The 72,089-nt window shown below is 35.4% G+C and overlaps 1 long non-coding RNA gene across 1 annotated transcript; it reads left to right on the top strand.

The window, feature by feature from the left end:
- Positions 1 to 27,163: 27,163 nt before the first annotated feature.
- LOC309619446 lies at positions 27,164 to 56,834 on the top strand. Its single transcript, XR_014238970.1, has 2 exons — positions 27,164 to 27,368; positions 55,496 to 56,834. It is a non-coding gene; the product is annotated as an uncharacterized lncRNA (long non-coding RNA).
- The last annotated feature ends 15,255 nt before the right edge of the window (positions 56,835 to 72,089 follow it).

Genomic DNA, 72,089 nt, shown 5'->3' with positions numbered 1-72,089 from the left:
TCAGTACACCAGAGGCTACAGAAGACATTATTTGCAGAGTAATTACATATTCTGTTTCCTGGGACAATGTCTTCTATATATAGAACTGAATATTGTTAGATGACTTGTGTCATTTTAGAAGACTTATAACACAGGCTTTTTTAAAAAAAATTTTTATTGGGGTATAGTTGATTTACAATGTTGTGTTAGTTTCAGGTGTACAGCAAAGTGAATCTGTTATACATATACATATATACATTCTTTTTTAGATTCTTTTCCCATATAGGCCATTACAGAGTATTGAGGAGAGTTCCCCGTGCTATATAGTAGGCCCTTATTATCTATTTTATATATAGTAGTGTGTATGTGTCAATCCCAATCTTCCAATTTATCCCTCCCCCCCTTACCCCCTGGTAACCATAAGTTTATTTTCTACATCTGTAACTCTTTCTGTTTTGTACAATAGATAAGTTCACTTGTAGCCTTTTTTTTAGATTCCACATATAAGTGATATCATATGATGTTTGCTTTTCTCTGGCTGACTTCACTCAGTATGACAATCTCTAGGTCCATCCATGTTGCTGCAAATGGCATTATTTCATTCTTTTTTTTATGGCTGAGTAATATTCCATTGTATATATGTATGACATCTTCTTTATCCATTTCTCTGTTGATGGACATTTAGGTTGCTTCCATGTCTTGGCTATTGTAAATAGTGTTGCAATGAACACAGGGGTGCATGTATCATTTCGAATTATGGTTTTCTCCATATATATGTCCAGGAGTGGGATTGCTGGAGCATATGGTAGTTCTATTTTTAGTTTTTTAAGGAATCTCCATACTGTTCTCCATAGTGGCTGAACCAATTTACATGCCCACCAACAATGTAGGAGGGTTCCCCTTTCTCCACACCCTCTTCAGCGTTTATTGTTTGTAGGTTTTTTGATGATGGCCATCCTGACTGGTGTGATGTGATAACCTCATTGTAGTTTTGATTTGCATTTCTTTAATAAGTAGTAATGTTGAACATCTTTTCATGTGTTTGTTGGCCATCTGTATTTCTTCTTTGGAGAAATGTCTATTTAGGTCTTCCATCCATTTTTTGATTGGGTTGTTTGTTTTTTTGATATTGAGCTGCATGAGCTGTTTGTATATTTTGGAGATTAATCCCTTGTCAGTTGCTTCATTTGCAAATATTTTCTAACATTCTGAGGGTTGTTTTTTCTTCTTGTTTATGGTTTCCTTTGCTGTGCAAAAGATTTTAAGTTTAATTAGGTCCCATTTGTTTATGCTCGTTTTTATTTTCATTACTCAAAGAGGTAGATCGAAAAAGATCTTGCTGTGGCTGATGTCATAGAGTGTTCTGCCTATGTTTTCCTCTAAGAGTTTTATAGTATCTGGCCTTACATTTAGGTCTTCAATCCATTTTGAGTTTATTTTTGTGTATGGTGTTTCTCTTTCTGATCTTTCATTGTCAGTGTATAGAAATGCAAGAGATTATTGTGCCTTAATTTTGTATCCTGCAACTTTACCAAATTCATTGATGAGCTCTAATAGTTTGCTGGTAGAATCTTTTTTTTTTTTTTAACATCTTTATTGGAGTATAATTACTTTACATTGTTGTGTTAGTTTCTGCTGTATAACAAAGTGAATCAGCTATACATATACATACATCCCCATATCCCCTCCCTCTTGCGTCTCCCTCCCACCTTCCCTATCCCACCCCTCTAGGTGGTCACAAAGCACTGAGCCGATCTCCCTGTGCTATGTGGCTGCTTCCCACTAGCTATCTATTTTACATTTGGTAGTGTATATATGTCCATGCCACTCTCTCACTTCATCCCAGCTTACCCTTCCCCATCTCCATGTCCTCAAGTCCATTCTCTACGTCTGCATCTTTATTCCTGGCCAGCCCCCTAGGTTCTTCAGAACCTTTTTTGTTTTTTGTTTTTTTAGATTCCATATATATGTATTAGCATATAGTATTTGTTTTTCTCTTTCTCATTTACTTCACTCTGTATGACAGACTCTAGGTCCATCCACCTCACTACAAATAACTCAATTTCGTTTCTTTTCATGGCTGAGTAATATTCCATTGTATAAATGTGCCACATCTTCTTTATCCATTCATCTTTCGATGAACACTTAGGTTGCTTCCATGACCTGGCTATTGTAAATAGTGCTGCAATGAACATTGTGGTACATGACTCTTTTTGAGTTATGGTTTTCTCAGGGTATATGCCTAGTAGTGGGATTGCTGGGTCATATGGTAGTTCTATTTTTAGTTTTTTAAGGAACCTCCATACTGTTCTCCCTAGTGGCTGTATCAATTTACATTCCCACTAACAGTGCAAGAGGGTTCCCTTATTCTCCACACTCTCTCCAGCATTTATTGTTTGTAGATTTTTTGATGATGGCCATTCTGACTGGTGTGAGGTGATACCTCGTTGTGGTTTTGATTTGCATTTCTCTAATGATTAGTGATGTTGAGCATCCTTTTGTGTGTTTGTTGGCACTCTGTATATCTTCTTTGGAGAAATGTCTATTTAGATCTTCTGCCCATTTTTGGATTGGGTTGTTTGTTTCTTTGATATTGAGCTGCATGAGCTGCTTGTATATTTTGGAGATTAATCATTTGTCAGTTGCTTCATTTGCAAATATTTTCTCCCATACTGAGGGTTGTCTTTTTGTCTTGTTTATGGTTTCCTTTGCTGTGCAAAAGCTTTTAAGTTTCATTAGGTCCCATTTGTTTATTTTTGTTTTTGTTTCCATTTCTCTAGGAGGTGGGTCAAAAAGGATCTTGCTCTGGTAGAATCTTTATGGTTTTCTATGTATAGTATGTCATCTGCAAACAGTGACAGTTTTACTTCCTTTCCAATCTGGATTCCTTTTATTTCTGTTTCTTCTCTGATTGCCGTGGCTAGAACTTCCAAAACTATGTTGAATAATAGTGGTGAGAGTGGACATCCTTGTCTTGTTCCTGATCTTAGAGGAAATACTTCCAGTTTTTCACCTTTGAGAATGATGCTTGCTGTGGGTTTGTTGTATATGGCCTTTATTATGTTGTTGTGGTTTGTCATATATGGCCTTTATTATGTTGATATAGGTTCCCTCTATTCCCACTTTCTAGAGAGTTTTTATCATAAATGGGTGTGGAATTTTGACAAAAGCTTTTTCTGAATATATTGAAATGATCATACAGTTTTTATTCTCCAATTTGTTAATGCGGTGTATCACACTGATTGATTTGTGAATATTGAAAAATCCTTGCATCCCTGGGATAAATCCCACTTGATCATGGTGATCCTTTTACTGTGTTGTTGGATTCGGTTTGCTACTATTTTGTTGAGAATTTTTGTGTCTGTGTTCATCTGTGATATTGGCCTGTAATTTCCTTTTTTTGTGATATCTTTGTCTGGTTTTGGTATCAGGCCTGATAGTGGCCTTGTAGAATGAGCTTTGGAGTATTCCTTCCTCTGAAATTTTTTGGAGGAGTTTCAGAAGGGTAGGATGTTTGATAGAATCCACCTAACACAGGCTTATTTTTAACAAACTGACAATTTTACGGAAAACAAAATCTAGTAATGCTTTGTTAGTCTGAGACCCTTGAAATAGTTACATTGCTTTGCATGTGAATAAGTATAGGGATAAAGTAAGGAATATAAATGAGAATACAGATGTAGACATTGCTGTAGTTGTAGATACAGACATAAATAGTGATAGAGAAAGGGGACACTAGAAGTGAATTTTGGATTTTAAAATCCTTATAATTAAGCAGGTTTAGACTTTCAATAGAGTCTAAACATAATTCAAAAATAAAAGATACTTCATTCAAACCTTATTTCTTTACGATTCATATTCAGCTTTTGCCTTAGTTTCACTTTAACCTTGGTGAGATTCTGTATAAGCTACCTGAAATCAGGGAAATTATAAATAGATGACATGTTGAGAGTATTATCAGAATTAATGTTATATTTATTTTTACATAATTATGGTGTTGAACTAAACATCTAGAAAGTAATTTTGTTTTCCTCTTTCAGTGTTTTTTCCAGAGTTATCTACGTTGAGTACACTTTAAGCTGCAGCTGCTGCTAGAAATTCAGGTGAAGGCCATGTCAGAGGGCATGTGTTTAAACATCTATCTTTAGTACAGAAATGATGCCCTCTTCACAGGGCTTTACCCTCACCATTTTTACTTTTCATTTATTTGCAGTGGCCTTGTTAATAAGAACCCTAAAAGAAATCTCTGGCCTCAACTTTGATTCATGTTATTACATTTCAAAAGTTACTAAACTTAGATTTATATTTCTTATATTAAAGATAAACATGCTGTCCATCAAGTTATGTTTCTTGTAGGAAGCCAAAACGCTCAGTTAATTCAATTCAAACTGCAGTTTTAATGCGATCAGTATCTAAAAATTCACTGAACATCAGGGTGATTTTATACATGTGGGTAGGACTGTAGAAATACTTCTGGCTTTGTAACACTTTGTATAAGAGAAACACTATTTTGAAAACCGTGGAGTTCTTTAAATAGGGATGCTCTGGTTCATTTTATTTAAAACACTTCAATGTGTCTACTTCGGAAAAGACCTGTGTTTTAGTCCCTCTCCCAGATGCTAAAATATCTGTTAGGGCTACTCAGTGTTTCGAAAAGAAATGTTTATTTCTTTACTGCATCAAAAGTATTTTCTTTCTCTGTGTATTTTTAACAATTTGAACATGTAAATCATATCCTTGGTATTTATATGTCCTGATGTATTTACATCTAAACGACATTCAGTGAAAATGAAACACGGTTGAGGATGACTTGCAACTGTGGAATATCAAGTGCTAATGATCTTTCTTTTTTTAATAATATGAACAAGATGACAGAATTATCTGTAGGTTTTCATGCTTTTAAATTTTGTTTTTCCTTTCCTTCCTGCTGTAAGGCCCATCTGTGGATACAGGCTTTTGCCTAATAAATAGGGGAAAGGGGCAGGTGTGAATTCGTAGACTGGAAACTCGGGAGGAAAAGATTGATGTGCTGATTTGTTTTTGTATACCTGCCCAAAAGCTGAGGGATGAGTGTAAGCTAATGATCATAAATAATAGACACCCTCATCAGCTGGGGTGGGAAAGGAAACGGCGGCAGTCTCCATCAGAGGCAGGGGGACCAGCTGTTGCTGCTACCAATGAACAGAAGTAGAGGAAAGCTTTCCCCAAAACAGCCAAAAGGAGCTGGGAAGGACAGTGCGGACCTGCCTCTTCAGTCAAACAAAAATGTTTGTCCTTCAACAACGTAGAAATTTGAGAGTACATTTATTGTTCAATGAAAAATTGGATGCAGAGACATTCATCAGTACTTCTCCCACTCTTTTAAGAGGTTTAGTGATCCTGTTATATTTTCCCCTTTTCCAGTGGGAAAAGATGCTTGAAACCAAGCTTCCTTCTTTTCCCGGACAAATTATTTAGTGGCAAATTATTTAGTCATGAAAAGTTATTAAGTGAATAATGATGAGATTCTCTTTTAATTACTTGGTTATTGTTACCAATGTCATCATGCTATCAAATAATAAAAATACCTCCAGAATTATGAAAATGATATATTCAAGGGGTGTTTTTTAAAGCTCTAAAAATGACTTCCATATATATTTTCCATTTCTTCATTACAAAAAATATTGGAAGGAGGTAAGGCATGTATTATAACCAGTTAATATCTAATCAAGAGAAAATAGTGGTCATACAGGTAGTTAGTGAGAGAGTCTGAGCTGCATGTAATTTATTCCTCTGGAGTCCTTCACTCTTTCCATATCCTATTTCACTCTCTTTAATAATATATTGTTAAAATACATCCTTAGCATTCCTTCTTTTTATTACAGGCTGTCATTTTTCCTTACAAATGACAGTGTCTCGTGCTTCTTTCAGGTAATTAAATATCTCTCAGAAAAGATGGTCATACTATGATTTAGCCTCACATTTCCATATTCATAAACTCTTCATTTAGAAGAGGTAACTTCTTTCTGCTTGCAGATGAAATTCAATTTCCATATTGACTGCACGTGAACACTTGAAATACATTACCATTAACAATATGTTAACTTGTATTGGAACGCATATTTACATATATCTCAGAGTAGCCACTGAAATTGGCCACTTTGGGATGGAAAGGAAGAAAACTCTGTTCCACTCCAAAAGTCCTTGTTCTAAAACTTCACCAAGTGAACTCATCATGTTAAGGCAATGTCATTAGCTATGAGGCTGGGCTTCAACTCAGTAGCAAAATGTCAAGAGTTTGAAGGGAAAAAGGTAATCTAATATATATATTCGGATCAAAAGGAAACTATAACTTTGAAAGTCATACGTCAAAAGGAAATTTGGTTCTATCTCTATGGTCTGTCTTGCTGTTTAAGTAAATGATATTCTTGAAAGTCAGAAATCATTTACGAATTAATAGAATGGCCAGGAATTATTTATTAGGGAGAACAGAAATTTCCTGTCTTCCTTTCTAAACATCTCAAGAATGGCAGTATACATCAGTCGTTCAAAGATTCAAGTTGTGTGTTATAACTGATTGTTTTTCATTTATTTTTGATCCCAGAGCATATTCTTACTGTGTAGTACTTTGGTTTCATGAAACTTACAGAGAAACCACTCAAAATCATTTTTTTTAAAAAAAATTTATTTATTTATTTAAATAAATAAATTGGCTCTTTTATTTATTTATTTAAATAAATAAATTGGCTGTGTTGGGTCTTCGTTTCTGTGCGAGGGCTTTCTCTAGTTGCGGCGAGCGGGGGCCACTCTTCATCGCGGTGCGCGGGCCTCTCACTATCGTGGCCTCTCTTGTTGCGGAGCACAGGCTCCAGACACGCAGGCTCAGTAGTTGTGGCTCACGGGCCCAGTTGCTCCCCGGCATGTGGGATCTTTCCAGACCAGGGCTCGAACCCGTGTCCCCTGCATTGGCAGGCAGATTCTCAACCACTGTGCCACCAGGAAGCCCCTCAAAATCATTTTATAAGTAATATTTTCTGTTACTAATACATGTTTTGATTTGGTGTGTTTGCAAAACACAATTATTTTAAAACTCAAGTAGAATGCAACAACACTTTCTTTAGATCTAAACTAAGTTTTAGTTTCAAATAGGTTAACTAAGTTCACATGTTATAAATACATTTTAAATTGTTAGGAATTTATTGAATAGATAATATTTGCAAAGGTAAAATAAAATTCAAACAGTGAAGGCATATATATATATATATATATCTGTATATGTATATATGTCTATACATATATATGTGTATATAGACGTATGTGTGTATGTGTATAAAACAAAATGAAAGTTAATCTTCCAGTGACCTTTTGTCCTCTGGGACTCAGATGTCCACAAATGCCACCATAGAAGCAGCAGCTGTCAAGTGTTGCTTGTGTAGTAATCCAGTAATTGTCATTCACCTTTTCCATTACTTCTTCCATCCTAGATGCTACACACCATAGACACTGTTCTACAAACTCTTTCCATATATCATTTTGCTCTGGGGGTGGGGTTCATATCAGTGATGGCTGTGACACATTGTTTTTGTTTGTTTTTTCGGTTTCATAGTACTTCATTGCAAGGGAATATTATACTTCGTTAGTTTTTTGTTGTTGGACACTAAATTGGTTTGTATATTTTGTTACTACAAACATACCCCAATGAATAGCATTGTATTGTACATACCTATCTTTACATATATACCCATGGGCTCATAGTTGGATGTAAAATCTTAAACATTGAGTTGCTAAATCAAAGTATGTGACATGTGATAATTCTGATAGATATTAGCTAATTAACTGGACCAGAACTGGGAGTGGTTCTTGTTATGGGAATGTTCCTCGCTCCACACTCTGAGCAGCAAGTTATTATCACACTATTTTTCTTAATTTGTAGTAAAAAAAAAAAAATATATATATATATATATATATCATGATTTTAATTTGCAAATTATTATTTACAGTGAGAATATTTGTGTAAATGTTATTTGTAGTTATATTTCAGTATTGTTTTTTCCTAATGACCTGTCAGTTAAATCCCTGTTTGTCTTGTATCCATATCAAGTGGTGTTAAGGAAACATGCCCTATTCCTGTGTATAGGTTGCAAATATTTTCTCAGTTTGAATTTTTTATGCTTTAAGTTTTTTACATTAGCATTTTTCATTCAAAAATTGTACTTTGACGTATAGCAGAAATATGACTTCAAGATTATATTTTTAATATGCTGATTTCAAAAATATAATTGCTTAATATCCCATGATTTCTTCAAATAATTTTGTGGTGCATCTTTAGTATTTAAATCTACTATTGATGATTAATTTGCAGTTAAATTGTTATAAAGAGTGAAGGAGGGAAGGAACTGGATTTTGTTTAGATGACTATCCAGCAATCCCAATGTCATTTACTTAATACTCTACTGATTATCCACTTATTTTGAATGCCACTTTTATCATATGTTAAAACATTTTTCTATTTCTGGTCTTTATTGTGTTGAGCTGTGTGTGCAGTTACTATGATACCATAAATTCTGTAGCTCTGCAATATGTTTCAGTATCCAATAGGACTAGCCTCCTCAATATTACTAAATTTTAGAATATCTCTGCCCAATTTTCATTTCATTTTTTCATATTTAAAGTTTCAATCGTTGACAAAGCTGTTAGTATTTTTATCAGGATCATATTTGTTCAGGAAGGGTTGACATATTTATAATACATGGTTTCTTTATCCAACCTTAGTGTTTACCAGTGCAGTTTATATTATTTTGATATGATATAGAGATAGAGAAGGTGAGAGGGAGAGATCTGAAGAACTTATGATGATGTCTATCTCTGTGAATTTTTGTTGTTATTGAGACATTGGTCATTTCCATAGGTATTCACTGTCTAATAATTCTTAATATTACTATTGTGTGTATTGCTCCTTTGAAGTGTTAACTAGCTTACCTTAGGATTTCTATCTATAAAATTGTAAAATGTGCACACAATCACTTTGCTACTGCTGTTTATTTCTTACCAATTTTATACTTTTTTCTTTCTCTTGTTTTTACATCATCTACTCAAAGAGAACAATGTTAATGATAATAGTAAGCAACCTTGATTTTTTTCTGATATCAGAGAAGACTCTCGGATTTTGGCTTTAAATATGACTCCAGCTTAGCGTGCACGCATCAACTTGCATACTGAACACCAGGAGGGACAGCATAATGTGGAAATTCTGGGCACTGGATCCAGAGCCCTTTTCAGCTCAGCCCCCTTCTTTCATGTCCTTGAATGTTACAAGTTTCTAATGTTGGAAAAAGGATCTGACATTCTTCAAAAAACAGTATCAATGAGGAATTATTAAAAGTGGCTTAAATATTACCCTGTAAATGGGAACAGGCTCATAACTGTACAAAAATCTTTTTAAAACAATACTTCAAATAATAATTTCCTTGTTATATAAACCCTTACAGAGTATACAAAATTTAAAAATATCCTCAGTGCATTTTGAGAGGCTTGGATAATTTTCACACCAAAAAATAACGATGGATCAACATCAAAGTACAAACACTTCACAGGTTTAAAATAAAAAGTGCTCTTATGAACAAGTGAAAATGCCAAGGACTGGGGCTTCCCTAGTGGCGCAGTGGTTGAGAGTCTGTCTGCCAATGCAGGGGACACGGGTTCGAGCCCTGGTCTGGGAGGATCCCACATGCCGCGGAGCAACTGGGCCCGTGAGCCACAACTACTGAGCCTGCGCGTCTGGAGCCTGTGCTCCGCAACAAGAGAGGCCGCGACAGTGAGAGGCCCGCGCACCGCGATGAAGAGTGGCCCCCGCTCGCCGCAACTAGAGAAAGCCCTCGCGCAGAAACGAAGACCGAACACAGCCAAAAATAAATAAATAAATAATTTAGGGAAAAAAAAAAAAGAAAGAAATGCCAAGCACTACATTTCAAAAGTTACTAATTATATTATGAAATTTTTGTCATTTATCATAATGACCTTTAAAGCAGATTATATAACCCATTGTTCTATTTTATATCACAATACTGTTATATGTATGACTGCTTTAATGATTAAATATTGAATTTATAGTAAAAGTAAAGTCTCCATTTTCAACATTATTCACATGCTTACTTTCAACCTCTATGTTAAGCACCTTAACTTTCAATTCAATTCAATTCGTAATATAACTAACTTAATACCATGTCAAATGAAACACCTGATATTCTGCATCATTCTAAGAGCAGCCTCTCTTGTGGTGAATTTAGACTTCTGCATTTGAGTGTTAAAAGCAGGACAAGAAAAGAAGGGAAGAAAGAAAAGAAAGAAAAAATAGCAGTATGAATGTTTGTATTCTTATCACAGAAATTCTATTTTTGTTTAATTCCACCCATTTAAGTTTTATTATATGATTTGGTCATTGTACAAAAGAATAATGATGAACACTTTTTACTACAGATGACTACAAATCACACAAAATCTGGAAAACTCTATGAGGGAAGTTTCCCTTGTTATAGCAATTATTCATAGGTTGGCATCTGTTGACATGATTTCTGAACAAACTTTTTTTTTTTTTCATTATTTATGGAAAAGAATTTGCAGACAGTTGTTGTTTGCTGGGGAAGAGTTGGCCTTATATTATCTTTTACAAATAGCTACAGTGGTCATACCAACTTCTCTTGCTCTAAAAAATAAAGTTGCCTGAATATTAGTAAAATTTGTTGAGTTGTTTTATGGCGACAACTCCTAAAGTGAGTATTAGAGGAAAGTAATCTCTATAAAAGTTACAATTGTATTAAAATTTCAATGGAAATGTTATTTCCCAAATCTTCTTCAAATCCTAAACCAATGGACAAAAATGATATTAAAATCTGTATACTAGTTATTAAATTTTTAATCTCAGGCTGAACTGACATGTTCTTTATGAATAAAATTCTCAAGATACTTTCTGTGCTACTGTCCAAATAACATGGAGAAAAAGCTCAAGGATGACATTACTTTTTATGAATATTAATGTAAAATTCGAGTTCTTATTACTCATTTGATACCACACCAAAGGTTTCTTATTAGAGGAAAAGCATTGTGGATGGCATTAATTCAATATGCTAATATTTTACTCAACAAAACTCATCAAGGATTTGTTACAATATTCACATATTCCTGAAAAGGAGTATAGACCTTCTTAAAGATACATTTATAAAATATAAAAATAGGTGGAACAATTGAAGGAAAATTGAGTGGCTAAATAATGGTGATAATAGATCAACCACTTTACTCCAATTATGTTATTAATATAAATGATTATTTTACAGAATTATCTTGATGGCTGAGAGGTGAAAACAATCCAGTCTTGCTGACAGGAACCCAGTCAGCGGGGATTCTGAGGCTGACTTTCACTGTGGAGCTCCATTCTACTCTGGAATCGCTGCTGTTTTGGTGGGACCCCAGTGTCTTCCTTGCTAAGTATGTTACCAAAGATTTCTCCACTTAATCCTTGTAACACTCTGTGTGAATCAACCTGAGTGGAATACTTCCCCAAGGTCAAACCTAACAAATAACAAATCTTGAATGAATCCAAACCTAGTTCACTCTTGATTTTAGTTTCTTATTTTTCCTTACTTAAAAAAAAAGCTTTGCTAGGTTGTCTGACACTAGTTAGTAGCAGAAGCAAATGAGAGTAAACCGTTTTCTGTCATGCTAAATTGGTCTGCTGCAGAAAACACCGAGCTGTAATTTCTCCTGTTGAAATTCAGGCGGTAGAACCAGAGGTGATGAGTAAGTCAAATCTGTGTCACAGACCAAAGGAAGCAAATAGATTCCTTTGCAAGTTGCCACTGTCCTTCCTATGCTCAATCCCCTCCTACTGGGGCCAAATGTGAATAAATAATTTTGGATTGTGAAGAGGTTGGATATAAAAACTAGATAGCCCACATATTCTTGACTTGAATTTAGGTTCAATTTGGATTTTAGTTGGAATCAGGTAAAAAGAAAAAGAACAATTCTGTTGCTTTTCAGTATCTACACTTGGTGAGATTGAACGTGATTACAATCACTTGGCAAGGAGATAGAGGACGAAGGTGATCAGGGAAAGAGGGAGGATGAGAATAAATGTTTTACTGACTGGATGATAGATCAGGATAAATTAATGGAGACAATTGATGTGTTCAGACAGTAGAACCGAAAATAAGTTTTTGTTTTTGATTTCTAAGTCCTTTAGTCTTCCTGAAAGTAGTTAGGAAACTATGCTTTATTACAGATGTATAGCTTGTTTTCTAAATGGCTCGGATTTTATTTTTTTCTGCAGCTCCAGCTGAGAAATCCCGATTTCTCACTTTTCTGGGCTAACACCAAGGTTGAAAAACAGAAACTTGATCAGTACGGTAAGTCAGAACTCTGACAGACCTCAGATGCCTCCATTCATTTATGTGCCCAAGCTGGTGTCGATCTAAAAAATATTTCCAGAGTACCTGTTGTAAACAGGCAGTAAATATAAAGCAGTGACAAAAAAATCAAAGTACTCTTTCACAGAACCTACAGCCTTGAATAATAAAAAATACACTTAAAGTTTAATGCATATAGTCATGTCTTAGAGGAAAAGAAACAAGATTTTAAAATGTAGAATGGGAAAGTAAAAGTCTATTTTAGAATTTTGTATCGGCCAGCCTGAATTTTATAGTATAGACCTAGAACCTAAATGCAGGGAGGGAGGGGAGTATGTGAAGACTGTAGGAAGAGTGTCCAGAGCAGAAAGAACTACAGCCTTGAAGACAGTGCACTGGGCAGGTGGACCCCTGCTAACTCCATGGGGCATCACCTGAGGCGAGCCATGAAATGTGATTACAAGCTCCTTAGACATGAGAAAAATGCTCTGAATTGTCATTTTGTTACAACTACTATGTATACACTACAATAATATATACTGCATTTCGACTGAAAGGCTCTTCGTTGAAATCTGACACATTCTAACAATAATCAGAGGTAGCTGTTGTACTCTTATGCAGAACAAATTTAGCTCAAATAGGTAAAATGACAAATTATACCAATTTCACCTTTTTAAAAGGATATTAAATCCAATAAGTTTGTGTATACGTGAATTGAATATGGCTGGATTTTTAGCAATTCGTATGTAGACCAGTGCTTTCCTTTTTACACTATTTTTCGAATTCTGAAAGAGTAGATCATAACCTTAATTGTAGATTTGACTCTGAATTTCAGCTTCACACAAATAAAAGGTATTAAATTTTTGTAGGAATTCATATTGTAGTATCTTATGAAATGTTATGTCAATATTTTAAGATTCAGCTTCTTAGAAACCTGGTACTTCAATGTTGTTTAAATCAACTATATTGAGATATAATTTACACTCAATAAAAAGTGCCAATGTTAGGTGTAAAACTTGATGAATTTTGACGAATGTGTGTAACCACCAATAAAATGTCCATCCCTTAAAAAGTTCTTAAAAATCTTTACAGTCAATCTTGATATGCTTTCCATCACTGAAACACTTAGTTCTGCCTGTTCTAGAATTTACTAGAAATGGAATCATTCATGTAAATTTTTGACTGGATTATTTCCCTCCCTATAACTTACAACGTATATCAGTGTTGTTGCATGCAGGATTCATTGCTGAATAGTATATGGCTGACCCTTGAACAACACAGGGACTAGGGGTACTGACCTTCCATGTAGTCAAAAATCCTCATAAAACTTATAGTTGGCCTTCTGTAACCGTGGTTCCACATCCATGGATTCAACAAACTGTGGATTGTGTAATACTATAGTTCGTATGTAGGGAAAAAAATCTGGACCCACACAATTCAAAGCGTGTTTTTCAAGGGTCAACTATACGTCATGTGAGCATGTGACCCAACTTGTTTATCCATTCACCAATGATAAATATTTGAGTTGTTTTCAGGTTTGAGATTTAATTAATCAATAAAACAGCTACAAACACATATGAACAACTCATGTGTTCTAATCCCTCTTGGATATAAATATGGAGGAGTGGAAGAGCTGCATCATACGATATGTACATATTTCACATTATAAGAAAATGTTCCCTATTAGAAATGTATTAGAGTTCCAGTGGCTCCAAATCCTTGCCAACAATTAGTAGTAAGTTTTCTTAACTTGATCTATTATGACAGATATGTAGCAGCATCTCATTATATATGTTTATCAGTGGAAATTTAATACATCTTGACATGTTCACCCCCATGAAACCATCATTGCAATAAGATACTACACATATCCATCACTTTCATAGTTTCCTGTGTAATCCCTTTCTCCCATACCTCTCCACCCATCTTGTCTGTCCCCCAGTAAAAAACAATTTTCTGTCCATTTATTTTACATTTCCTTGAACTTTTAATAAATGGAATCATACAGCACATATACTTTTTTTCTTTTGGTATGGTATATTCTGTTCAACATTACTTTGGGGATATAACAACAGTTCATTCCTTTTTATTGTTTAGCATTATTCTACTGTATGTATATATCACAATCTGTTTATCCATTTACCTATTGATAGACATTTAGACTATTGTAATAAAGTTGCTTTGAACATTTCTGTAGAAGCTTTATGCTTATACATGCTTTTGTTTCTCTTAGGCAAATACCTAGAAATTTTGGCTAGTAATATTGTAGCCATTATTACTAAACATTATAATGTGTAACAGTAATAGTGGCTGAGTCATAAGTTAGGTGTATGTTTAATGTTTTAAGAAGCTGCTAAATGTTTTTGCAAATGGTTGTATCATTTTACACTTCCACTACAGTGTATGAGAGTTCCAGTTGTTTTCCATCCTCTCCAAAACTTGGTATGATTCACCTTTTTAATTTTTGCCATTATAATGTGTACGGAGTAGTAGTGCATGGGAGTTGTGATTTGCATTCTCATAGAGTCAAATGCTATCAAGTACTATTTAATATGCTTCGTTCCCAACAGAGATCTTTTTTGAAGTATCCAAATATTTTGCCCATTTTTAATTGGACAAAATATTTGAGTTGTCTTTTTATTATTGAGATATATATATAAACACATACATACAGTTGATCCTTGAACAACACAGGTTTGACCTGCAAGAGTCCACTTATACATGTTTTCTTTTTCAGTAGTAAAACTATGGTACTACATGATCCTCAGTTGGTTGAATGTGGGAATAGAAAGGAACCTCGGATATGGAGGGCCAACTATACGTCATACAAAATTTTCAACAGCATAGAGGGTGGGTACCTCTCACCCCCATATTGTTCAAAGGTAAACAGTATACAGTTTCTAATGCAAGTTCTTGTTGGGATGTATGTTTTGCAAATATTTTCTGCTAGCCTTTTAGGATTTAAGTGTCTTTGGAAAAGCAAAAGTGTTGACTTTTTATTGTCTATTACTATTTTTCTTTTACAGTTCATAATTTCTGTGTCAAATTTAAGAAATCTTTGCCTGACATAAGTTCACTAAATTCTGTTTTCTAGAAGCTTTATAGTTTTTGTTCTTACATTTATTTAGGTCTCTGATCCACTTTAACTTTTGTTTATGATGTGAGGTTCATTTTTTTCATGGGGTATCCATTTGTTGAAAAAAAAAAAAACCCTTTTACCATTAAATAACCTTTGCAATAATGTCGCCTGAAAATATCTTGATATCAGGCAGTGATAAGTATTTCTACTTAATTCTTTGTTTTCAAAATTCTTTGGACTCTCTTCTTGGATCTAAGGATTTATACTATTAATCAAATTAGGAAAAAAATTTTGACCATTATTTCTGAACCTCCTTCCTGCATTAGGAGACTCCAATTACAAGAACATTAACCTACTTGAGGTTGTCTTACAGTTCACTGTTGCTTGGTAATCCTCTTGCTGCTCCTCTGCCTTCTCCTTTGACATTTTCTCTCTTTTATTTGGGACGTTTTTTGTTGCTACGTCGTCAAGTTCACAAATACTTTGTTCTGTCATCTGCTGTTAATCCTATCCGATGAATTTGTTGTTTCAGACATTATAGTTTACATCTCTAAAAGTTCAATCTGTGTGTTTGTATATATTTCAGTAGATGTAAAACATGTCATTCCTCTGTCATCTTGAGTATATCAGAAATAGTTATAACACCTATTGTAAGGTTTTTAAAATACTAGTATCTATGTCAATGTAGTCTGTTTCTCTTGATTGATTTTTCTCTTCATTATGGGTAGCATTTCCCTGCTTCTTTGTGTGTCTGATAATTTGTTTCATGTCAGACCTTATAAATTTTACTGGTGCTGGATGTGTTTGCCATTTCTGTAGATATTCTTCACCTATGTACTGTGACACAGTTAAGTAACTTGAAAACAGATCTCCTAAGATATTTAATTTATTGGCATAAACTATTTTATTTTATTACCTCTAAGATGATTATTGGTATCCTTTTTTATTTTGAGAATTTTCTATTTTTCTCTTGATCTGTTGTTTTAGCAATGTAATCATTGGTTTACGTGTGTGTGTGTGTGTGTGTGTGTGTGTGTGTGTGTGTGTGTGTGTTTAAGTGGCACTTAACCATGATTCCTTGAGTGTCCCCTATACTCTCATATGTTCCCACAAATTCCTCTCCCTTCTAGGGAACAAGAGAAACTCTTACTGTTGGAGAAACACAGATGTGCACCATGAACTCTTATTTAGACTTTCTCATTCTTACTTTACATATGACCTACCATGTTTTTCTCTTCATTTGGGCAAGATTTGCATTTGTAAACATTTTTAATTGAAATATAGTTGATGTAAAATATTACATAAATTTCAGGTGTTCTATATAATGATTTGACATTTGCATAGATTATGAAATGATAACCACAATACAGATAGTAGCCATCTGTCCCCATACAAAGCTATTAAAATATTATTTACTATATTACTTATGCTGTATATTACATCACTGTTATTTATTATATAACTAGAGGTTTATATCACTTAATCCCCTTCACCCACCTCCCAACCCTCTCCCTTCTGGCAAATATTCATTTTTTCTCTGCATTTGTCTTGTTTTGTTTCATTTTTCAGACTCCACAACTAAATGAGATCATGTGGTACTTGTTTGTCTTTCTATTTGGCTTATTTCACTTAGAATGATACCCTCTAGATCCATCCATGTTGTCGCAAATGGCAAGATTTCATTTTTAATGGCTGAGTAATATTCCATTCCATATGTATACCACATCTTCTTTCTTTATTCGTCTATCAATGGGCACATTGTTTGCTTCAATATCTTGGCTATTACAAATAATGCTGCAAAGAACATTAGTATGCATATATCTTTTCGAATTAGTGTTTGTTTTCTTTGGGTAAATACCCAGAAGTGAAATTGCTGGTTCATATGGTAGTTATATTTTTAATATCCTGAGGAACCTGTATACTAGTTTCCATAGTGACCACATCAATTAAAAATCCAACCAAGAGTGCATGAGGGTGCCCTTTTCTCCACGTCCTTGCCAATATTTTTTATTTGTGGTCTTCTTGATAATAGCCATTCTGACAGGTGTGAAGTGATACCTACTTGGGGTTTTGATTTGCATTTCCCTCATAATTATTGATGTTGAGCATCTTTTCACGTACCTAGTGGCCATCTGTATGTCTTCTTAGGAGAAATGTCTATTCAGATCTTCTGCACAGTTTTTAATCAGATTTTTTTTTAAATGTTGAGTTGTATGCATTCTTTGTATTGATATATTTTGGCTATTAACCTCTTATTGGATATATAGTTTGCAAATATCTTCTCCCATTCAGTAGGCTGCCTTTTTGTTTTGACGATAGTTTCCTTTGTTGTGTGAAAGCTTTTTAGTTTACTGTAGCCCCAATATTTAATTTTGCTTTTGTTTTCTTGCTTAAGGACACATATCCAAAAAAAAATACTGCTGATGTCAAGGAGCTTACTGCCTATGTTTTCTTCTTGGAGTTTTATGGTTCCAGGTCTTACATTCAAATCTTTAATCAATTTTGAGTTTATTTTTGTATATGATAAAAAAGTAGTCCCAAGTTATTATTATCCATGTAGCTGTCCAGTTTTCCCAACACTATTTGTTGAAGAGACTGTCCTTTCCCCCATTGTATATTCTTGCCTTCTTTGCTGCAGATTAATTGCCCATATAAGTGTAGAATCATTTCAGGATGCTCCTGTTCCACTGATTTATGCATCTCTCTCTGTGCTGCTACCATATGGTTTGATGACTGTATCTTTGTAGGACAGTTTGAAATCAGGGAGCATGATACCCCAGCTCTGCTCATCTTTTTCAAGATTGTCTTGGCTACTGGAAGTATTTTTTGGTTCCATAAAAGTTTTAGGATTATTTGTTCTAGTTCTGTGAAAAATGCCATGGGTATTTTGATAAGGATTGCATTGAATCTGTAAGTACCTTGGGTAGTCATTTTAACAATACTAACTCTTCCAATGCATGAGTATAGTATATCTTTTCCATTTGTTTGTGGCATCTTCAATTTCTTTCATCAGTGGCTTATACTTTTCTGCATAAGGGTCATTTATACCCTTGGTTAGATTTGTTCCTAGGTATTTTATTCTTTTTGATGCAATTATACATTATTTTTAAAAATTTTCTCTGATAGTTCATTGTTGGTATACAGAAATGCAGTAGAGTTCTGTATATTAATTTTGCATCCTGGAACTTTACTGAGTTCATTTATTCTGATAGTTGTTTTATGGCATCTTTAGGATTTTCTATATATAGTATTATGTCATCTGCAAATAGTGACAGTTTTACTTCTTCCCTTCCAATCTGGATGCCTTTTATTTCTATTTCTTGTCTGATTGCTGTGGCTAGGACTTCCAATGGCATGTTGAATAAAAGTAGTAAGAGTTGGTATCCTTGTCTTGAGTCTGATCTTAGAGAAAATACTTCCTGCTTTTCACTGGTGAGTAGGATGATGAAAATGGGTGTGTCATAAATGCCCTTTGTTATGTTGAGATATGTTCCCTCTATACCCAAATTGTTTAGAGTTTTTCTCATGAATGGGTGTTGAATTTTGTCAAAAGTTTTTTCTACATCTATTGAGTTGATTATATAATTTTCATTTTTCAATGTGTTAATATAGTGTATCATACATTAATTGTTTTGTGGATATTGAACAATTCTTGCATCCATAGGATAAATCCCACTTGCTCTTGGTGTATGAGCCTTTTAATGCATTACTGAATTTGGCTTGTAATATTGTGTTGAGGATTTTTGCATCTATGTTCACCAGTAATACTGGCCTATAATTTTCTTTTTTTGTCATGTCTTTGCTTTGTTATGGTATCATGGTGACACTGGCCTTGTAGTATGAATTTGAAAGCATTCCTTCCTCTGCAATTTTTTGGAATAGTTTGAGAAGGATAGTTGTTAACTCTTCTCTAAATGTTTGGTTGAATTCTCCAGTGAGGACTCTGGTCCTGGACTTTTGTTTGTTGGAGTTTTTTGATTATCAATTCAGTTTCACTCCTGGTAATTGGTATGTACATATATCTTTTATTTCTTCCTGATTCAGTTTCAGAAGATGGTACATTTCTAGGAATTTATCCATTTTTCCTAGGTTGTCCATTTTATTGGCATATAATTGTTCATAGTAATCTCTAATAATCCTTTGTATTTCTGTGGTGTTGGTTGTAACTTCTCTCATTTCTCATTTTATGTATTGGCCCTCTGTTGTTCTTGATGACTCTGGCTAAAGGTTTATCAATTTTGTTTATCTTTTTAAAGAAACAGATCTTAGTTCCATTGATCTTTAGTCTCTATTTCTTTATGATTTCTTTTCTTCTACTAACTTTGGGATTTGTTTATTCTTCTTTTTCTAGCTCCCTTAGTTGTAAGGTTTTTCTTGTTTCCTAAGGTAGGCTTGCATTGCGATAAACTTCCCTCTTAGAACTGCATTTGCTGTGTCCCATAGATTTTAGATTGTTTTCATTATTGCAGTATTCTTTTATTTTTTTCTAGTCTCAAACCATTGTGGTCAGAAAAGATGCTTGATATGATTTCAATCTTCTTAAATTGACTGAGACTTGTTTTGTGTCCTAGCATGTGATCTATCCTGGCAAATAATCCATGTGCACTTAAAAAGAATGTGTATTCTGCTGTTTTGGAGTGAAATGGTCTCTATATATTTATTAAGTCACTCTGATGTAATGTGTTGTTTGAGGTTAAATTTTTCTTATTGATTTTCTGATTTATCCATTGATATAAGTGGGGTATTAACATACCCTTCTATTACTGTATTACCCTTGTATTACTGGCACTATCTCCCTTCATGTCTGTTATATTTGCTGTATATATTCAGGTGATCCTATGTTGGGTGTAAAAATATTAACAAGGTTATATCTTGTTGGATTGATCTTTTGATTATTATGTAATGTCCTTCTTTGTCTCTTGTTGCAGTCTTTGTTTTAAAGTTTCTTTTATTTGATGTAAGTATTGCTACCCCAGCTTTCTTTTTTGTTTCCATTCTTTCACTTTCAGTCTGTGTGTGCTTTAGATCCGAAGTGAGTGTCTTATAGGTAGTGTGTGTGTATATATATGTCTTTTCTTATCTATTCAGCCACCCTATTTTTTCTGATTGGAGCATTTAGTCCATTTACATTTAAAGTAATTATTGATAGGTAGTTCTTTTTTTGTTCCTTCTTTTGCTCTCTTACCTTATGGTTTGAAAACTAACTTTGTTTTTCTGTTTGGATCCCTTTATAATTTTTGGTTGTGGTTACCATGAGAATCATATGCATACACATTCATATATATATGTCATTATTTTAGGTGATCTCTGAAGTTTAAACATGTCCTAACAACTCTGCATTCTTATTCTCTCCCCACATTTAATATCTTTAACATATTTTACATATTTTTGTTTTGTGTGTTCCTTAACTACTTATTGTGGTTATAGATGATTTTACTACTTTTCTGTTTTAACCTTCCTACTAGGCTTTATAAATTGTGAATCCACTAACTTTACTAAATGTTTGCCCTTACCAATAAGATTTTTTATATTTGTAATTGTAGTCTTTTCTCCTTAGAGAAATGCCTTTAACATTTTTTTTTTTTTTTTGTAAAGCCAGCCTTGTGTTTCAGAACTCCCTTAGCTTTTTGCTTGTCTATAAAATTGTTTATCTCTTCTTCAAATATGAATGATAACCTTGACAGGTAGAGTATTCTTGGTTTCAGTTTTTTTTTTTTTTCTTTCACCACTTTGAATACAGCTTGCCACTCTCTTATGTCCTACAAAGTTTCTGGTGAAAAGTCAGTTCACTGTGTTATGGGAGTTCTCTTGTACATAGTTGTTTTTCTCTTGATGCTTTTAATATACTTTCTTTACCTTTAATTTTTGCTATTTTTTAAATTTAATTTTTATTTTCTATTATAGCTGATGTACAATGTGTTAGTTTCAGGTGTACAGCAAAGTGATTCAGTTATACATATATTCATTCTTTTTCAGATCCTTTTCCCATATAGGTTGTTACAGAATATTGAGTTGCATTCTCTATGCTATATAGTAGGTCCTTGTTGATTATCTATTTTATACATAGTAGTGTTTATATGTTAATCCCAAACTCCTAATTTATCCCTCCTCCCACATATCCCCTTTGAAAACAAACTTACGGTTACCAAAGTCTGTGAATCTGTTTCTGTTAGGTAAATAAGTTAATTTGTATCATTTTTTTAGATTCCATAAATAAGTGATATCATATTTGTCTTTCTCTTTCTGACTTACTTCACTTAGTATGATAATCTCCCCCAGGTCCATCCATGTTGCTGCAAATCACATTATTTCATTCTTTTTAAAGGCTGATTAGTATTCCATTGTATATGTGTACCATGTCTTCTTTATCTAGTCCTCTGTCGATGGACATTTAGGTTACATTCTTGTCCTGGCCATTGTAAATAGTGCTGCAATGAACACTGGGGTGCATGCATCTTTTCAAATTATGGTTTTCTCTGGATATATGCCTAGTTGTGGAGATTGCTGGATCCTATGGTAATTCTATTTTTAGTTTTTTAAGGAACTTCCATACCGTTCTCCATAATGTTTGTACCAATTAACATTCCCAGCACCAATGTAGGAGGGTTCCCTTTTCTCCATGCCTCTCCAGCATTTATTGTTTATAGACATTTTAATGATGGCCATTCTGATTGGTGTGAGGTGATACCTCATTGTAGTTTGGATTTGCATTTCTCTAATAATAAGTGATGTTGAGCATCATTTCATGTGCTTCTTGGCCCTCAGACATTTCTCCAAAGAAGACATACAATTTAGACCTTCTGCCCATTTTTTGATTGGGTTGTTTGTTTGTTGTTGTTTGATAATGAGCTGCATGAGTTATTTGTATATTTTGGAGATTAATCCCTTGTTGGTCACTTTGTTTGCAAATATCTTCTCCCATTCTGTGGATGGTCTTTTCATTTTGCTTATGGTTTCCTTTGTTGTGCAAAAGCTTTTAAGTTTCATTAGGTCCCATTTGTTTTTATTTTCATTACTGTAGGAGGTGGATCAAAAATATATTGCTATGATTTATGTCAGAGTGTTCTGTGTTTTCCTCTAAGAGTTTTATAGTATCTGGTCTTACAAGTTAGGTCTTTAATCCATTTTGAGTTTATGTGTGTGTTGTGTTAGAATGTTCTAGTTTCCTTCTATTACATGTAGCTGTCCAGTTTTCCTAGCATGACTTATTGAAGAGACTGTCTTTTCTCCATTGTATATTCTTGCCTCTTTTGTTGTAGATTAATTGACCACAGTTGTGTGGGTTTATCTCTGGGCTTTCTATCTTGTTCCATTGATCTATGTTTCTGTTTTTGTGCCAGTACCATATTGTCTTGATTACTGTAGCTTTGTAGTATAGTCTGAAATCAGGGAGCCTGATTCCTCCAGCTCTGTTTTTCTTTCTCAAGATTGCTTTGGCTATTCAGGGTCTTGTGTGTTTACATACAAATTTAAAAATTTTTTGTTCTAGTTCTGTGAAAAATGCCATTGGTAGTTTGATAGGGATTGCATTGAATCTGTAGATTGCTTTGGGTAGTAGAGTCATTTTCACAATATTTCTTCTTCCAATCCAAGAACATGGTATATCTCTCCATCTGTGTCATCTTCAATTTCTTTCATCAGTGTATTAGAGGTTTCAGAGTACAGGTCATTTGTATCCTTAGGTACGTTTATACCTAGGTATTTTATTCTTTTTGATGCAGTGGTAAATGGGATTGGTTCCTTAATTTCTCTTTCTTATCTTTTCTTTTTAGTGTATAGGAATGCAAGAGATTTCTGTGTATTAATTTTGTATCCTGAAACTTTACAGAATTCACTGATGAGCTCTAGTAATTTTCTGGTAGCATCTTTAGGATTTTCTGTGTATAGTATCATGTCATCTGCCAACCGTGACAGTTTTACTTCTTCTTTTCCAATTTGGATTCTTTTATTTCCTTTTCCTCTCTGATTGTCGTGATTAGAACTTCCAAATCTACATTGAATAAAAGTGGCAAGAATGGACATCCTAGTCTCATTCCTGATTTTAGAGGAAGTGCTTTCAGCTTTTCACTGTTGCATATGATGTTACCTGTGGGTTGTCATATATGGCATGGCCTTTATTATGTTGAGGTAGGTTCTCTCTGTGCCCACTTTCTGGAGCATTTTTATCATAAATGGGTGTGGAATTTTGTCAAAAGCTTTTTCTGTGTCTATTGGGATGATCCTATCGTATTCATTCTTCAATTTGTTAATGTGGTGTATCACACTGACTGATTAGCAGATATTGAAGAATCCTTGCATTCCCACTCGGTCATGGTGTATGAGCCTTTTAATGTGTTGTTGGATTCAGTTTGCTAGGATTTTGTTCAATATTTTCACATCTATGTTCATCTGTAATATTGGCCTGTAATTTTTGTGGTGTCTTTGTCTGGTTCTGGTATCAGGGTTGATATTGGCCTCATAGAATGAGCTTGGGAGTGTTCCTTCCTCTGCAATTTTTTTGGAATAGTTTCAGAAGGGTAGGTGTTAACTCTTCACTAAATGTTTGATAGAATTAGCCTGTGAAGCCATCTGGTCCTAGACTTTTGTTTCTTGGAAGAGTTTTAATCACAGTTTCAATTTCATTACTTGTGATTGGTCTGTTCATATTTTCTATTTCTTCCTGGTTCAGTCTTGGAAGGTTATACCTTTCTAAGAATTTGTCCATTTCTTCCAGGTTGTCCATTTTATTGGCATAGAGTTGCTTGTAGTAGTCTCTTAGGATGCTTTGTATCTCTGCAGTGTCAGTTGTAACTTCTTCTTTTTCATTTCTAATTTTATTGATTGGAGTCCTCTCCTTTTTTTTCTTGATGAGTCTGGCTAAAGGTTTGTCAATTTTGTTTATCTTCTCAAAGAACCAGCTTTTAGTGCCATTGACTTTTGCATATTCCCTGGGGTGTCCGCCACCAGTGTCCTTGCCCCCACAGTCAGCCACAGCTGACCTCTGCCTCCCCAGGAGACCCTCCAAGACCTGCAGGTAGGTCTCACCCAGGCTCTTCCTGAGTCACTGCTTTGCCCTGGGTCCCGGTCCATGTAAAACCTTGTGTGTGTCCTCAAAGACTGGAGTCTCTGTTTGCCCCAGTACTGTGGAGCTCCTGTACTCAAGATCTGCTGGGCTTTAAAGTCACATGCTCTGGGGGCTCCTCTGAATGCCGGACTCCCAGGCTGGGGAGCCTCACGTGGGGCAGAACTCTCACTCCTGTGGGTGAACTCTGTAATATAATTATTTTCTTGTTTGTGGGTCATCCAACTTGGTGGGTATGAGATTTGATGATATCATGAAAGTGCCCCTCCTGTGGCTGCTGCTTTGTCTTTGGGTATAGGATATCTTTTATTTAGTAGGTCTGAGTCTTTTCTGTTGATGGTTGTTTAGTAGTTAGTTATGATTTTGCTGTTTTTGTGAGAGGAGGTGAAGTTCAAGTCCTTCTACTCCACTTTCTCATCTCTCTGCATTCTAATTTTTGCTCTTTTAACTACAGTGTGTCTTGGTGTGGCTTTCCTTGGGTTCACCTTGTTTGGGACCCTCTGTCCTTCCTGGACCTGGATTTTTGTTTCTTTTCCAATGTTAAGGAAGTTTACAACTATTATTTCTTCAATTAAGTCATATGTCTCTTTTTCTCTTCTCATTCTAGGACCCATATAATGTGAATGTTAGTACACTTGATGTTGTTCCAGAGGTCACTTAAATTGTCCTAATTAAAACTTTTTTTCAGTTCATCTTGGTTGATTTCTACTATTTTGTCTTCCAGTTCTCTGATGATCCATTCCTCTAATCTACTATAGATTCCTTCTAGTGCATTTTTTATTGCATCAGTTTTTATATCCTTTAGCTGTGTTAAATTTGTCTTCATTCTTTCTGCTCCAGAGTTTGTTGAGCATATTTATGATCATTACCTTAAACTTTTATTGGGTAGATTAGTTATCTCCACTTTGCTCCATTCTTCTGGGGTTTTGTCTTATTCTTTCATTTGGAAAATACTCCTCTAATTCTTTGTATTTATTTCTATGTTTTAGGTAGCTCATTGTATTTCTCAATCTGCCCTTATGTAGGAGGTCCCTGGAGCCCAGCAGCACATTCTTCTCTGGTCACCAGAGCTATATTCTCTAGGGGTGGCTGAATGTTTCCTTCTACTTGGGCAGGTTCAACTACTGTGGGTTCACTGGTAAGTGAGGCTGTACCCTGACCCAGCTGGCTGCCAGGCCCTGTCTTGTGCTATGGCTGGTGCCACAGGGCCAGGTCCTGGGGCAGCTGACTCTTCCATCTGGGGTCCTGGGCTGGTAGCAATTTTATACTTGTATTAAACTTTTCAAAGAAGTAATTTTTGTATTCGCCTATATTTCTAATTTTCAATCATTTCTGCTCTCTAATTTCCTTTTATTCTGAACTTAAATACTGTTTATGTTTGTTTGTTTTGTTTTTGAATCTTATACTGGTGGAAAAGTTAACATATCATAATGTGCCAAAATATTCAAAATTAACTGTTGGCAATTTAGGACATTGTTTATCATCTTTTTGCTTTTACATAGAATTAGCCTTATGGTACTTGTAGTGTTTCAGTGAAATGGAAAAGCTTTAATGATCATCACAATTCTTTTCTTTATAAATGCAAATATTCACTTGTAATAAAGTTAAAACAACTTACAAAGGATAAGATGCTATGACTGATTTGCTTGCATTGTTAAATGCCTAAGAAGTTTAGAGAAGCATAACATTGTAGGAGACCATTTAAAACATGCTAAACAAAAAATTTTGTAAATATTGAGATTTAAAATTTTATAAATATTGACATACATCCATCAACTAGTATTTGACTATGTTTATCTACAGTTTTAATGTACAGTTCTGTCAAGAAGTGATGTATGTACTACACATTAGGTATGTGGACAAGTGAATCACTTGTTTATTTCCTTGTTTTCCTCATTTGCTAAATGGAATTTCTTGAAGTGTTCTGAAAATTGGCACAGTAGATGTGAAATTATGAGCCAAAATTGTTTATGGGTCACACTGAGTAAATAGTCACACTTTCCTTTATAACTACTTTGAAATGAACTGATTGATAGACAGTCTATAAATCCAGCTTAAAATGTTATCTATTTAACTTTCTTCAAAGATTTCAAGAAATGCTTATATTTTAAGGGTGATGTTACAGAGACCAGAAAAGTGATCTATAACAACAATTGTTTAATATCAGGGCCATGCTGGGCTGACCTGCTCTCACAAACAAACACATCAAAACTACAACTATGTATAGAACAACTCTTGCTGAAATCAACCTGGAGACTAGCAGGATGGCTCTTCTACCACCAAGCCTGTGAAAAAAGATCCACACTCAGTCTGGTAGGAAGGGAGGAGGAGTGATCTGGTTGGGACCTGCACCCCTAGTGGGGTCCACAGAAGTGCAGGGGGATGTCACAGCCTCAGGATTCCCTGGGATGTGAGGGTTTTGAGCTACACATTGGGCAACCCAACCCTGGGATCTGCTTAGCTGGTTTGAAAACCAGTGGGGCTTACCTGACCAGAGGTCTGTAAGAAACCTAGACGCTGCTCTTAAAAAGTACACACACTTGCTTACCTACAATCACACGTGCGTGAGTGAATCTAACTCCAGGGCAGGGATTGCCACCACAGGAACTCTCGTCCCTGTGCACACTGGGCGAGGAAGTGAAGCCAGCTCAGCAATATAGCACCAAGGTAAACACACCAGTGAAAAAGTAAAACCACCGAAGTGCAGCCCCATGCCCTCAGCCCCTGCCATGCCCCAAAGCAAGGCAAAGACTGCAAGCACACTCTGGAGGAAGACACAGCCCCTGTTTACTTCAGATCCAGCTCTTGCATCAAAGCCACTGGTCTCACACGCTGCCTGCAGAGAGAAGTTCCCACACAAGGACCAGAATAGGTAACTGTTTCACTTAATTTCATAGAGGTAGAGAAAGTTAAACAAATTGAGAACACTGAAGAATTTGTTTCAAATGGAAGAACCCCTAATGGAACAGAGATAAACATTCAAAACAATAGTAATAAGAGTGCTAACTGAACTGGGGAAAAGAATAGATGAACACAGTGAGGATTTTAACAAAGAACTAGAAAATGTAAGAAACAGAGTTGAGAATACAATAACTGAGGTGAAAAATACTCTAGAGGGAATTAACAGCAGATTAGGTGATACAGAAGAACGTGTAAATGATCTGGAAGATAAATGATGGAAATCACTCAAAGATAATAGTTTGAGACCTCTGGGACAGCATCAAACATTTGCATTATAGGGGTCCCAGAAGGAGAAGAACAAGTGTTGAAAATGTATTTGATGAAATTATGGGTGAAAGCTTCCCAAACCTGAGGGAAACAAATACCCAGGTATAGGAAGAATAGAAAGAGGTAAATAAAGACCAAAAAGCAATAGAAAAAAATAAAACCAAGAGCAGGTTTTTTGGAAAAGATAAAATTGATAAGCCTTTAGCCAGACTCAGGAAAAAAGAGGGAGGACCAGGTAAACAAACTAAGAAATGAAAGAGGAGAAATTACAACTGTTATCACAGAAATACAAATGATAATGAGAGAACAATATGAACAGTTATATACCAACAGCTTGGACAACCTAGGAAAAAATGGATAAATTCCAGGAAATATACAATCTTCCAAGAGTACTTCAGGAAGAAATCATTTGAAGTGACCAATTACTCATATAGAAATTGAATCAGTAATCAAAAACCTTCCCATAAACAAAAGTCCAGTACCAGGTGGCTTCACAGGGGAATGTTACCAAACATTTAAAGAAAGTTAGTGTCTATCTTTCTCAAACTAGTCCTAGAAATGGAAAAGAACAGTCTGAAATGCATTCTACAAGGCCATTACCCTGACGAAAACCAGACAAATAAACTACAAAAAAAATTACAGGCCAATATCTCTGGTGAACATAGATGTAAAACTCCTCAACAAAATATTAGCAAACTGAATTCAACAATATTTAGAAAGGATGATACACCATGATCAAGGGGGATTTATTTCAGGGATGCAAGGATGATCTGCAAATCAATCAATCAATGTGATATATACCACGTTAAACAAAAGGAAGGATAAAAATTACATGATCATCTCAATAGATGCTAGAAAAGCATTTGACAAAATTAAACACCAATTCATGATTTTAAAAAACCTCTCAAAACAAAAGCCAAAATATACAAATTGGACCTAATTAAATGTCAAAGCTTGTGCACAGTAAAGGAAACCATCAACAACACGAAAAGACAACCTAATGAATGGGAGAAGGTATTTGCAAATAATATGATCAATGAGGGGTTAATACCCAAAATAAAGAGCTCATACAACTCCATATCAAAAAACAACCTGATATATACACTACCAAACGTAAAATAGATAGCTAGTGGGAAGCAACCTCATAGCACAGGGAGATCAGCTCAGTGCTTTGTGACCACCTAGAGGGGTGGGATAGGGAGGGTGGGAGGGAGGGAGATGCAAGAGGGAAGAGATATGGGAACATATGTATATGTATAACTGATTCACTTTGTTATACAGCAGAAACTAACACACCATTGTAAAGCAATTATACTCCAATGAAGATGTTTAAAAAAAAAAATGAAACAAAGAAAACATACAGACGGCCAACAGGTACATGAAAAGATGCTCAACATCACTAACCATCAGGGAAAAGCAAATCAAAACCACAAGGAGATATCACCTCACACCTGTCAGAATTGCTGTTGTTAAAACAGCAACAAATAATCAGTGCTGGCAAGATGTGGAGAAAAAGGAACTCTAGTCCACTGTTGGTGGTAATGTAAATTGGTGCAACCACTACAGAAAATAGTAAGGAGGTTCCTCAAAAAATTAAAACATACCATATGATTCAGCAATTCCACTTCCGGGTATATATCCGAAGAAAATGCTAACTTGAAAAGATACATGCCCCCCAGTGATCATAGAAGCATTATTTACAATAGCCAAGACTGGAAGCAACCTAAGTGTCCATCGACAGATGAGTGGATAAAGAAGATGTGAAAGATGTACACAATGGAATATTACTCAGCCATAAAAAAAGAATGAAATTTTGTCATTTGCAGCATCAATGCACAGGAGGGTGGTATTATACTTGGTGAAGTAAGTTAGACAGAGAAAGACAAACACTGTATGTTAGCACTTATCTGTGGAAGCTAAAAGATAAACAAAAGACTATAACATAACTAACAGACTCATAGGTACAGAGAACAAACTAGTGGTTACCAGTGAGAGAGAGGTAGGGATAGGGGCAAGATAGAGGAAGGGGATTAAGGTCTACAAACTGCTAGTGTAACACACGTAACATACAAGGATGTAATAATGTGCAGCATAGGGAATATAGCCAATAATTTATAACAATTTTAAGTGGAGTATAATCTATAAAAATTATTGAATCACTGCATTATACACCTAAAACTAAAATAACATGGTAAATCAACTATACTTCAATAAAAAAAAACAATTATGTCTTAAATTTTATTAGTGGAGTCATCTAAAATGAGAGAATCCAGGCCTATAAAGAGGATTTCATTAACTCCTAAGTTTTCTTGTTTACCTCTCTACATAATTAAGTGAATCACCTAATTTTAAGAAGTTCTTCACTTTTTAAAACCTTTGTTCTATGGCTAAAGAATTTTGTGTACATTTTACATGAGTTAAAACATTAAATTAAGAAAATTAAGGCCACAGCATTTTAAGACTAATATGCTTGGAAAGCATAAGCATTTAATAAAATAGATTTGAGTATTGCGTTTCTTTGAAGTAACAGAAATGACCTAAAAAGAAACAAGGGAAAACTTCAGCACTACTTTTAGAAATAGCTTATTTTCATTATTATTAGATGCAACCCTAGTGCATGTTCTATAAAACCAAATAATAATAAATGAATAAGTAACATTAAAAACAAACTTCAAGTGTTATTATTATAAAGCCCACTTTAAAGTATGAGTGAGGTTACCTAGAAATTAGAACCTACTTGCACATTTCATCATTTTATCTTTGCTTATTTGCACAGATCGTTTGGTTGTAAGTTTATACATCAGTTTTGACCATTAGAATTTCTGACAAAAAAATCAATTCATACCATTATTTTAAAGTATTCTTGCGTAATAAAATAGACTAAATAGGAAATACCATAAAACACAATGAAATAAGTTGTTTGGGGTTGCACATATTTTATCTGAAATATTTAATGGGTTATTACCAGTGTTATGTAGCATTCTTCCTGCAGTGATGAAATCAACTGATCTTTGATTACTTGCATAGCTGCAGTCATTTTTGAAAGTATTTTTCCCTCACCATCACATTACTAGATTGTAAACATACATTGAACATTCTCAAAATAATTTTATTAAGACGCATTTAATGCTAAACTGAGCAAAACTAGAGGAAATAGTCAATAGGAACTCAGATTCTGAACTTTGATGCCAACAGGCTTCTCTTTGAACTCCAGCTCTAACAATACCCAACTTGAGTCAGTTACTTTGTATTTCAATTTCCTTATTTGTAAATGCGGATAAGAAGAATACCTGCCTCATAGAGTTATTATGAGAATTAAATGAAATAAAGTTTTTGTTACAATATTTGGTGTATTACAGATGTTCGATAGGTGTCAGAAAATATTGTTACGTTATTATTAATAGAAAATAAATCAAGTCAAGAGCTGCACAATGATGGAAGAAGGTTGGGATGATTTTGGAATGCTATCAGAGAATCATCTGCGATCTTTAATCACCCTCAGTCACAATTCTGATACACACCCTCACCGGTGGGGCGGCCTCCCTCTTCCTTCTAAACGATATTGAAAATCACCAAAGAAATGAATGACTGATCCCTCAGAGGTGTTGAAGAAAATAGTCTAACGAACTCTGCTAGTAAATCCCAGTATCAGCAATGGACCCAAAACATTTCAAAAAGCAGTTTCAAATGCTTTAAATATGGATCTCCACTCACTGATAGTGTGCTGCTCTAGCCTGTTACCGCAAGCTTAAAATTGAGCCATTATCATATGCAAACGTTATCTTCAAAATTAAAGTTGAAGTAGACTAGAATGGATCATGCATATGGTGAAAAATATGCATAAAATATAGTATTAATTGTATTAACAGGAAAAATCTAATGTCAAAATTGCAGGATGTCAAAATTGCAGGAGTGTTGCTGAATTAAGTATATCAGAGAAATTCAATGTATAATAGCATTATGTAAAGTATTTCAACTGAAATTAAAATCCTCATTGACTTGTTTTGTGATTACCTGAGAAAAGATAAAAAGCATTTACTCTGTTGTAATAAATAATATGTATGATACATGCAGTGACCCAAAAACCTAGATTTAAAATCACTTTTACATAGCTTTCATCCTAGCAATGTTTCATTTTACTCATTTCTAAAAAACCACTTTGGCTTTCCAGTGTCCTCCGAAAAGCAGAAAGAATAAAACCCCTTATATTTACTGAGTAAAGGTTTTGAGAATTAACACAAGGCTCTCCAATATAGGTTTCCACGTTTAGGCACTGAAACTAATTTTAGTTTTGAATATATTGTCCCATAAGGAGGCTTGCCATATAAATCAGTGGAAACATCAAACAATGATTCTTCATACCATCCAGTTAACTTGAATTGACTATAAATATTCAACAGCACACTACAAACAAGTTGATAGCTGGTTGTCTTCTTTATAATCAGTACTAAGTTATACGCATTTTAGTAAAGAGCCACTAAATAACATTTTTGCTAAGACTAGAGACACTTTCTATCAGTTTTATGATAGCACACAAGCAAGAGATAGCAGACATTTATGTAGCGGGTATTTATTGTTCACATAACGCAGTTGTAGCCATCCTGATTAGCTGGATTAATGCAGGAACATTCCTATAGAACATATTACCAATATTTTTGAAATGTGTCTACTCAGCTCATAGCGATTTCTTTTTTGATGTGTTCACTTTATTCTTTAAACTACTGGAGCCCATTACAATTTTGATCTCACTGTAAAATAGGAAACAACATCACTTTGGTACTTGGTGGATAGGACCAAAAAAGAAAGTTTATAAACGATGATAGACTGTTTGAAACTTCAATAAAAGCTTTTGAAAGTCATATTTTAAAGATAGAAACATCCTTCAAGATAACTTGAAATACTCTTAAACAGAGGAGGATTTTTCTCTACATATAGGTGGAGAATCAGAGAGAATGGTAACAGAGTGATGGCTACCTATTCTAGCCCCGGGGTGGGAAGTGCTCTCTTGATTCAGGGAGAGGAGGAATTATAACAGGAAAGTATTGCAATATTTTGATGCTATAGTAGGACCATCTATATAGAAAGTATTTAGATTTGCAATGAAAAACAAAATGTATGTTTTTAAACACAGCTGACTTGTAAGGAGCATGGATACTCTTAATCTGTTAAGCATCTTGATGAATTTGGATGTGCAAATGTAAAATGGGTACTGAAAAAAAAAGTGGTGGCTTGATCTACCTAACAATAAGGAAAATAGTTTTAAGGGCAATCAAGGATGGATTAAAGAGTTTTAAGGGCAAACAAGGATGGATTAAGGTGAGAGATGAGTATAAAAGGGAATGGAATTAGTGACGTGGGAAATGGCCAAGAAGCTCATGAAGTGAAGGAATAGTGGGAACATTTTAGGGAGTGAGGTGGGTGAGGTTATCATCATTAAATATAAGCTGTTCCCCTCAATTTTTTTCCATTATACTATAATAACTAGTACTCTCATAAATGCTTTGTGCAAGAAGTTTTATTTTTATTTTTAATAACTATTTCCACTTTTGGAAGAGAAATTTTGAATGAAACTGAGTTTTGTTTGGGGCTTACAAATGTGAAATAAATTCAGTAATTATAGAAGGTATAACCAAAGTCCAGGGAAGACCGTGATATTATTGTTCCCAAACGGACTATTAGGTATTTAACTAGGACTTCATGTTTCCACAAGTGTATAATAGGCTTGAAGCAAGCAGACCTAGATTTCAAGGGACCAAGATATGGCCCTTGCTAATGAGTTTCATAATAAGTGGTTTTCTTTGGTTGTTGTTATTTTGAAACATAGCATTCAGGGATCAAGTAACAATGTGGAATAATAAAATATGGTAGATGTCATGTGGAGGTATCTATATGAAACCATGGATATTAGAAAAAGAGAAAATTACAGAAAGTCTATTAATGTAATGTGGAAAATGGCATAAATCCTGAATGATGATCTGGTATAATTAGATCAGCCTCTCAGTTGGGGAAGAGAAAACTGAATAGGGTGATTCACAGTTGGGTCAAAAGGGAGTGACTTAAACATCAAAGAAGCCATTAGGAATAGTTGATAAAATATCCAAATACTATTTCATTAAGGTACAAAAAATCAACTAAGTTAAAGAACATAGTATTTTTTAAATCTAAGACTGAGATATACTTGACATATAGAATATACTATTGATTAATTCATACTGTATCTGCTCTGGGATAATTTTCAAGAATACAGATCTTTCATGATCTCTGAAATTCTGTAGTATTTACCTAAATATCAAACTGGGATTTGAATACAGGTATACAGTCTTCTGAGTTGCTGCTCTTATGTGGTTACTAATTCTATCCCATACTAGATAGGAAGTACCCCCTATATTTCAAAAAGTACCATATCCTGGCAAATGAAATAACTATAAATACAATTACATATAATATTAGAATTTCCATAACAAATATTCAAGTTTTGGTTGTTTCATATATTTTTACCTGTCTTCAATTTTTTGAGCTGGGTCATTGGTTTTATATGCCCGGCTTTATCTTCTAAAATATTGCTTTTGGTTTCATCTCTAGCCAAGAATATGAATGGTTTGTTACCATGGGAAACTTATACTTTTTTCACCCTAGATGCCTACCATTTTCTCCCATTACGTAAATGGTTCCTTCTGGTTTGGGCTACTATTGTGCTCTGCATCTGAATCTCATTTGCTCGAAACATCTCCGTATGTGTCTGTAAGAGACCACAAAACTGGAAGGAACCTAGGACTCAAATAGTGCTATTTATTTGTATTATAAATGAGGAATGTGAGCCAGTGGTATTAAATGTTTATCCAAGATCAAACTACATGTGTTTGCCTAAGTCTGATCCTAGATTCCATGTTTCTGCCTATTAGTTATGTGCTCTCTCCATCTAAATAAACTTAAATTTGTCTACTTCAAACAAAGAGTGGATTACCAAACATTTATACACATGCCTAACAAACATTATCTAATGAGAAAAATAATTAAGGTAATGAATATCAAATTTAAATGGCACCAATAAATTTATGTCCATCTGACCTTTCCCAAATACCACTTTCTTCTAGTAACTTTTTCAGAGGCTATTAAAATTACCAGGAAAGGCTCCTTTCAAATTAGGTACTCATTCTTCAAGTTTCAAAAATCTCAGCCCTCAATTTGAGTCCCAGCACTTACTTACAAAACCAATGCCATCATTTGAAGGAATTAAATTTGAAGGAATGTTTCCTGGTATCATTCTTAGGACCAAGTTTTATATTTTTCTGACTCGGTCAGAGGATCAAAAGCCATACGAAGTATTTCAAACACAGAGGACTTAATTGGGTTGCATAGTGCTGGAAAGCTGACAGAGGGCAGATGGGATGTTGAGATGACACACCGATTACTGTCTGCAAGAAGCAGCTAATCTCGGTCTGTCGGGGCAGAGGAAAGAGGTGGGTTGAGGAGATGGGGGAGTACAGAGGAGGGGGCTGTGATGCTGGGGCTTAAGGTGTGGGAGCTGGTGATTCTTTCTTAAAGGACGAGTTGCTTTATGTGGCTGCTGGGAATACCACCAGCAGCAGCTGGAGTGAGTAAACGATCTGTTGCTACTGACTGATTCCGACAGGAATAAAAGACATCCTACCCCTCTTCCTCCAACTTGCCATTCCCCTCCAGAATCTTCAGCAAGTTGGACATGATCGGAAAACCCTGCTGGCAAGGGAGTCAGAGCCTTAGCCTGAGCATCACAGAGGAGGGGAGGGAGGAGGGGAAGATAGATGGGCATGAAAGTGAGAGAGAAAAGATTTATAACTGCAGACCAGGATACTAACACGGGAGTCTTTGGTGACTCTCGAGATAGTGCAGAGTAGCGGTGGATGCAGAAGCCTCACTGGTGAAGACGTCAGAACGGGAGGAGAGAAAGTAGAAGCAGTGCATGTGGGCAACTCTTACTGAAGTGTTTAGGGGCATGATTTACCAAGAAATAGAGCAGTAGCTGGAAGAAGATGTGTTTTAAATCATCTTTATCGAAGTGTAATTTACTAGGATAAAATTCACCCAATCAAGATATAGACCATTTTCCACCTCAAATTCTTCTCAAGCTCCTCTTCAGTCAATGGTCCCCAGCCCTACCCCAAGCTCCGCAGCTGGCCCCCGTCAACCAGCCTAACCTGATTCATATTTATGGAACACTAATACCCAATGGCAGCAGAATACATACTCTTTTCAAATGCTCACGAACAGTCACATAGATCATATTCTGTGTCATAATACCAAAGCGAATAATTGCAAAAGGAATGAAATCATACCCAGTGTGTTTTCTGACAACAAGAGAAGTGAATTCGAAATCAATTATAGAAAGTAATCCAGGAAATGCCCACATGTGGGGAAAAATTAAACAACACGGTTCAGATGGAATATGCGTCAAAGAATAAACCACAAGAGACATTTCAAGTGAACAAATAAAAAAATCTCTGGGACACAGCTAAAGTAGAGTTAGGAGGAAATTTAAAACTTTGAATACACACACACACACACACACACACACACACACACACACACTGAGTAAAGAACTCAAATCAATGACTTGAACTTCTACCTTAAGTTGTTGAAGTTTGAAAATACAAAATGAAGTTTTAAAAACAATATTATCAATTATCAATAAATACAACACCAATAACTTCTTGGTGTGAACCTTGGTGTGAATAATATTTTTTTAAATATTCTTATATTAATTTTTAATATAAAAAGGCAAAAATAAGGCAGTAGTAAGGCAGTTAGCTAAAATCGGCCTATTTTCCTGTGTAACCTTCTACATTTATAAGGAAGATATGCTTAAAACTGAGGTTTAGAATATGAGTGTGAAAAAATAAAATATATGACTGTGAGGCATTACAACATCCAGAAATGTATGAAATATCAAAAAAGGACTGTGGACCGTTCATGGGAAACTCGTTATTTATGTACAGCATATTACAGTACTTCATTACATTGATACCATTCCCAAATAATGCAAAGTAATGGAATTGATTATTGGTGATTAATTTATAGATCTGTAGGATAGTTCTGAATTCATACACTGAAGTGTTGTAATATTTCTGGCCGGTAATGACAAATAGCAAATAGTGAATTTATTATACAACTTTTACTTAGTTTCATTAGTTCTAAAAGTCACCCTATTTTGATTGGGTCGAAATCGGGTACTTTTCACTTTCTTCATTCATGTATGCTCCTTGGCCACATTCTTTGATTCAATATACACACAAATACATATCTACACATACACATGCAGAAGCCTATGTACTTGTGTAGAGTTCAGCAATTGGGTATCTATTAGACCTACTTGTTTTGAGTGAAATTAATGATAATAATCAGCAAGGGATCTAAAAAAAAAACCCACCTTCCTGTATGTTCTTCCCCTCTATAAAGGAAAGGGAATGAAAACAGAGATATCAGAAACCTAACCTCATATAAATAGAATGATGTAGCGATAATACTGTTTCTGAGTGAAAACTGAAATGGTGTCCCTAAGGAGGACACAGGAGAAGGACATCCAGGCTGACTTCACTGCACTGAGGGACACAGATGCCCTGCTCTTTGGGTGACAGCCAGTGTGCCTCTCTCACCCTGTCATTACAGACACTGGCTTATCTGTCAGTCTTGGCTCTTTCTAGATCCCCTCCTACACCTATCTAACAAACTTCTTTGAGAACTTTCACTGTATCAAGCATAGTGCTAAAGACCATAACCACATTAATGAATAAGACATAGTCTCTGTTTTCAAAGAGAAGTGGACAGCAGACAGTGGAGTCCATCATAGAATGAGAAAAAGGGAGAGAAGTGCAACAATCAAAGTGTGTAGAGGGTTCAATTATAGCACAGATGAGACTGAAGCGATCTGAGTGAGGTGGGAAGGGTTATGTTTGAACTGTTGGTTTCTCTTCTCCTTTCTCTAAGAACAGTGACCCTCAGTTGTGGGCTACACACACACTCTAAAGAGGTTCTTAGGAAAGCCACCATTGAGCAGGTGCATTCCTCTTAGGAATCAAATAGTTCTTGATGATTCAGTTGTGGAAAAACATCAGAGAGCAGCTCAGCCAACATAGTTTCAAGAAGAGTATTGTAGCATGGTTTAGGGGAAAGGTGCATCCCATGATAGCCTTATGGGATGAGGCTATACCAGAAAAAGAGTCCAACTTAAACACATCCCAGTATAACCCGCCATCACAGCGTTCCCAATTCCTACAGAGAGGAAATAATTTGTCCTTTGGTCTCTACTTCAACATTTATGCCAATGCTAGTTTCTCAGTAGGGACTCAGTATTTTCCTGTTGATATAATTTACTTTTCAGTTATTTTTGTTGTAATTAATATTTTGTTTTTACAGCCAGTATAAGAACCTCTAACTATTAATTTTCACATAAGTCACTTAAATCACTCACTTTCCTATCAGTAAGACTAATTTGACAACATTTCTGAAAATCCCCACCACACTTCTCTGTGATAGTGGCCACGCTCTTCAGGCCCTCAGAGTTCTAAAGAGGCTGAGGCCATTTTTAACTTTGAAGCCTCAACAATAATAAAAACGAATGTGTAAATAAATATATGAAAACAGGGTTACAAAATGCTTTCCATTTTTTTTCTTCTGTAATTTTTTCATTTGAGGAAAAAAAAAAGTCTATCCAAAATCAATACTCACAGCACTTTTGTGGTTATTTGTGGACGTGTACTGAGTGGTAAAACATTTGAGTCACCCAATGAGCCTGCTCCCAAGTGAGGTCAGGCAAGGGGACACTCGGCCTTCTCATTTCAGAGCTCGCACTATAAACAAGTGTCCTTTTTGTAGTACAGGTAGGGCCATGTTTTTCAAATTTTTGTGCCTTTTATTGGTGATTTTATATTTAACATGGCCCCCAGGTGTAGTACTAAGGTGCTGTCTAGTGTTTGTAAAGATAAGAAGGCTGTGGTGTGCCTTATGGAGAGAAGGCATGGGCTAGACAGGCTTCCTCTAGGTATGAATTAACAAATTGACAATACGTTTTATAAAACAAGGCCATGTCTGGATAGGTTGATGAAAATGTAACCCAAGTCTCACAGGAACCTAACTGCATCCCCCCCCAGGAGCAATGGTTCAGTATTTGCTCGTTCAGTGTCCACAGCCACTTTACAGAACTACGTTGAATAACAAGAGCTGACTGTCTGTATTCAAGAAAAGACTTTTTAAAGCTTTGTGAAATTACTCACAATTAAAGAGGTAAAATGAGAATCCACATTTTGTAAATACCTAATAGTCACTAAGCTCTGTCCAAAGTATAAAGCAAAGGCAAATTCACTTGATCTTCACAACATGATTATGTAAACAATGATCAGAAACATCAGATAACTTTCAAAGACCATATAGCTTGTAGGTGACACAGCAGGGATTGGAAGTTATCTTTGTCTTCAGAGTTTATATACTTTTTATTACAGCACTCTGCCTAACGAACCAATTTCTGAATTTAGATACTTTTACATTCCTAAATGTGAGAAACATTTTGAGTCTGAACTTCAAACTCAATGTTATTCCTACCTCTCCCCTAATTGGCCCTGTACATTTCTCCATAATAATTTTTAAAAATGTATATCTGGCTGTGTTTCTTATTATCTTTGGATTGAAATCCCAGTTAAATCCTCTTCTTCTCATTCTATATTCTGTTCTGTTCTCTAACTTCTCAATTCTTAATACCAGTCTTTAAGTTATTTTTTCTATTTTTTTTTTTTTGTTGTTGTTCAAAAATCAAATTCTGCAGCTGCTTATAATTCCTCTGCAGGTGCCACTGATAGATAATTATTCCCTATGGGTTTCTAGTACAATTCCACCAGGCTCATTTATCACATACAATTACATCTATTCTACTTTTAAAATGCTTTTTGTTTTGTTTCTGGTAGACTTACAAGAAACATCATTATATCAATTTTCAACTAACATCTGTGGATAAAAAGCATTATAATACAAAAGAACTGCCTTCAGGGTGCAGCTCAACATTATGTTTCTTTCTTCACTGCCTACATAGCACTACACTCATTTTATTGTCTTGAAATTTTGGAGGAAAAAAAGAAACAAAGCTTATTTTACCACGATAAAACTTGATAGAGTAAGGTTTGCTATTAAGGACTTAAGGTTGGCAAGAGAGGAAAAAGAACAGTGATTTCTTGTATAAAGTTCTCATAATAAAAAGCAGCTATATAGCCTTAGCTCTTTTTTAAATATAAAAATAAGCAGTAGAAGAAACACCCCCATGAACTCACTTCCAGTAACTCCCAAGCATGCTACATTTATGTACTCCGAGTCTACATATATGAGAGTGATGGATAATGACCTGTTGGAACAGATCTGTTTTTTTTTTTTTTCAGGTATTTATGTCAGTCCTAATGTTAAGCCTTTAAGGAGGAAGTGGAAAGCATTTCAGACTAATATGCGAATATGAAATCTTTCTTTAAAAATTGGTTGACAAGCATGGTGTGCTTTTTTCCCTTTAGGATCACAAGCTAGCTTATGCTATTTTAAATTGTTCAAAGCAGAATGTTGCTCGAGAATGGAAGTGATTATAAGAGCTCTTTCTGATCACAAAGTAACCGTGTAGATTTATGGACTGCTTAGCTGAATCAGCAAGAGAAATTTTCCATCAAAATAACTTGAGAGTCAAGGTTAGGAACAGAACTCCCTTGTAAAAATTGGGAGATGTTGCCATAAAAGCATAATCAAATTGGTCTGAACGTGTAAATTCGGAATAAAAGAGAGAACATGAGAAGTTCTGTTGTGGTGTTGGGAGGAATATTTTTAGAGAAATTCCAAGAATCCACAAGGAAAACTGGGTTTGGGACTTTCAAGACCGAGGAAGTTCTATCATTCCAGGTTATTCTAGAGAGACTTTTAGCTGATCCACGTATTTCTAATTAACTGAAGATGGAAGGATTGAAGAATCAAGTTGTATCAGTTGGTTTTTAACAGACTTGTTGAGTTTTGGCTGGAAGAAATGAGAGAATCTTTGAGAAGATTCTGGAGGTGAAGGACAGAGAGAGAAAAAGACTAGTGAACAACACGTGATCTTCCCCACACCCAACACGATGCTTTAGAGTTTGAGAGGCTATAGAGAGAAGTGGAATAAATCCTTAACATGAAGTTCTCTGGAAGGGGACAAAATGTAAATCAAAGGCATTCTTTCTAATTACGGACAAGTTGGAGGATGGATTTATCACTCGAAATGTTGGGAGAACATGGAGATGCCATCCTTGTGAAATAATTCGTATTCTCATCTTAATCACTCTGTCAGTAAGAGAGATGAGACCCCCTGGAGCATCAGTGAGGGTGACAAGTAGGAAGGAAAAGACGCTGGTTGACACTCCGTTTCAGGAGCTCAGGGAAACAGCTCCTGTGGACAGTCCAAGCTTGGCTGGCAAGGTCTGGGTAAGAAAGCCGACATTTAGGAGGCTTCCTTCTCTAGGCAGTTGCCCAGTATTTGAGGAATTATTGAAGCATCTCTCAGAGAGGACTATAATAAGAGTAACTGATCAGACACCAGTTCTTGGGAACTTAATGGGAGATTAAGCAAAAACCCTGTGGCTGGGAGGGACAATTTTAAAAAATCACCTGTCTTCACAGGAAACATCTGAAGCTCCAGGAATTAAAACAATTTCCCGATTATGATGTAATCTAAATGCATAACTTCTGCCACTCTAATTACAAGTAAAAACCTTGCTGACACAGTGAAACACTAGACAGCCCAGAGTTCAACTTACTTGCCATATTACAAAATGAGTATAGCAGCTCATTTTGTATTGTTTGTGATTTAACTTTGTGTCTATCTGATTTACTTTTCTCTGAATTCCCCTCTAATTATTTCTATCATCTTAATCATCCACATGTATTTTTGTCTCCTTAAATAATTTTATCACACAGGATAATATATAAATATATTTTAATTCTTGCTTCTTTTGCATTTTCAAGTTCACACTCCTCTAATAGAAGGCAATTTACTAATATGCTTGGTTATTTTTATCAAGGCATATATTGTCTTGGAGCCCTGATGATTTTCTACACCATGATATTGAAGGGTTATAATTAGGTACTATGGAGATTTACACATTAGCATTGCCACCTGGTAGCATCTTCCATAGATGTAAGTCCATGTCCATAAGCTGATTTATATATTCATTATTAATAAGGTGTGCAAAATTTACACCCACTATTTTGCACACTGTAGCTATTTTGATATGTAAATGGAATACACAAAGCAAAATGGGCTAAACACCAAAAAAGGTGACATTAAATTTATCAAATTTAACAGTAAACAGTGTCATTTTGGAAATAAAAGCAGTGAACCATTGCTGTATTTCCAGCTACTAAAGTACACAGAATAGAATATGAAGGAGAATTAGACCTATTTTTAATTTTAATAGCAATTACATTTTTTTTTCAAAACTGCTCTGATAAGTCAACAAAGACAAAATGAAAATTTTACCAAAGGGCATTTTTGCTTTCAGTTAAAATGTAGACACTCCCAATAGAACATAATTTCCAAACTAACCATAAGAATATTTGGGAAAAGCTGTAAGATCAGAGTTTTAAAAACCATCAGAGATTTTGGATGTCAAGAAATTGAAATGCAGAAATAAACAAGACACAAGGCTGGCCTCAGTCCTTGAGGAATGGTGGGAGAAAGAACAAATCTGACATAGATTTTGGGGTAAGGAGAAGCCAGACACATTTTAATGACCTTTAAATAGCTGCATGTGGTTTGTATGATGAATTTGAACTCAAAATAGAAACAAAGAGAGTCTGTCCCTAGCCACCAATTCTTTCCCACAGAACCTTCACTGCAGGCATGGGGTAAGATGAGGGTAGGGAAGAAATGAAGGCGATTACTGTAACCCCTCCCTGAAGGCACAAAGGGTCTTCCTGAACGCACATCAACAGCCTACTAACCGTGATGGGAGAGCATCAAAGCTGAGCCACATCACCTACAGGTGGACGAGGCGTCCATCTTGCATGGAGGTAGAATAAAGGCTTCCACCATGTGCACTGCAATTCCTAATGTCTGGGGGTAGAACAGAGATTCAGGTTAAAGAGCAAGGAGAAATACCTAGTGACCCAAAACCTAGCAACTGCTCTGTAGAGCAGAGAGAAATCAACCTGGTTTGGAAAACTTGTGACTGGCCTCTAAAGCATAGATATCTAGAGTTGTGCCAATAACTCAGATCCCAAGCCCTGCTGAAGAAAAAGTCCAAATCCTGCCCTGAAAATCGTGAAATCCAGCGGCAAACTGAGCCTAACTAAAGCTCTGACAAAGTCCAGAAATACTTCAGCTACCGAGTGGACTGCCTGAGCTGCTATACTAGCAATCTGTGTGGTGTAGAAAACACCTGTGGTGTAGATGAGGCATGCCCCCTTTTCCTGGGTGAATATTATTTCCTTTTGTTCTTACTGTTATTTTACATATACAGTGGCAGGAATGCAATTGGTAATTTTGAGACAAGAAGCAGAAAAATGATTCATAATCAAGGGGGGAGATAACAATGGGAGCAGACCCACAGATGCCCCAGAAGTAGAAACTAGCCAATAAGGACTCTAAGAGAATTAGAATAACTATGTTAGAGGAGCTAGGAAAAAAGCCAGGGAACATCAACAGAAAATTTCTATATAAAATTATATATAAAAAAAGAAAAATGCAAATATTACAAATAAAGATTTCATTGGGTTTCATCATAATCTCACAGAATGTCAGCAAAAAATACATAAACTGAAAGCACACACATACAAACAGGTTAAATGAGCAGAGCTTCAAAGATTTGTGGAATTAACATGTATAATTGGAGAACCAGATGAAAGAGGAGAGAGAACATGGAGAACATTTTTGAAGAGCTAATGTCAGAAATATCTAAAACTGATGAAAAGCATCAAGCCACAAATCTAAAAGGTCATGGAAGCCCCAAAATTGTAAAAAGGCAAAAGAAAATCATACTTAGGCACCACTTAATTGAAATTTCTGAAAAACTAATTTTTAAAACATTAAAAGTAGAGAATAGAGACACTGCATGTAGGGGATAGGTGATATAAATGATAGACGATCTCCTTCAGTAACAATGGAGGCCAGAAGATGGAAGAATGTCATTTTTAAGTGATGCGAGAAAGAACAAATAAACTAGCAAGCACTTGTCAATTTAGAATTCTATATCCAATAAAAATATCCTTCAAAAATAAATGTAAAATAAATGTATCTTCATACCCTCAAAAATCTGAGTCATATTCTAGGAGACTAGCAATATGAGCAATGTTCAAAGACCTCTCAGTACTAAAGGACAGTGGTACTAGATGGAAGCCCTGATCTACGTGAAGGAATAAAAAGCAGCTTAAATTATAAATGATTATTTAAATAAAACAGAAAACATATTTTCTTATTTTAATATATATTATGGTAGGCAGAGTAATGGCTTCCTAAAGATATCTAAGTTCTAATCCCCCAAATTTGTGAATATGTTTAATTATACGGCAAGTTAGAATTAAGGCAGTTGTACGTCCATCTGCTAAATCAGCTGACCTTTAAATAGGACAGTCACCTGGATTATCCAGGTGAAGCAATGTAATCACAACAGTTCTTAAACGTATACAAGGCAGACGGAAGAGTCAGTATCAAAGCAATGGGATGTGAGAGAGTTTAAGAAATGTTTTTACAATTATTACTGAGTATAGTTGTTAAATGACTTAAAAAATGAAGGTGGAAACTTATGTGAAAATAAATGAATACTCAGTGTTCTAATCTAACAATATTGAATAATTCCTCTTTGGTGGACTTTTTTTGTACTTAAGATCAATTAGCCTAAGAATAATTGTGGTTCTTGGGGGTAATTGTGATGCCCCAAGGTCTGGGTGTCATGGGTGACAATGAAACATCTGACTACTTTTGTTTGGAATTGGTATCACAAAAATCTTCTGTATGATAAGAAAACTGTCCTTTTTCAATGTGTGATTCTTATAACATTATTCATTTTTCAACGAACTGTCCTGGCTTATAACCACTGCCTTCATTCATGTGGCACTGTGCTAGGCTGGGGATACAACAATGAATAAATACAGGTCACGCTTCCTCTCCTTTTCACTTTCACCTAATTATCTGTACTGAGATGCTGTAGTTCTATAGTTTAGCATTAAGATTCTTGTTTTATGTGCAACTGTCTTTTCATTATTGAAGCATATTTAAAATTTCAGAACACAAGAAATAGGTAAAACTCATTAGCATATATCACAAAATGATTACAATCTAAATCTGCAATGTGATGAATACAATTGTACATTTATATTCTGCTAAGTGGAACTAATGGCATATTTACATAGCTTTTGTCATCAGGCTGCACTAGTCAATAGATAGCAAAATCTGCCACTCACACAGGTTTGGGTTCTTGTATCTCCCCTGTCATATTTCAATACATCAGTAGGATGACATCACAGTATTCTTGGTGAATTCAACCAGTATTTCAGGGTATGCTTATCTCATTTTCTTCTTTGAATACTAGACTGTGTGATAATACTTGTCTTGGATGACTTTTTTTTTTTTTTTTAATGGCAATGTAGCATGCTGGTTGAGAACATTCCTATATATTCAGACTGCCTGGGTTTGAATCCATTTACCAATTAGATGACCTTACATAAATAATCTTTCAATGCCTCAGTTTACTTATGGAGAAGATAATGGCATCTGTTTCAGAGAGTTGTTGAGAATTAAATCAATAGATGCAAAGTACTTAGAGTCAAGGCTGGCACTTAGGTTTTATATAAGTAGGCAAAATATATGTAAGCCTGAAAATCAAAGCAATAAATGTATGTTTCTGGCCCCTTTGAATTTCCTAGCTTCCAGCTAGTGGTGGAACCCCTTGACTGAGAACCATTACCTAGGCGCTTGCCAGTCATCACAGAAAAGTTTGGGATCTGGAAAGACAAAGATTCTACTGAAAGACAAAAACAAAGGTTCTACTGACTTTTGCCCTAGAGGCTCTAGGGACCTCTCAGGACAGTACTAGGTGTACATGGTTATATTTCCCTTCTTAAAAACAAACAAAAGAAAAAAACCCAAACTTCCACATAGAATCATTTGGGAGAGACTACTGTAGCTACACATTTTACTTTAGTGTCCATATTTATATCACTTTACCTATTGATAAAACTATGACATATGCTAAGCGGGGAACAAGACAGCCAACTTATCAAGTCTGTCCTGCATCTCAAAAGAGAGAGAGTAACAATAATGTTTTCTGTTGTGTTCATCTGTTTAAGCCAATTATTGTAGTACTTTGGAATATCAAAGTCACAAATACTTCAGACAAGGGTCAAACTGATGACTTTGATGGGTAAAATTATCAGAGACACGATGAATATTTGTTACCATACTCCTGCCAATTTAATAAATAAGGACTGATAGAAGAGCTTATATCAAATCTAGAATGAATGAACCATGAAAGTAATAATAAAATGTTCATTTCATTGGTCTAGTAAAGCCAACTGACAAGATTGTATGCAGGTAAGATATTCACTGGATGGAGTTAAAGCAAGAAGAGACAGAAGACTTGCAAAATAGCTCCAAATCTGTTACAAGCCCACTGGGGTAGGAGTACGTTTAAAACTTTTAAGATCAGTATCAGAATAAACTAGATCATGCTGTAAGTAAAAAATAATCCCCAAATCTCAGGGGCTTAAAATCACAGGTTTATCTTTATTCATGCAGAAGTTGACTCTATATTTGTGTTTGTACAATTGCAGAGGCAGAAAGAAGGCATTATGGGGAACCATGCACTGAATGTTAAGGTTCCACACAAATTTAATATGTCACTTCCACTCATGTCATTCACCAAAATAAGGAGCAAATTCACAGTTAATTCAGTGACTGTAGGGAAATGCACTGTTACCGTTTGCACCAAAATATTTGATGAACGCCATTAATGACTCCTCATGACTCTCATTCCCAAATTTTGAAAATATATCTTTAATTTTCATTGGAAAAACAAGAATAACCATCATACCTCTACCAAAGCAAAGCTGGTATATCAAGATTAACTTTCTAAGATGTTTCATCTATATCTCGCTTACATTGTTTTAATTGTTGTAGAGCACTTAATGTGAGATCTGCCCTCTCAACAAAACTTAGGTGTACAATACAGTATAGGCACAGTGTTGTATAGCAGATTTCTAGACTTTTTTCTTCTTGCAGAACTGAAATTTTACACCCATTAAACAGCAACTCCCCATAAGGAGTTGCTCATCTGTATCTCTGATTCTTTTAATGGATGGATGCAATTTCAGTGTATGAACTAAGCAAATTTTTCTTCACATGATGGATATTTAAGCTTGTTCTGCATTTGTGCTATTAAAGATAATATTGCATGTACATTTTTACCTAACTATCATTTCTATAGAGATTCCTAGAAATCAAATTGCTAAATCATAGTGGTTGTTCGTTTTTATTTTAAATAGGCACAGAAAATTGCCTTCCAAAAGCTTGTCAAATTCGCTTGCCCATAAACAGTAAAATAGCCACATATTTCTATGTGTTTAAATTATTAAAATTTTATACAGTTGTCATTTACTTTGGTACTTTGAAAATTTGAAATTTGAAACAATGGTCTTAGTTGTGTTAAGGTTAAAAACCAGCTTTTTACCCTTTTTTGCTCTGCTAGAAAACCCAGGGTAAATAATAAATTCCATAAACAAAACAACTAAGTGAAATGTATCTTTTGGTAACACTGAAATCTGCAAATTTGAGACCTGGAAAAAACTAGATCTGGCCCAACTGATAAAATTAATGCCCAAAAAGAAGGGGCTGAAAATACACACATTAAAATTTTTATTGGCTAAAAATTAATGAAAGTATTTAACCCAGATGTAACTTGGATTGTGAAATTTTAACCCACAGAAACTCTACATGGTTGAAATAATGGCACCAAGGAAACTTTCAATGGCAAGAGTAATAGTTTGTAAACATTGATATACCCTGAAGAAACAATCAGCAAATCAAATATTTGAAATTTCCAGAAGAGCAATTATCCTGATGAAAATTATTTTAATGACATCAATATGGAATAAACTAGAAACATATAAATGCTGCTATTAAAAAAACATAAAACAAAAGTGAAATTGGCTTAATTTCATTGGGGGAATATGTGTTTTCAGTGAAAATGTAGTACATAAATTCTGGTATAAATCTGATTGAAATGGTTGTATCCATAATCAACACTGCCTAGTTGTTTGGAATCAAAATGGAAAGGCAAATAGATATGAGGTATTTAAAATTTCTGACTCAAAACTTGGGAAAAGAAAACAGTGCTTACTGAGCTCCCTTACTAAAATTATGCTCTACTCCCTGCAGCCTTCTGTGCCACGAAGTGAGGGTCTCAGAGCTGGACAACGTAGAGTGGACACAAAACTCAAGACATCAAAATTGGATTGCATTTATTCTATTTTCCCTCATCTTACTATTTGTTATGGACTGAATTATGTCCCTCCAAAGTTCACATGTTGAGACACTTACCCGCAATGTGACTGTATTTGGAGTCAAGGGCTTTTAGGGAGGTAATAAAACGGTAGGGCCCTAATCCGATAGGAGTGGTGTTATTATAAAAGAAAGAGACACCAGAAATTGATCTCTTTCTTGTTCTCTCTCTTGTTCTCTGCCTCATTCTTTGCGCATGCCCAGTGAAAAGGCCATATGAGGATACCACAAGAACTCTGCCATCTACAATCCAGAAAGAGAAGCCTCACTAGAAGCCAACCCTGATAATACCTTGATCTTGCACTTCCAGCCTCTAGAACAGTGAGGAAATAAATTTATGTGTTTAAGGCACCCTCTCTGTGATATTTTGTATGGCAGCTCTAGCAGACTAATACACCATCCTAAGATCTCTTTTCTTCCTTGCTAAAACTTACAGACATTTGCATTCTCTCTTCATAAATGGAACATTCTTCTATGTAATTGCTTCCTCTTTGATTTTAGTGCCATAGTGCATAGAACAAGCTCTGACTCCCAAATATTCTTGCTTAGCATTTTTCTATAATCTACAGCCCAAAAGTAAGCCTCTCCAAAGCCTCTAGAAGAGTTAGGCATATTGAGATGTTACCACAAATCTGAACTACAAACACCCAATTACTCCAAGTATCATAGGCAAATGAAAAAATTAGAACTGCATGGCAAAGGTGAAAGCACAAACATGGGTGTAGTCTAAAAAGAAATGTAATGGAAACAAAAAATATGTATGGTAGTCTTGTATGTAGGTATATTTAGGCAATATAAAAATCTATGATATTGAAAAACTTGCACAAGCCTCTTAGATAGTCTCATCCACCAGAGGGCAGAGAGCAGAAGCAAGAAGAACTACAATCCTGCAGCCTGTGGAACAAAAACCACATTCATAGAAAGATAGAAAGGATGAAAAGGCAGAGGGCTATGTACCAGATGAAGGAACAAGATAAAACCCCCCAAAACAACTAAATAAAGTGGAGATAGGCAACCTTCCAGAAAAAGAATTCAGGATAATGATAGTGAAGATGATCCAGGACGTTGGAAAAAGAATGGAGGCAAAGGTCGGGAAGATGCAAGAAATGTTTAACAAAGACCTAGAAGAATTAAAGAACAAACAATCAGAGATGAACAATACAATAATTGAAATGAAAAATACACTAGAAGGAATCAATAGCAGAATAACTGAGACAGAAGAACAGATAAGTGACCTGGAAGACAGAATGGTGGAATTCACTGCTGCAGAACAGAATAAAGAAAAAAGAATGAAAATAAATGAAGGCAGCCTAAGAGACCTCTGGGGCAACATTAAATGCAACAACATTTGCATTATAGGGGTCCCAGAAAGAGAAGAGAGAGAGAAAGGACCAGAGAAAATATTTGAAGAGATTATAGTCGAAAACTTCTCTAACATGGGAAAGGAAATATCCACCCAAGTCCAGGAAGCACAGAGAGTCCCATACAGTATAAACCCAAGGAGAAACACGCTGAGACACATAGTAATCAAACTGGCAAAAATTAAAAAAGAAAAATTATTGAAAGCAGTAAGGGAAAAGCAACAAATAACATACAAGGGAACTCCCATAAGGTTAACAGCTGATTTCTCAGCAGAAACTCTACAAGCCAGAAGGGAGTGGCATGATATATTTAAAGTGATGAAAGGGAAGAACCTACAACCAAGATTACTCTATCCGGCAAGGATCCCATTCAGATTCAATGGAGAAATCAAAAGCTTTACAGACAAGCAAAAGCTAAGAAAATTCAGCACCACCAAACCAGCTCTACAACAAATGCTACAGGAACTTCTAAGTGGAAAACACAAGAGAAGAAAAGGACCTACAAAAACAAACCCGAAACGACTAAGAAAATGGTAATAGGAACATACATATCGATAATTACCTTAAACGTGAATGGATTAAATGCTCCAACCAAAAGACACAGGCTTGCTGAATGGATACAAAAATAAGACTCATATATATGCTGTCTACAAGAGACCCACTTCAGACCTAGGGACACATACAGACTGAAAGTGAGGGGATGGAAAAAGATATTCCATGCAAATGGAAATCAAAAGAAAGCTGGAGTAGCAATTCTCATATCAGATAAAATAGACTTTAAAAGAAAGAATGTTACAAGAGACAAGGAAGGATACTACGTAATGATCAAGGGATCAATCCAAGAAGAAGATATAACAATTATAAATATATATGCACCCAACATAGGAGCACCTCAATACATAAGGCAACTGCTAACAGCTATAAAAGAGGAAATCGACAGTGACACAATAATAGTGGGGGACTTTAACACCTCACGAATACCAATGGACAGATCATCCAAAATGAAAATAAATAAGGAAACAGAAGCTTTAAATGACACAGTAGACCAGATAGATTTAATTGATATTTATAGGACATTCCATCCAAAAACAGCAGATTACACTTTCTTCTCAAGTGCGCATGGAACATTCTCCAGGATAGATTACATCTTGGGTTACAAATCAAACCTCAGTAAATTTAAGAAAATTGAAATCATATCATGCATCTTTTCTGACCACAACGCTATGAGATTAGAAATCAATTACAGGGAAAAAAACGTAAAAAACACAAACACACGGAGGCTAAACAATATGTTACTAAATAATCAAGTGATCACTGAAAAAATCAAAGAGGAAATCAAAAAATACCTAGAGACAAATGATAATGAAAACACAACAATCCAAAACCTATGGGATGCAGCAAAAGCAGTTCTAAGAGGGAAGTTTATAGCTGTAGAAGCCTACCTCAAGAAACAAGAAAAATCTCAAACAATCTAACGTTACACCTAAAGGAACTAGAGAAAGAAGAATAAACAAAACCCAAAGTTAGCAGAAGGAAAGAAATCATAAAGATCAGAGCAGAAATAAATGAAAAAAAAATCTATGATATCATTTAGAACTTTTAAAAAAGATATTGTATCTCCTTTTATTATAGAAAAACTGATGAAAGCAAAGCATGATCCTAATGGAAAGATATCTGTTGTAATCAAGAAACAATTAAAATCAAAATTTTCCCAATATCAAGATTCTGAGTGGGAATGATTTCAATATATTTACAAATTGAGCCATTTCTTTCTTGAAGGATGAAGTAGAAACGAGTGAACTAAAAATATAAGTATGTTCACTTCTAAGCAAATATACGATTATTGAATTTTTGATGATTTACTCATCTATTATTTAGAACACATATACTTTCAAAAAATTTCAAACTTTTTGTTATAAAGAAAACTTATACCTTAGAATGATTTTTAAAGTTGGAATAATGAGAACTATATAAAATAAGTGTGTATGGGTTTGGGGCTTTTGGCTAAGTGTAACATTAAACGTGGCTATTACCTTTGCTCACAAATTCTAACTCTGAGAATTCAGGCAAAAACAAATTGAGTTACATACTTCCCATCCTCTGATCAAAATATCAAACCTGCTTTGTAAGAGAATCAAAGTTTTCCAGCCCTAAATTCTAGGAGTAATGTGTTCCCTGGGTACTCATATGGATGACAAAGAACAGAACAGACAAGGTCTTCAACAGCAGCTTATCAGCAAAGCTTAGAAGCATTCTTCGTCTGTCCACTTATTGAATCTATCCTTAATAAAGCCAAGGGCTTAACATTAAAAATAGTGCAATGAAGGCATTTCTGCAGAAGTTTGAGCCAGTCAGGTAAGCATTTTGACAACCAACCTAATAAAAATGATAAAGTTTATACTAATTTGAGGTGTGATGGATAGTAGAAAGATAACTTGGGTTATCTTTCTTGAGTATGAGTCTTATCCTTTGCATGAAGAAAAACAACTTCAACTTTAAACTCCTTGTTATGAGCCAAGAACAGGAGAATTCTGGATTCCTGAAATAGCAGTGCAAATATTTTACAATAGAGATTGAGAAGTCTAATCCGTATTCTGCACAGTGTAAGTGCTACAGAGAAAAGAACCAGAATTTTCTGAATCAATTTAAGGTCATTTTAAAGTGTGCCCAACTGAGATCACATATTGTAGACAAATATCTCAATCATACACAAACTTCAGCGAGGCTCCCACAAAGGTTTTCTTCTACCTATAAAACTGCACATTTTTCCTCCAAATTCTATATATCATTTGCTGGAGCCATTATCCAATTAGATCCTTAAGATAGAAACATGATAAATATAACTTAATTTTCTAAATCCCCTCCCCCTGCATTCTCTAATTCTAATCAATATCCAAGCTCCACCAATTTTATCTCTTAAGAATATATTTATGATACTTCTTCCTTTTCCCCCCCACTCATACAGTCCTCCTTGGACCTTCAGTTATAGTTACTGTAGACCAACCATCCTGGCTTTTCACCTCACTTCTTTTCAAGCTATGCTTCCAACTTGCCATTAGAGACCTTTTGATGGCATAACTGTGGATCAACACTCATGGAAAACCTTTTGATTATCTTCCCCAGCCATCAGGCAAATGTCTAAGGTGTGTGTGAGAGAGAGACACACACACACATTTTCTGAACATCTCACACGCAGTCATTGCTGTGTGGTTAGAGTACCACTCAAGTTGAGATAAATGAAACATAGCTAGTTTGATGACTGCTTTGGTACGAAAGATTAGAAACTTTCAATAGGTGATCAGGTGAGGAAGGAGAAACTCAAGACTGAAGGAGGGCAATATGATGGGGAAAGTGGGGTTGGACTTCGGCATGGTAACAGAGATAAGGTTTGGGAACAAAAGCCATTGTAGGTAATATTTATCGGTAATGTAAAGGGGACTAAACAGATTCTACAAATGGGGAAGAATTTTCAATATGATAGACTCTGGATCTTGAGGAAGATTCTAAATAAAGCTGATGCTATATCAGCTCTAGTGCCAAGGCTCCATCCAAAGCCCTAGTTTTCTATTTGCAGTTTTGTGCTTTTTCTACTTAAAAACAGCTCATAAAATTACACAAGCTTCTGGCCCTGAAAAACCTTGATTAAAAATAGCATTAAACCAAGCAGGAAAATATTGAGGCCCTCATTTCCATATGTTTGCCAGTTTCCATGGAGTGGCTGTAATTTGACCATCATAGTTTTCTGTTCATGTCTCGAGGTGAATAGTACAGGGAAAATTCCTGATTTAATGTTTTATGATCTAAAAATTTCTTTGAGGACAGCTGGAGCAAAACATAATAGGGAGAATCTGAACATCTGTAGTCTATGGGCTTCTGTTCAACTATATAGAATGTCATATATATATATATATGTTCCTACATGTATTCCTAGATATGTATATATATTTATTAAAAATCTCTTAAAAATTATTCAACCTCTTGTCAATTTCCACTTAAGTTCTATAAAAAGTGGAGTGAGGAAATCCTCCTCCCAGAGACTTCTTAATTAGAAAGTAAATAATAACAATAACTATAATAACCTGTCAATAACTATCAATTATTGAACACCTACTCTGTGGTTTTCTTTATAAATGTGAAAGATAAATATTATTTTATCTTATAAATGTCTAAATCCATCAAAGAAATTAATCTGCCACAGGCCAGTAAGAGCCTGTGCAGGTTAAAACCCATTTTGCATTGATTGTAAACCTAATCTCTTTTTAGTAATCCACTGGACCACTCAGTTTGAAAACAAGTCAATTGCAGCATACTGGCCGCAAAGGAATCCAGGATCCTGATTTTGGGTACTTTGTTGTTTACTTTCCAAGGAGGAATTGGCAGATGAGAACTATGTCACCTACAAGAGTTGGACGCCATCATTTACAATGAAGTTTTCCTCCCTGAATGGGACTTCCTTCCCATTTCTTTATTTTGTGTTTTTATGGCCTGATCATGACAAAAGTAGATGTTGTGTGTTTTCATAATGAGACTGGACTGTTCGTGGGTAAGGAGATAACAGTTTTCCAGTGGCTAAAAGCTGGACAGTTGATGTCAGATAAGAGTTGGATTTTAATACTGGTATTATTGTTTGCTAACACTATAACTCTGGGCAATTTCTAAGCCTCATTTTTACCATCTGTTAAATGAGAATAATCACATTATACACACATAATATTGTCATAACAATCAGGTGTGATCATGCATATCAAATGCTTAGAATTTCCTTTTCTTCCTTATCTTCTCCTTGCTGACTTTCAGGGGAGATTTTTCAGTCACAGGGCACTATACTGAGTAACAGATTCCTAATATATCACTGAGGCTGATTTAAAGTTGAAAAATTCCCCTAGGGTGACAGAAGGAGAGGTAGGTGCTTCTTAAAGGGCCAAGTGATTCCGCTGATCTCCAGTCATTCTGAGAATTAAGTACTTATTTTTCAATATTTATAAATGAGATCAAATAATAAAGTATATTAGCTAAATAGACAAATGGAAAATGAATAAAGTGGGAAGATTTCAAAGGCAAACAACATACACCCAAGGGCTAAACTCTACACAGAGGAGCAAACCGTGCCCTCAGAGTTACAGGTACCATAACCAACTCAGGTATTTTCTGAAGCTGCATCCTCAGCCTGGGGGGGGCACTGCATGAGGTCTCTCTTTGAAGACCCTGAAGAAACACCAGGTAGAGAGCCAGAGTCCAAAACAACCCAAAGGTTCAAGCCTTTTAGTGTAGCAGTAAAGTCCCTACTGGAAGGTAGTGCATTCCTAACCAACTTAAGAAGACTCAGCTGAGCTCTCTGCTGGGTCACATCTTGAATAGTCCAAGAAACAGCTTCAACATTTAGCCATATAACTTTCCTGACTCTTGGAGGCATATCCAAACAGTCCTTACTGCTCTATTTTAATCCTCCAAAGAATTGTACCTGGACCAACATCAAAGAGTCACATAATAATCTTCAACGTATTTTTCTCTTAAAATTTGAACTGAAAAAAAGTGAGGATGCAGAACTACATGGAAAATAGGATTTACTTGTATTATGTAGGATGTAATATTATACATGTACACAATTGAATATCTCTCCGAATAACACTGTGGGTGGATTTTATTTTCTAACCTATTAAAAATATTTAACACAAGGGATTTATGGTCATTATAATCAGAAAATAATAGCATTATTCTATCACTGCTATTATATACACATGTAGAGTGTTGACATTTATCCAAATAATGTTCTTGGCTTTTTTCAACTTGCATCACTATGTGAAACAAAGGGCACTTAAAATTCCATTTTAAAACTCAAATTAATAATGTGTGATGTTTTTTATTGATATTACTTTTAAAAATTTACAGTAGACCTCGGACTTCCCTGGTGGCACAGTGGTTAGGAGTCCGCCTGCCAATGCAGGGGACACAGGTTCAAGCCCTGGTCCGGGAGGATCCCACATGCCACGGAGCAACTAAGACCATGTGCCACAACTACTGAGCCTGTGCTCTAGAGCCTGCCAGCCACAACTACTGAGCGCACGGGCCACAACTACTGAAGCCCGCACACCTAGAGCCTGTGCTCCACAACAAGAGATGCCACCACAATGTGAAGTCTGCGTGCAACAATGAAGACCCAACACAGCCAAAAATTAATTAATTAATTTTTTAAAATTTACAGTAGACCTATAAAGCACACAAATGCCTTAATAGACATCTATTATTTCTTCTGATATGAAATAGCACTTTAATCAGAAATGTCTTCTCTTTAAATTAAGGGTATAAATCTTGCCAGAATTTTATCCTGTTGTCATATAAAGCCATCAAATGCAATGTTTGATGGTAATAATAGCAATATACTAGTTGGAATTGATAAAAACGTGAAACTTATTTCATAAAGATGAGCTAAATAGTACTAATGCATTCTCCAACATGTTTTCACTCTATGACTTTTGAGATATTTGATGGCCAGGTAACAGAAAAAGTGGTCTTAATGCTACATAGTAACTGCCCAGTTAAAGACATAAAAATTCATCCAGAGGATAAAGAACAATGAATTTACAAACCCCTTCTTCTTATTTCAGATGCATATACATATTTTTTATTGTGGGTAGTGGAACAAGATTAATTTAACTTAATATAGAATTCTACTGTCTTAATAAAAGGAAGTTTCTATGTTAATTTTTCCCCCAAGACAGTGTGAAAATTATGCCTTCTCGTGAACCTAAGAAGAAGCATGTACTGAATTCACCCAAACCCCCTAGAGTACATCCTCATATTTTTGAGTTATAAACAAAATACAGCAGATCCTTCGTGGACTGAGGTATCTAAGATTATAATGAGGAAAGCACTATGGTACCTGCCATAGCAGGACAGGGCCCTTTCTCAACTCCAGGTTACCTAGTATGAACAGCCAATTGAACTGGGGTAAAAAAAAAACACAACTTGAAACCATTTGCCTAAGTTGAATTTAGTTCTCTGGTTTTCATATAATCAATCATATCAGAAGAAGGGGTTAATGACCATCTATGTCTGCTACCGACCTTAAGAATTTCTTATATTTAAGCTAACAAACACTGTATAATTGATTTTGCCAATGTGTACAGAACAAAAATATATTCCTCCCTTTCAGAATAAAGTGAAAAACATATGTAACCATTTTTGTTAATTTAAGGATTTTCTAGTACTTTTATCAGACCATGTAGTAACGTTGAACAGTAAATGAATAATTTATATGCCAATGTGGTATTTTGTATTGAAATTCTTTAATTTGACATCTTCATGACTATAAAAATAGTTTTATAATATTTCTATACATGTAGTTTTATGGGTTTTCTGTAAATTTTCCTCTAACTGATTAATGGAAACTCAAGGTCAATCTACTTATACATAATAACGAGTGCTGGTTTCATTCATGGTTAAATGTTCATGTTTGATATTTCAGATCTCAGGACAGAAAGATCTCAAGACCTATATTTCCTTTTAGTGTTAGCACCATCTACGGTTGTTAGGAGAGCTGTCAATCTCTTCTTAATACGTTCAAGTCCTTTGGAGGAAAGCCCACGCCAAAGGGGAAAACCACAGGGGAAAATTTCTGGAGCTGATTATATAGAAGGCTGCACAGTAGTCAAAGGTAAATTTCCAAAGGGATCTGATTAACATTGCTCTATCAGATAAGAACAGGAGAATAAGCCAGTAATTTTATGACATCTTTTTCCTCTATCTGGGTTTTCATAAGTTGGACTTCCTTCCAGGCTAATTAACCACTAAACATTTTACAAGCAATCCGTGTGCGGAAGCAGTAAAATATGAATTGCACTTATAAAGTAATTGACAAAGAGTATATTGGGCACTTTAAGTAATGATGGCGTGCATCCTAATACCAGAAGAAAGGCTTATGTACTGCCATTTGACAGGTCATTAGTTAATCTCAGACCTCAGCATCAGATAATAAAGACTCAAGGCTAAAATGATCTCGCACATACTAGCTGAGGGTATCCGAATGCAGAGCTTCTGAGAAAACACTTAGTTTTCTTGCCTTAGCATTATCAAGATATCCCTGGTGTTATCTCAGAGGAATTCCCTAGTTATTTTATTTTCTTCTGACAGTGAAGTCAAAGCCGACAAACCAAGGCAGTTCTCAAAGAAATTCAATTACTGAAATGTCTGACAGCTTGCTTTGCTTCTTACTAAAGTTTCCAAAGTTCCTTGCAGCCTGGATAATATAGTTTGCTTTGCAAGACATGCATTATATTTTATAAATAAAATTTAAAATACTATCAAAAGAAAGATAAACTTTTCAGAAACAAAAATTTTGGCTAAAAAACGGCAAGGTAATGATAATAGATTTGGAAGTAGTCACTTTTTTTTTTTTTTTAAAGCCTACTAGCTTTTTAGTATTTATTGTTCATGGCAGTTGGTAGATAGATAGAATATGGAATTTTGTCTTTAAGACCGAAACCTATCAAACATTTATGGCTATGAAATCTGAAGTCACTAAAATAGTTTGAATTCAACTGGTGCATTCCTAAATTTTAAAATGTTTTATTTCTGAATAACGATATCCCCGTGTGTTGAATAACTGCAGCGAATGACCATCGGAGTGAGTTTAATTCACAAAGAAATATTAGGGAGAAGGAACAACATTGTATCTCTGTTCCAGGGCCATCCCACCCACGCCTAACTTCAGGGGAATGGGCAATAGAGAATTCTGTTAAGGATTAGTGTTCTTTCTGTAGCCTGCCTTCAAGTATAAGAGAACAATTTGCACTGACTGCCAAGTTAGTCATTTCCCTTTTCTGCTCTCTCCCAGGCTTTCAACATTTTTAGGAAAAAAAAAATTGAATTATGTGTACAGGACAATTTTTTTTCTGAATTGTTAGCACTTAAAGATTTTTATCCTCCCACCCTAAAGATGGGCCTTTCTAAAACTAGATGCTGGCAGAAATTTGACCTGTCTGGCATTTAATGATCATCTGGTCCCGATGTCTTCATTGACAATATGAGGAATTCAAAGTTAAATAAATTCCTTAGGTCAAGTTTTTGTTTGCTAGAAAAAAATGCATTTGTGTTCTACACTGATTCATACCCTCAAACAACAGATGTAGTTTTTATCATATATATAAAACCTACTCCCATACATCAGTTTTCAAATATCTACTGTTCTTTGAACAAATTTTAAAATCAAAATTAGATAATGTGTTTCTTCATTTTATTTGATGCATATTTTCTAGAGAATATGTTATGCAACATACTTTCAGTTATAATGCATAACAAAAAAATCTAATTTTTCCTGGTAATATTATACCAACATGCATTCTTTCATCAATTTCTAGTGCTTGGCTCCAAGCAGAGTTAACAATAATAGATAAATAGTTACTTGAAATACTGTAACGCCCTTTCAACAAAGTGAGTTAGAAACCATTGAATGTGACAGAAGATTCTGACTTCCCATGACTTCTGCCCAATTCACCCCTTTTATCACTGTTCTCCCTGAAGAAAACCTTATCGGTGTTTAAAAATCCCAGCTATCTGCTTATACAGTGATGGTCACTGTGTGGGGGGAAACACAGCTTAGCACATGCAAAGACAGCCTGGAAGTGAGCATTACAAATGCTTTGTAGAGCGATGCGTTTTCTTAGTAAACTGTCTTCCACTTTTGTAGATGATCGTGTCCTACCTTCTCTTTTCTCCTCCAACTGCCTAAACATTGTCACACCTTCTCATTCTCAGGTGATGACCTTGACCCTTTCACTAAGAAAAAAGAAACGATAAGAACAGAGACATCTATATCCTCCCAGGACACGCAGATACTAACCTACATGCGACTGGATGTTGATGCTTTGCTTTGTTCTTCTGTCACATACGTGACACAGAGCTGACACCATCTCCTTTCCTCTCTGCAAAGTCCTGTCTCTGTTGTTCTCTATGCCTCCTGCAACGTAAGCTTTCCACTGCCCTGTGACTAATTCCCATACCATACGTAAATACAGTGTATACCTATGGGGGGAGGTGTGTGGTATCTGCCATCTTTAAAATAAGAACTGAAGCCTTCTGTCTCAGATTTGCATGCTGGCCAGACACTGCCCTATTCTGCTTTTCCTCGTCAGAGTTAAGTCTTCTCAAGAGTCTCTGAACTCACCAGCTCTACTTTCTCTCCTCCAATTCTCCCTTAAAGTTACTCCCATCAGTTTTATCCTCACCATTTCTTGGAGTCATTCTTAAACGCTACCACTGACATATAATTTTCCCAAATCAATGGTCATCTCTCTCTTCACGTTACTCAACTCTTAGCATTAGTTGATACAACTGATCACTTCCTGCCTCTTGAAACACATTTCTCATCCATATTCCAGGATTTGACTCACCCTCCCTTTTCCCCTTGGTTCTCCTTCCTTTCCACTGGAAGCTTCATACCCGTTTCCTTTGTGGGTTCTCTTAATCTTCCTGACTTTCCTTAAGTTCTGTTTTCCCTCACCCCACACTTAGCCGACGTGTATGTTCATCCCACTCTGTGACTTTAAATATAATTTGTAGGTGGTTGATGGATTCTGTCTTAGTCCATTCAGGCTACTATCACAAACCACGGCACACCAGGTAGCTTATAAACAACCAACATTTACTTCTCACAGTTGGAGGGGCTGGAAGACTGAGATCGGGGTGTATGGTTGGGTGAGGGCCCTCTTCAGGGTTCACAGTTGGTGCCTTTTTGCTGTGTCCTCACATGGGGCAAGGGATGGAAGAGCTCTGTGGAGTCTCTTTTATAAGAGAATTAATCCCATTCGTGAGAGCTCTACCCTCATGACCCAAGTACTTCCTTATTGGCCCACCATCACCTTTGGGGGTTTCAACATATGAATTTGAAGGAGGGCACACACATTCAGACCATAGCATTCTCTAAATAGTATTTCTGGCTGAAACATTTCCTGAATTCAGATTTATATATCCAGCTGTCTATTCAAAATTTCCCCTTGTGTATAATAACAACTCTTACAGAATCTTCATTACGTACCAGGCCCTCTACAAAGTATTTTCTGTGTTTTTACGCACATAGACTCCCAATAACGCTGTTGGGTAGGTGCTATGATTTTTACCTTTCTAAATATGAGGAAACTAAAGCAAGAAAGAGTGAGAAACTTTCCCAGAGCATCACCCGGCAAATGGCAGAGCTTGAATTTTAACCTAGATATTCTGGCCAGACAGCCCTGGTCTTCATCATGATGCTTTATGCACATTTCATATATCCAGAATGGAACCCTCATAATCACCTCTCTAAATATGATCCTACTCCAGTTCCCCCAACTCAGTAAATTTTATCTATATTCTTTCAATAGCTTTGGAAAAAAATACCAGGAATAATTTCAATCCTGATGTTCATTAAACCAGAAAATTCTGGCATGGGTACCTTCAAGTACATCCAGCACTGGCCATGCCTCAGATCTCCACTACTAGCATACTAGTCCAAATCACCATCTTCTCTGACCGAATTATTATTATACTCTCATCCTAAGATGTTTTTCTGAGTCAGCATTTTCCTTCATGAAGTCTGTTCTAAACTATGTAGAGTGAAGCTAAATCTAATCTAGTAAGGTTGAATACTGCTTCTCTACTGCTAACATCCCCAAAGACTTCCTCTTACTCAATGAAGTGTAAAGTCCTCACTAGAGGTTATGGTGCCTAAAGGACCTGACCCCTAATACCTCTCTGACCTCACCTCCTTCCACTCACCTCTTTGTTTATTGTCTTCTGTCTCTTTGATTCCCTAAGATGCTATGGTTTCAGGACCTTGAACTTGTCACTTCTGCCTGAAAATCTCTCACCATAGATAGCCTCATTAACTCCCTTTCTTGCCTCAGGCATTAGAGGCTTGAATTGCACCCTTTCAGAGAGCACATCCTAAAAGAGCACGCCCCATCGTTCTCCTTGTCTGATTTATAGTACTTTTAAACATTTATCACCATCATGTGGACATTATATTGGCTTGTTTGTATGTTTATTTTTGGTCCTCACCTCCCCAATTAAACTAGAAGCTCATTAGAGAAGAGCTTTGCTCACTGTTGTATCCCCAGCATCGAACACAATGCCTGCCACATGGTAGATGCTCAATTAATATACGGTAGATGAATCAATGTGAACCACAACACACCTAATTAAAGATTCAAAAATCTAAAGTTTGAGAGAAGAAAAAAGGTTACCATTTGGCTTTGAATTTTACATGGATCTGCTTTTCCAACCCGGAAGAGGAGGCGTATCTTATTCACCATATATTTCAGTTTCTCATTTACCAGAAACCAATTTTGAGCCCTTTGGTTGCAAAATAAAAGGGAAAAAATCTATTAAATGATGAGACATAAACATAAAATTATATAAATCTACAGAAAGACTAAAGTAAATTGTACAGTTTTATCTCTGTACAAATAAAACAGTAAGATGAAAGGAAAGGAATGATCCTGGGTCCTCAATATTTATAACAAAGGAAGTAATTTTTTTCTGTAACCCTGCATAACTTGAAATTTAAAACCTGAACAATAAATTAGTGAAGGGACATTGGGAATACTTCCTCATACAGGAATCTTACTTCTGGCAGGTGGTCATCCAATTTCTGTGAGAAATGTTTTAGAAGTGGAGTAATCACTACATTAAAGATGAAACCAACCCCACTCTTGGACAGTTATAGTTATCAGAAATATTTTTATCAAAATTAAATCTGCCTCATGGTCACTTTCTTCCCTTGGTCTTAATTTTACTGCACTACGTCTAATTAAAAAAACAAAAAAATGTTTCAGATATATAAATATATTTAATATTTTCTTTTTAGCTCTTTTGAGCAGAACTAAATCCTTCCAGTTGTTTTCTCCACATTAGGTATGGGTTTACATTCTTTTTAACTGTCTAAGTTACCCTCTTTGGAATCTACTAGAATTTGTTAACATCTGTCTTATACCAGGTTTCCCAGCATTCACTGCAATACATCTTAGCAATAAGCATCTAAATTCACAAATCCAAACTGACACTGAAATGACCACACAACTATAAAAATAGCAAACAGCTGTACTAGCACTGGAAATTAAAGTAGTGTGTCATACACTCTTCAGAAGCTTGAATAAATTTCTTCTGAATTTAAAATAGGTGATACTAGATAAAAAGATGTTTTCACTCCCTGACTTGGAAATTCTACTTACTGAAAAAGACTGCACAGTGTCAGGGAAACAGGTCCTGTCAGAATCACATCCTTCTGTAGGAGTGGAGCTGAGATAAATGCAAGACACAAAAAAGTTGGAAAGGTCTTTATTCACAACTCTGACTGCTAATTCGATTAAACACCATTGGAGCTGATATGCCAGAAGACCTCACATACACATGATTGCAGATGTTTGGAAGGGATACAACAATGCAGGAGAGAAACTTTCTAAGGATCAACTGGGTTGTCAGGCCAAACTGGACTCACTTCTTCATCAATACAGAGAAGAAATCATGTTGAGCAAATGCTCACTTCTATAGACTAACTGTAATCCATTGTGTTCCACAGCCTTATGTCAGGCTATTCACTCATTAAACTTATGTCATAAACTTATACCTACTATCCTTCTGGCTTAAGGTCTTAAGTTCTTTAGTAAGACAGATAAGCAAATAAAAAAGTGAAGGGATTCAAAATAATCATCCATCTTTACTACTGGGACAATGGTTGAAAAATGATGACAGAAACAAAAGAGCCAATCTGAGAAACCCTTATAAATATTTGGGGAACAGTTGCTCAACAGTTATGTATAATAATTATACTGGTTTTATAGATGAAATGTATCAATAGGTCAAAAGACCCCTGATTCCCTAGCTATTTAAACCATTTTAAAAGAATCATTGTCATAAAATAGTCCTAATAATTTGACCCATTTGAAATAACTATATCCTCAAGTCCTTCAAAGATAGCTCTCAAAAAGCAAATTAAAAATTAACCTTATTTGTGCATATATGTGAAAAACCGTAAATTGAACATTAGAAAAATCAAACCCATCAAGTTACTAAAAAAGAGACCATGAACAAGTTGGGATTTTTCCAGAGGTCTAAAGATCTTTCAACATTAAGAAATCAATTTATTTAAGCCCATTAATACGGCAAAGAAGAATAAACTTAGTCTTCATGACTCTAAGTATTGAAGATGGCACTTAAAAATTTTAATACCCATTAGTATTTAAAAATTTTAACTATGATGGGAAGAAAGACAATTCCTTAACTTTATAAGAATATTTATATGAAACGTAAAGCCAAAATACCACTTAAGAATGTAACACTAAATACATTCATATTAAAGTCATGAAAATATATACGGTTATAATTCACTATTTCAGTTTGTAATGTTTTGCATAATTGTTCCCAAAAGTAATAAAATGATATCATAACGGAGAGGAAGAAACAAAATATTATTTTCAGATGACATTATTGTTTACCTGGAAACATGAACAAATCATCTATTAATTTTTTAAAATGATTAAGACTACTTAGTAAGAGTTCTGCATATATATGTAGGCAGCAATCAATAATTTGCAGTTAGAAAGTATATGTAAAAAAAAGAACCCATTAACATTGGCAAAGATCAATATAATGTGAAAAATCAAGTGAAATATTCCAGAACAGTATTTTTCAAAAAAAGACTACAGATATTTACTAAGTCAATGAAAATTTGGGATGAATAAATTCAGTATTATGCAAATATCAACTCTCTCCAAACTGAATTATTAACATGATGTATTTTTAATGAAACTACCTGTGATTTTTGGATAGAATTCTATTAAAAAATACAGATATATGGTTGAGTTTTTTTTTTTTTTTTTGATATTGAGCTGCATGAGCTGTTTATATATTTTGGAGGTTAATCCCTTGTCGGTTGCTTCATTTGCAAATATTTTCTCCCATTCTGTGGCTTGTCTTTTTGTTTTGCTTATGGTTTCCTTTGCTGTGCAAAAGCTTTTAAGTTTAATTAGGTCCCATTTATTTTTGTTTTTATTTTCATTACTCTAGGAGGTGGATCAAAAAAACAAACAACCCAATCAAAAAATGGGAGGAAGATCTAAATAGACACTCTCCAAAGAAGACATACAGATGGCCAAGAGGCACATGAAAAGATGCTCAACATCACTAATTATTAGAGAAATGCAAATCAAAACTACAATGAGGTATCACCTCACACCAGTCAGAATGGTCATCATCAAAATCTACAAACAATAAATGCTGGAGAGGGTATGGAGAAAAGGGAGCTCTCCTACACTGTTGGTGGGACAGTAAATTGGTGCAGCCACTATGGAGAACATATGGAGATTCCTTAAAAAACTAAAAATAGAACTACCATGATCCAGCAATCCCACTCCTGGGCATATATCTGGAGAAAACCATAATTTGAAAAGATACGTGTACCCCGATGTTCATTGCAGCACTATTTACAATAGCCAGGACATGGAAGCAACCTAAATGTCCATCGACATAGGAATGGATAAAGAAGATGTGGTACATATAAACGGAATATTACTCAGCCATAAAAAAGAATGAAATAATGCTATTTGCAGTGACACGGATGGACCTAGAGACTGTCATACTTTGTCAGTGAAGTCTGACAAAGACAAATATCATATGATATCGCTTGTATGTGGAATCTAAAAAAATGGTATGAATGAACCTATTTACAAAACAGAAATAGAGTCACAGATGTAGAAAACAAACTTATGGTTACCAAGGGGGAAAGTGGGGGTGGGGAGGGATAAATTGGAAGATTAGAACTGACATATACACACTCCTATATATAAACTAGATAACTAATAACAACTTACTGTATAGCACAGGGAATTCTACTCAATACTCTGTAATGACCTATATGGGAATAGAATCTAAAAAAGAGTGGATATATATATATGTACAACTGATTCACTTTGCTGTACAGCAGAAACTAACACAACATTGTAAATCAACTATATTCCAATAAAGATTAATTAAAAAATACAGATATATAGTCAATATACTCTTTTAGCTAAGCAAACTGAGATAATATAATTGAAAGAGGGATCGCCTCCAAATTATTAAGAATTACATAGATAGATCACTGAAAATTAAATAACACATTTCAAGAATTTTAAATTGTGATGAATATAGCATCATAATAAAAAAAGAAAGTAAGAATTACTGAATAAGTAGTATTGAATTACATGTCAACCATCAAGGAAAAAACTGTTTATGATGGGTAAAGTGTCACATAACACACATTTCAAAAGTACTAAGAAAAAAAAAGAACAATGAAATAATTAGAAGAAAATTGAAAGTGTTAATATAGTTTATGATGATGAATGATATTCATTCAGGTATGAAAACAAAGGCAAATGTAAACACTACACTAAAAACTCATAGAATTTTCTAACATTAAATCTGTATAAGAAAATAATTACAAAAAATTAAATACAAATGTCAAATTAAGAAAAATATTTTCAGGGCTTCCCTGGTGGCGCAGTGGTTGAGAATCTGCCTGCCAGTGCAGGGGACACGGGTTCGAGCCCTGGTCTGGGAAGATCCCACATGCCGCGGAGCAACTAGGCCCGTGAGCCACAACTACTGAGCCTGCGCGTCTGGAGCCTGTGCTCCACAACAAGAGAGGCTGCGATAGTGAGAGGCCCGCGCACCGCGATGAAGAGTGGCCCCCACTTGCCACAACTAGATAAAGCCCTCACATGGAAACGAAGACCCAACACAGCCATAAAGAAATAAATAAAACTTAAAAAAAAAAAAAAAAAAGAAAGAAAAATATTTTCAGCCTATTTGGCCACCACATGTTCCGTTATACCTGTTTAAAAAGTTAAATTGTTACTTTAAAAAAATGAACAAGGGACATGAAGAGGAAATTCACCAAAAATGTAAAAAGGAATGTATAATATATATATGAAATATTTAAGTTCAGTTGCAAAGTAATGCAAAATAATCCAAGTTGACTAAAATTTTAAGAAAATTATTAAAAACAAAATAAAAGTAGCCAGTGATAATGAGAGTAAGTCGAAATTGATATTTGCATTTATGGTGGTGTGGTTGTATGTATACAATCTGTAAGAAAATATGGTCAGATTTGCAATAATCTGAGTAATATGCAGTTAGATTTGGCAGACATAATATTTAAAAAATTGAATATTGATGTAAAGATATATTTTTATAGTATATTTAGAGCAGTAAAATTTTAGAAAGTCATAATAACACTTGATATGCTGATTAAAACGGAGTATATATTATGGAATGCAATGATTCAGGACATTTTGAAGAGATGATATTAATGGGTAAAGATAGAGTGCAACTGTGTTATTCAGTCTCCTTCTTTCAATATCTTACAAAATAGCAAAATAGTAACAACCATATGCACAAACACAGAGGCAGCAGAAATCAAACAGTAAAGATCCCACAATTTCATTTGATGACCATTGTAAAGTGGTGACCAAGAAAAGAAATATCTTAACTCTGCACCACTCTCCACAAGCAGTTTGGGAGAATAAAGATAAATGAATATTATAATTATTTACAAACAGAAATGGTCTCTAACATTTCATGGCTGGTGTGAAAACCTCCCTAACTTGTGTTCTTGTCCTACTGCAGAAGGGAATATTTGAGATCATGGATGGTCCACTAGAGTGGACCCATGAATCATTATAATGAGCAAATTACTCCTTCCTGATTCTTGATAGATTTACAGTAGAAACAAGACACATATTGTTGGTCCTCACTTTAAGCCATTGTTATTTTGGTGTTGTTTATTACAACTTGATATCCCAGCTTCTTCTTTTTGGTACATGGATGATTCAGGAAGCCAATGATATCATTGTCTCCAAGACCACCTCACATCTGCTGATAACTATACATCTGTATCAACAATATAGATCTCTTATGCATTGTACATACACATTCAAAAAAAATCCAGAGAGCAGGCACTGGGAGGGGGTCCATCGTATCTGGCCATGTTTTTCAACTGTGGCCAGAGAATCAGTAGAAACATTACTAGTAAACAAGGTAGTGTCCTGTGCCCCTAGAATTAACATGACTTCAGAGCCTTGGTTCACTCGTCCACAAAAGATGTAGACTTTTCTTTTCCCAGGGCAAAAAAGTTTTAACAAATGGCCCTAGATCACTTTGAAGAAGGCTGGGAAGAATTTATACAGTATGCACTTGTGGTGGAAAGGAAATTTAGCAGGCTACTTTATTTGAGAGGTGTGTGTTTTGTTAAAGGCTCTGGTCTGGAAATGAGGGGAACAGCTATGATTATCTTGATGACTCAAGATAGACCTCTGTGCCCCAACCTTGACCTTCATTACTTAGATCAAGAAGGGCCTTAGTTAGCTACCTATTTCTTTCAGGGGGTCAACATACTTGTTTTTCACTCCAGTCTTGCTGCCATTATGGCAATAATACCTATCTTGCCTATGTCAGATAAATTTTGTAATTGCTTCTATCACCCAAGATTTTATCATTTACTGTGAAGTCAGGTACCTCGTTTCAAGGCAGAATTTTCTAGTTAACGCCTAGGCTACTGAGGACAGCCACTAGGAAATCTGTGAGGATTTTCCCCACTCCATCATCAATTAGTTTCTCAATACTATGATAAAGGACAGTCCTCTTCAAGGGACACAGAACGTAGGTGAGCCAGTAGCACATTTTTCATCCAGTGTCACTCCAACATTTCTATCTCCCTCTATCTTTGGATTCGTTCTTTTATATCATGCCAAGGGATTTCTTAAACTCAGCTTCATTTAGGTTACAGTTCTGTTCAGATGTTAGTCAACCAACACTGCCACCTGTTTGAATGGCTGCCAGCTGCTTGAGCCAACACTTTGAAACTAGAATCTCTGGTCATTCTACTCGTGTCATCGCGAACTGTGTTCCTTTCTCTCTGCACTACCATATTTAATTTCTTTCCAAAACACATTCTCCATATTTTTGCTGATATTCATTAGTAAAAAACTTGCAGTTCTACTGGTATGTCAGCATTCTCATCTGGGTCATCTGACCCCCCCTTGGCTAACTTATTCTCCCCTTCCGATCTGTAGTTCCAGTTTTCCATAATAATGTAGTTTCACTGAGCACGTAGCTGCCCAATGAGGCAATGTATCTCACAGCGTCTCTTGGAGCTGGCTGTGCCATGTGCTTAACTTAACAACTGAAATGGTCAGAAGCAATGTGTGCAAATTTGGTGTCGTTTGCTTTAAAAATTCTTTTCCTCCCAGTTCTACTTCTTTGAAGCAGGGTCCAAAATACAGAACTGACTTAGATGCTACCACACGGAAGATATGTCTCATGAGTTTATAGAGAAATAAGATAAGAAAGATCTGAGGATCTCCCTTTAAAAACATGTTGGAGCAGAATCACCCTGCCGGCAAGTATCACACGTTTTGACCTTATCTGAGAAAGAAGTACACTCTAATTTGATTTCTGTGTCTCTTTATTGCAGCAGCAAAGCTTATATCCTGAATATTGCAACCCTCTATGGCTTGTAGGGATTAGCGACAACTTAGTAGGAGTAGGTCATGAGGAGATTTGTTATCAGAGAGGAGGGTGCCTACCTCAGGTGTAGTTATTACAGAGCCTTTCAACAAGGCAAGAATCAGTATCAAGAGACAATTTCTCTTGCTCTTATGTTCCTTTTCCAAAACTCCCACATGGATATATTTGTTGAGTGGCAGATAGGGATTTTAAAGAAGGCAATGTTTAGCTGTCTAGCTTTTAGAATGAAGTAAGACATCTTTCAAGGGAATGAAAATGAAGTAGACTCCGCCCACATATACTTCTGGCTCCCCTACCAAACTCTGAGAAAGATGAAGGTGTCTTTAGTCACCCTTGCAGGAGAAAATGTGACATGGAAGGGGAAAATTAAGAGTGACCTAATACTTCTCCAGAGAAACATTAAACGACAAGAAATATTTTAAAATGTGTAGAACGTTCTGAGAGAAAAATGGAGCCCAAGGATATTACACTCAGAAAAGATGGTGATCAAATATCAAGAAGGCAAGAAGCGACAAATGTGTGAATTTCAAGAAAAGCAATAAAATGAGCCTACAAAGAGGTGACTCAACATAACTCAGGAATGGAAGCTGTGTTAAAGGAATTGGTGGTAAACACTGAATACGATTAAGTACAAAACTAAAACTAACATTTGTGGGATTTATGGATTAGTGTAGGGAAGGGTTTTAACTCTAATGATGATTATTTAATATTTGTGGAGGTTTCTAGTGTTTTCCCTTCTTTGTAGTATTGTTTGATTATTTAAAATAATAATGATTCTTTTTAACAACTATAATGAAGTCAATATTCCAAGATTAAAGAAGTATAGTTATTTCACAAGAATTATTAATAGCAAAATAATCCTTGTTGGTTTTGAATAATTATGGACTCCCTATTAAAATACCAGATCTCATGTCATCTATTTAAAAGTTTGATCAAACTGACAAATTGTCTCAACGGTTGCTTATAAATAAAATCAAACTCAACATTTTTCTGAACGTTTATCAAAATGGATTTTTCTCACCATTCTTGAAGTTTTATATCACTGTTTTGGATTTATGCTTGCTTAGTACGGTAATGGGGGGAAAAGTTGCCATATACCTAGGAAAAGAGTAGTTGCTCTGTAGTGATAATAACAAGTAACCACCAAAAACCGTGAAAACCTTCAGTTGATCATCAACAACTTAATGAAAACCTTTCTGTAAACCAACCAGTGTCAGAACTTTGCTTCTGAGGTCAGCAATAAAGAACAGGTTTGTCCACAAACACACTTTTGAGTGTCGTTCATCAACATCTCACCTGTGTAACCACACTTCTACAGATAATGTCAACACACTTTACCTTCTGAAAGACCATCAATTCCTTTGTCCACGATTCCCAAAACTCCATGAGATTGCCAGCCTGCTCTGTGCAAAGAGACTGCGTCTAACTTTACTGAAATAGATAACTTCAGGATAATCTTTTTATTTCCGATATTGAGTGGTAGTCTCGTGAGCATTTCTGGAGGTTTGCTTTAAAGACACTGAGTTGACAGAATCCAGTAGGCTATCAGACTAACAGGTGTGCTCACTGGATTTCTTATGCCCACACACCATTTTTCCTTTAGATCTGCTGTCTGGTGAGACGGTCTCAACAGTGATCTAAGCTCTGAACGGTTTCATTGTGCAGTGTTGTTAAAAACTATCGTGTTATGCTAGAATTTGTAACCAAATAAGTTTTTGTGTAAGGTCGTTAAACCTAGATCTTTATGTACAATGTTGACGCCTAGAACTGGAAGCTTACCATTGGAAGGTGTACTGTTGTTTGCGGTTAACATGCTTATTTTTCTGCTGCTTGCCGTGCCATGAACACAGACAGTGCCCCCAAAAGTGTCCAAGTCAATCCAAGTGGACTCTCAGTGCTAATGACTAGAAACCATCAGACCAGTAACCTGGCATAAAAAGGCATCGGGCGAACTTTATCCCAGGTCCCTTACAAAATCCTCAGAAGGGCAACCTCTGTCCTACCAGTTTGTGAAAGACATACAATTGCCAGGTTGTTGATCACACAACCCCTTCCTAACATCTGCTTGTTTGGGGAAACCGAGACAACATTCAAAGCATACACATCGACCAAATATAGTGATTCTGCTTTCTTATTTGCCATGAGTTTATCTTTGTCAAAATCTCAACCTCTTTCTTAAAGCAAATCTAATTTCTATTTAAAGTCTCATTATAATCCCAACTCTGGCACTTTCCTTGATAAACAGCCAAAAACAAGTCAACATAGAATATCAGTAGCTCTTATGGGGGTACTTATGACTTGTAAAAATTAATGAACTAATAGACTTATGAGGAATTCTATAAAAAATTAGAGGACAAAACACGGAACGTTCAAAAGTCAGTGTTTAATTGGAGTACTGAGGCCTCAAAATAAAGTTCAAGAAAGCCTCTCTTAGAAATTTGTAACCTTTGAAATTTACTCTCCTTCTGTCTTTCACTCTCTTTACTCAGCTTTACCTGATGTTCTAAATGAACTCTCTTTTCTCTAGGTTTTCTTTGGGGAAAGAAATATCACATTGTAAAACTGCTAAATCACAGAGTATTGTGAGATTACTGGACCCAAGTCTACCACCAAGTTAAGAACTGTAATTAAGGATTTTCTCAAATTTTAATAATACTGGCAAAACATTTGTTCCTGGATGACTAACCTGTAGCAATTAATTCTATTAATTATTAGCTGCACAGATGGGGGAAAATGTCTAATACAGAAGGAGAGAGAAGCATTAAATAAGCTCACTGAATAATGTTTTAAAAATTCCCTTGAGAAAGTAAGAAAAAACTATGTATTAAATAAGGCAATTCAAAATTTATAGGTAGGGTAGATTATAGAAAGATTCACAATTACAAATTAAATTAAATCTAAATGGAGAAGCCACTGCAGAAAGACCTGGTGCAAGAGCAAGGTAATCAGG

The sequence above is a fragment of the Balaenoptera borealis genome (genome assembly GCF_965194805.1).
Source record: "Balaenoptera borealis genome assembly, chromosome: 21".
Lineage (NCBI taxonomy): Eukaryota > Metazoa > Chordata > Mammalia > Artiodactyla > Balaenopteridae > Balaenoptera > Balaenoptera borealis.
Note: the sequence above shows the minus strand (reverse complement) of the source record. Positions and strands in the feature narration are given on the sequence as shown.